Source organism: Cololabis saira, chromosome 1 (genome assembly GCF_033807715.1).
Source record: "Cololabis saira isolate AMF1-May2022 chromosome 1, fColSai1.1, whole genome shotgun sequence".
Taxonomy (NCBI): Eukaryota; Metazoa; Chordata; class Actinopteri; order Beloniformes; family Belonidae; genus Cololabis; species Cololabis saira.
This window is the reverse complement of record NC_084587.1, coordinates 48141006-48201953: the sequence shown is the minus strand read 5'-3', so window position 1 is coordinate 48201953 and position 60948 is coordinate 48141006. Positions and strand designations below refer to the sequence as shown.

Below are 60948 nucleotides of genomic sequence, written 5' to 3'. Positions count from 1 at the left end.
AGTCAAAAGGAGCTGCAAGAAGCAGAGGAGGAACCCGGCCGACGGAGACGCGGCCGACGGAGACGCAGCACTTCCCAAGAAGAGCGTGAGGGCCGACAGCGCCGGACACGCCGACGGAGACAAGAACTCCAACCATCTGGGGACGTCCAAGCGCTCCTGGGTCGCCACGCTCAAGGAGTTCCAGAAACTGATCAGACGCAAAAACTCCAGTTCAAGGAAATCAAGTCAGGACATTAATCACCCGGCGAGAGATGAAGGAAAGGTGAAGAACGAATCGGCCCACGAGGAACAAGTGAGCGGCGAGGCTGGTGCCGAGGCTGGCGTTCAGGGGCTTCACCACGTCGCTCTGGATGAAAATCACAACCAGGTTTTCAACAAGTCAAACCCGGAGGACGCGAGGCGCGACCCGTCGCCTCCTCGCCAGCCCTCAGAGGAGCAGCCGGTCCAGCGGGCCTGTGGCGCCGAGCAGCCGCTGAAGAACGCTGACAAAGGTAAAGCGTCCTCTCTGCTCCGCCGGGTCGTGGCTGTAGTTTGGTGGTAGTTCTCACCGGCGGGTTTGCAGACCACTGTGCTGCAACCTTGAATACTGAAACATGAATCCTTCAGGAGGTTGTTCAGTTTTGACCAAAGCAAACCAACCAAAACCAGCTTGGAGGGTGTTGGAAATGTGAATAAATCCACGTTTTGGTCACAATAAGAAACAGGAAGCTTATTAACAATGTAAACTGGAGATGTGTCACATCTTAAAATATTAAGTTAAATATAAATATGTCTCAAAAGTTGGGAGAGGTCGAGACTGTGTAGGTCTTGGACCTGGGGAGACCGGTCGGTCGCTGGAGTTTTCAGAGAGGAATATTGTCCTGTTTGTGTCTCTTCATCGCTCCTGAGTCGTCTTTAACCTGTTTTTCAATTCAACACGTCAGGGATACCAGGATACCGGGATCGGTGACGCTTTTAGGGAGGACAACAAGAAACGCGTTAAGATGAGCTTCATGTGGAAAAAGCCAGCAGCACAGGCTAAGAAGCTCTGGTTACAGTTACCATCCTCCTCACTGTTACCACGGCAACCTTGTCGTTTTGTGTTTGTGTGTGAGTGAGAGACGGATCCGGGGTCCGTCTCAGAGAGCGGGTCACGTAGAAGCTCTGGAGACGTTGAACCCGAACCCCGTTTCACGCAACAAGGCTGCTCGACCCCGACTGAGAGGGTTTAGTCAAACCGGCTTCAGAAATCGAGGCAGACTCGTACTCTGAGACTGTTACCGTGGCAACTGACTCTGTGACCCAGACCTGGTCCAGAGCGGGTTTACTTCAGCATACGCCAAGTTACCTCCCGTCTCCTCCGCTTCATGCATTGATGTTGTAAAGTGCATTTTAGAGACGCCCGAACGGTCACATTCGGGTCAGGAAAGTATCAAGATGATCTGAAAAGATGGTTTAATGCGGTAAAACCAGCCATGACTTGCGCTCATGGTATCATGTTGGTTTTTTAAGTCTTTTTCCTATCAAGTCCTAAACAGCTCTTTATTTTCTCCAAGACCTGATAGTGCTTTATGTTCCTAACAGAGCTCTCTGTTCTCAGAGTGCAGGTTTACTCGTAGTTCCTGGAGTATCTAAATGTAGATTTGGAGGGCGGGCGTTCTGCTATCAAGCACCATTACGATGGAACCAACTTCTAATCTGGGTTAAGGAGGCTGACACCACCTCCACCTTTAAAACCAAATTTAAAACACTTCTGTTTAGCCGTGTTCCTCATCCATCCTTCTTTCTTCCTCTTCTCTTTCCTTTCTTCAGATCAACCCCTCAGTTCCTAATTATAAGTATCTCATAAGCAACATTGCTCTACATTGTTCTTGTAGTCATCAATATGTACATACATACACTCTTAGTTCTGCTGCTGACGAATAATTAATACAAATATATCTGGTCTTTTGCACCTCTGACAATATATCTGTGTCTCTCCTTTCTCTGTTCTTCATTCTCTCTGTCTGTTCTCTCTTTTCCTGCTCTGTCCAGCTGGTCCTCAGCTGATGATTATGGTCCTGCTCAAGGTTTCTTCCCTCCTAAAGGGGAGGTTTTACCTGCCATTGCTGATGTAATAATTGCTCTGGGGTCATGTTCTGGGTCTCTGGAAAGATCCGAGAAACAACTTGGATTGTAATAGAATAAAACTGAATTGAACTTGGAGTCACCAACTCCGTTGACTGAAGCAACTCTGAACTGTTTTAAAACCCAAAACTTCAGTTTGTTGAAGCTCTTTTGTGAAACATGTTCCAGCTACTTTCAGGATTAAAATGTTATGTTAATTTATTGTTAATCGTTTATCAAAGTGAAACCCCTTGACAGCTCGTGTGACGATCAATGGTGTCAGTTTTGAATAAGTGCTGATCTCCAGGTAATAAAAAGCATAAAATGCTCTTTATATCCGTTCACATGTCGACCTGTTGTGAGTCAACCTTTGTATCTGACGGATGATGTCCAGATATTTCTCTCACTTTTCTGGCGTTTTTGACGCCCAGCTTTTTCAGAGATGTGTTGCTGCATCAAACCCAAACAAGTTCATATTTGACATGAAATAATAAAATGTTCCCATTTGCAGCTCTCAGAAATGTAAGTTTGGGCCGTGTGTCTGTTGCAGAGGTCAGAGGGGGAGGAGGATCAGATCGAACACCATCAGCCAACAACCTCGGAGCTGAGTCTCTCAGCGACGCCCGCCAGACCCCTGACAAACCCTGGGCATCAGGAGCTGACGGGAACATCTCTGCTCAAGGAGAGAAGGAGGAGGACGTGGAGGTGGATGTTCTGGTTTACTCGCCAGGCGAGGATCCTCCACCCAGAGAAGCCGAAGATGGACCCAACATCGTGTTGCTTTCAGACGAGGAAGAGGAGCAGCAGGAGGAGGAGGACGACGACATAATCGAAATTGATGTGACTGGAGATTAGCCACATGCGCATTATTTTTACTGTTTCTTTTATTGTTCCGAGTTTATCATCTTTATATCTACCGTACTTTTTTTCCTCACCTGTCACTGGAAATGTATTAATGCAAGAATAACAGTCCCGTTTCCACCATTAGTTCAGTCTTTGCAGTTCAGACGAATGTTTAATCTCCAGCATTAGTGTACCAGTGAAGTTCTTACCGTTTACACTTTACGTGTTTTTGATTTGTCAATTTTATAGATTTTACATTTTCATTAAACTGGAACTTTCAGCCGAATTAAGTTACCAGATCACCTTCCAGTGGCGTTGTGACCTCTGTAAGTATCTATTGTTTAGAGGAGCCTTTTATTTGATGTAAAGTATGAGGTTGTGGTTGATTAAAAACGTCCCATGCAGCCCTTTCCCGTCCTCCTTCGCGGTGTAATGGCGGGCTCGGCCGCCGGGGGGCGCTGCCGCGCAGGCGCGCTGCCCGCCGTTCAATCCAACTTTATTGACAGCGGAAGTCGGCGGGGAAACGCTCCGCACGTGTTTTGCGGCAGGTTCCTGAAGGTTACGGGAGGATCTGCGGCGGCGGGTCGGGCTGGTCGAGGTCCAGGAGCAGCAGCGATGGATCCCATGAAGGCGCAGCAGCTGGCGGCGGAGCTGGAGGTGGAGATGATGGCCGACATGTACAACCGGTAACCTGCACACCCTGCACACTCCCGGGGGGAAGCTCTGCTCTCCGTCTGAATGACGCTTATTTAACATGAGATGTTCAGGTTTGCAGCTGCAGCTGCTCCATCTTTTACACCAGCCGTGAACTAAACACCTTCAGGGGTTCAGTCCGTCCTGAAACACATTTCTATTTACAGTTCATGCTGGGAGCCAATACTGGTATATCAAGGCAAGGCACATTTATTTATATAGCACATTTCACACGACGAGCATGGACTCAATGTGCTCATTTTAAAACGTATAATCATCTAAAAATCCAGTTAAAACGAATTAAGCTTCATTCATGAATATAGCTCATCAATAAATGACCACCTTTTTGTTTAATTTCATGCTTTATGATGTCATGTCAAATATATCTGGTCTGCCTTTGACCAAAGAAAAAGAGAGAAAGGTACTTAATTACCCACGTGAGCACCCGAATATGTCCAGGTAGGTTTTGTCCTTCAATGATTTAACATAGTGAGAAACTTAATAATTCATCTATGAGGAGGGGAGGCAACCATCCACCGATATTAGTGAGAGACATGAGCTGTGTGTGTCTCTTCTCAAGGACACTCTGCTTCTGTGGATGCAGCATCAGGTCATCCCTGTCCTAGTGACCCCGTCCTCTTCTCTCACACCAGCTAACTTTGTCCTCTTTGACCTCAGGGTCCCTCTTCACGGTCCCCCCTCTGTACAAGTCCAGACCATCTCAGTTGGGCCTCTTGTGACTCTCCAACACATCAAACATGCACCGTCCCTCTGACGTCCTGATCCCGTCCATCCTCGTCGCTGCCAGAGAAGCTCTGCTTCTCCCAACTCGGCCTCCTGTCTTGTCCTCAGCGCCACGACCTTAAACCGGGATTGTGTGAATGCAGCTTGTTCTGCAGACCCGATCCTGGATCCTGTAGAATTCAATTTTATTTATATAGCCTCTATTACAGCAGAAGTTGTCTCTAGGATCTTTCCAGAGACCAGAACATGATCCCTGAGCAATTATTATATAAACATAACATAAACAGTAGCAGGTAAAAACTCCCCTAGTGGAAGAAAAACCTTAAACCAAACAGTGGCAAGAAAAAACTCCCGTTTAGGAGGGTACAACAACCAGCACAACAAACTACAAGAACAATGGAGAAGAATGATGGTTCTGAGATACTTATAATCAATAACTGAGGAGAGGAAAAAGGGGTGAGGGGCACCGTTCAGTGGATCATGTTGGTGCTCCCCTGCATTAGAGGCCTATAGCAGCAAGACCAGCTGCTCTAGTCCTGCAGCTGCACCTATTACAACTGGCCCTAACACACCACAGGCTTTACTAAACAGAGACGTTTTAAAGGTGGAGGTGGTGTCAGCCTCCTTAACCCAGATTGGATGTTCCATAGTAATGGGGCCTGATGGCAGAAGACCGTCCTCCAAATCTACATTTGGATACTCTAGGACAGGGGTCTCTGGACAGCTCTGCTGATGACACAGTTCCTTTTATCACGGTGTGCTGAAGCAGGGTAGCATTTAAGACATGCAGGACAGCGGCCCTGGAGGACTGGAGTCTGAGAACCCTGCTCTAGGAACTACGAGTAAACCTGCACTCTGAGAACGGAGAGCTCTGTAGGAACATACGGTACTTTCAGGTCTTAGAGAAAATAAAGAGCTGTTTGGGACTTTATACGCAATTAATACAATTTTTTGATTGGATTCTCAGGAGAGACGTGGTCTCCCTTGCTGATTCCTGTCAGCACTCTGCTGCTGCGTTTAGAATCAGCTGGAGGATATTCAGGGAACTACTTGGACATCAGGAGAACCTCTCCTGGATCCTGCAGATCCTCTCCTGTTACTTTCCCAAAGACAGAAGAGGTTGTTGATGTTGAACCACCTGTTTGCTCGTTCACAGACCAAACCGGGTCGGAGCCTCATCGGTTAAGAACGGCGTCCCCTCTGGCGGGTCCTCTCACGTAGCAACAGAAGCACAACGTCCACCTCAGTCGCTCACAAACAACCCTTGTTGCAGACACTGCTTATCTATGTGATGATTATTCATCAGTGATTTAATTAAAAACAGATGTGTTGGTTCTGATGTTTTAAAGTCATAATCTGGTGTGATTCTCCATTTAAACGCTGCAACATGACCAAGTTTCAGTTAAGCACCATGGACAGTGATCAGATTACAGGAGTATAGACAGAAATACAGAAATGGAGTGTTTGTTCTTGTAAATGATTGACGTATTCCTGTTTCAAACACCTGAAATCTGACGAACTTGAAGAGAAGCGATAAAACTGTCATCTCTGCTGCTTTCATCGTCACGTAGAAAAAAAACGACTCAGCAGTTTATCACCTCCGTTTTTACTCCCTTAATTTTTCATATTCGACAAACACCTCGAGTAAAGATGCCGTCAGTGAGAGGAGGGAAGAAAATACCTTGAACCCATTAAAACTTGACGTTTCGAGACTTTATAAACATTATAGCTGATGGAAATCAGGTTTACGTTATCAAATTCTTTGATTTAATTAATGTCTGTTTTATGAACTTTGATAGTGGAAAATAACTGTCCTGCAAAACCAGAGACCCTCAAACTTTGTACGAGGCCCACCTTTAGAAAATATCAATCTTCCCAAGTACCACATCCACAACTGAAATAACGCAGAACTGGGGCAGTTAACGGCCTCTGATGTCCCCTCGCCTCGTCCAATGTTTTTCAGAGATGGAGAACCATTTCTTTCCTCGCGTGCCACCCGTCCAGAACGTCTTCAGAAAACGTCAAAACCCGCCGTGCATGTGATGACGAGGGTTGTGCCTTCAGGGACACAACTTTCTTTGTTCCTCTTAATAGTCTTTTCCTTTTAATATTTGGATAAATGGGACCGTTTGTGTTTTTCACCTCTTATTTCTCCCTGGTGAAAGAACTTAAACTCCAGCAGATGGCGCTGCAGAGTCTCGCCACATCACAAACACTGATTAGGCATCACTTGGTGACCTGGTGGTGTTTTTACCTGGGTGTTTGCTCCTCACATCTGGAACGTGACCGACCTCCTCTGCTTTCAGGATGACCAACGCCTGCCACAGGAAGTGCGTCCCACCCCACTACAAGGAGGCGGAGCTGACCAAGGGCGAGTCGGTGTGCTTGGACCGCTGCGTGGCCAAGTACCTGGACCTGCACGAGCGGCTGGGACGCAAACTCACCGAGCTGTCCGTCCAGGACGAGGAGACGATGAGGAAGGCGGCGGTGGGGAGCGGATGAAGAGCAGCGCTGCAGGAGGGCGGGGGGTTCTGTGGGTTCTTTATCATGAGAGACTTGTCTTAATAACAGTGTGTATAAATTAAAAACAAAAAAAAAAGGTAATGGTGTTCAGGGGTCCACTACAACGTACCCGTCCTCCTCCTGCATGACGGGGGTTGGGGGGGGGGGGCAGCACTGGAGGAGGCAACGAGGCTCCTGCTGGATCTGAAACTATATTTACTAAATATTTAGTTACGTCGCATGCAGGTCGGCCTCACGACTGCACCTGCTGAAAACTGGCTGGAGGAGGAAACTGGGACTTGGGAGTCGCGCACTGTGCTCGTTTTCAGCTGCGAGGGTCCCGACATCATCCACTCCGTAAAACAAACACAGAATGATTAAAATGCTCTTCCTCCGTCACCTTCCGACCTCGGGGGTGTTTGTTTTTCATTTCAGAAGCAAAGAAAAGAATCACTGGCCCTCCATAAAAAGGAAAGTCAACAAGACATTCATGTGGAGGTTCCTGTCAGAGACTGTCCTGCAGATGTTTAACAGAAACATCTGCAGATGTTTATGTTAGACCATCCTGCAGATGTTTCTGTTAAACATCTGCAGGATGGTCTCTGACAGACCATCCTGCAGATGTTTAACAGAAACATCTGCAGGATGGTCTCTGACAAACATCTGCAGGACGTCTCTGACAGACCATCCTGCAGATGTTTAACAGAAACATCTGCAGGATGGTCTCTGACAGACCATCCTGCAGATGTTTCTGTCAGAGACCGTCCTGCAGATGTTTCTGTCAGAGACCGTCCTGCAGATGTTTCTGTCAGACCATCCTGCAGATGTTTCTGTCAGACCATCCTGCAGATGTTTCTGTCAGACCATCCTGCAGATGTTTAACAGAAACATCTGCAGGATGGTCTCTGACAAACCATCCTGCAGATGTTTCTGTCAGAGACCGTCCTGCAGATGTTGTTGAACTAGAACAGCTGGTGTAGATGAGAGGATGAACTGTGTGAGTTTTTGAGCCAGAATGTCTTCTAAAGACACTATGCATAGTTTACTCTACTGTGCTGTCTCAGTTACAGGCCTGAGGTTTGCTCTGTCATGTCTGTGTTGTGAGTAGGTGGACCATGTTTTGTGATAGTTTTTTTTCTTTTTTTTAAAACTGTATGCAAGTAAAGTGTTAGTTTTTTTTTTTTTTTTTTAATCTTCACAGTACAAGCCTGGTTAAATTTGTCTTGCTCTAATTAAACCGTCATCTTTGGCCTTCCCTTCCCGAGTGTGTGTTTGCACCGCGCATGCGCAGCGACCAGGGGGCGGGGCTTCCCCCGGAGTGCGCCTGTCCCTTTAAGACGAGCATTAATGCAGGAGAGGGGAAGTGAAGAAAATAAACTTTCGTTTCCTCGCGAAAGTTTTATTTATAAAGCGCTGCAGCGTCTGAAAGAGGAACCGAGGAGGAGCGGGTGGCGGTGCCGGCAGAGAGGGGAGAAGTGTCTCTGTCCCCGGTGACTGTCAGGGAGCTGCCGCCGTCAAGGTGAGTGTTTATTCTAGTTTATATCACTAAACAAGGCTGTTGGGACAAATGTAGGTTTCTGAGGACGGACTTGTGTCAAACCCTCGGTGGCTCCAGCTGGAACACGTGCCCTACATATGTGGCTCATTAATCCAGATAATTGTTAAATAAACAACAGGATTGTAAAAACTTCCAGTTCATACATCAATATTACAGATGTGACTTTCTTATAGAAAAGAAAACAAGCATACAAATCAGCAAACAAGAGAAAAGGCTGTAACTAATTTAGCAGAACTTGTTTCACATCCTCTTTTATGAACTTACCATTATTAAATAAGGTACTGGAATATCTTATTTCTTTTGTTTCCTGTTTAACCACTTATCTAATCTACTGTATTTGTTTTGGGGTAAATAAACCCCCGTCTTCAGACTGGTAAACGTTTTCTAAAATACATAATAAACACTCAGTTTAATTAGTTTTAACTGTATTCAGCAGACGCCCATCCAGAGTGTAATTTAAATGTATTCAGACCAAAGTCCGCTTGACTTTTATTCTACATCAGGCCTGTGAAGCTGAGATTTTATTGTCTTTTATGTATGTTATATATAAACATGTAGAAAATAAATTACGCCTTTTTACATTTTTCTGCTTTTAAAAATAAGGCTGCCAAGATTCGTGAAAGTTCAGGGTGAGATGCATCCTGGGAACAAATTATCTTATAAAAAAAGAGAAAACAAAGTGTATTTTTAAGCTACACCACTGAGGAGAAATGTAAAACAATGAGAAAATCCAACAAAAACTAAATTCAGGGTGTGTGTGTGTGTGTGTGTGTGTGTGTGTGTGTGTGTGTGTGTGTGTGTGTGTGTGTGTGTGTGTGTGTGTGTGTGTGTGTGTGTGTGTGTGTGTGTGTGTGTGTGTGTGTGTGTGTGTGTGTGTGTGTGTGTGTGTGTGTGTGTTAAATATTCAAAATTGAGGTCTAGTAAGTCTTGTCAGTATTTGTAGACAAATTCAGATCAGTACAAATGTGACGTCAAAAATGTGTACCTCGTCTTTCTATTGATGCCATTTCTCTCCAAAACTCCACGTAGACATTCATGTAAGCTATCAACTCCCTGCTCGGGTTATATTTATCGTTTAGATTATTAAAACAAACAAAAAAATAATCAAAAACAGTGCAACAGCTCCATCCTCAACGAAGACTTTACAGCTTCATTCATAGCAGCTGGTTTCAGGGGGTGGAGTCTGATGTTTGGCGTGACTCCACCACTTTCCTCCACAGTGAGAGTCTTTTGAAATGGTGTTGCAGCTTTTCACTACCAACTTTGAAGGTGCAGCAAATGGAGTGGTTACTGGTGTGGCGGTTACTTCCGATCGGGGTCTGTGATGTCACAGATTCCCACAGATCTGGATGGCTCACTGAACATGAACTTTGGACTTCGACAGCCCCAAACATGGAGACGGGTTTATGTGGCGTCAGAACTTTCCCCTTGAGACTGATTTCATGAATGTGCCCAAAACGAATGATAATGTTTTATTTCACATGTTCCCTCTAATTCCACTTCTGACCACCGTGGGGCAGCATATCAAGGAAGCTTGCATGTCGGCCCCTGGCAGTAAGCTGTTTTGAAACAGCCAGCTGCTACGCCGTAGGCTCTGCGTTGGTGTAACGCAGAACCATAAATCAGCCTTCAGTTGGAGCCGCGAGCGGCTGGGAAGTGACCGAGCCTGGTAGATCTGGTCGTTCCTTATCGCCCGTCTACATCCCTTTTTAATTCTCTCCTCAGCCACCAGGTTTATGAACATCTGCACCTCAGAGCTGGGTCATGAAACAGATTTTTGCGCTGCCATTACCTGTCGGATAAAATGAGGAAACCGGAGGCTGCTCTCGTGCTGACTCCCTGCTTCTTGATTCAAACGTCTGACGGCCCCGCCCCCCGACCAATCAGTGGCGTGTATTGTGATGACGTCAGATCAGGGCCGGTTCTAGAAAATGATGACTAGGGCTCAGTGACGTGCGGTGAGATTCATGGATGGGGAGGCACTGACTTCATCAGTCAGATTTACAAGCATATGAACCCTCCAGAGCAACGTATTCACCATTTGAATGGCAGCAGTTAACTGGTTATGTTTAAAACCTCCCAGTGGCGAAACAACTCAGCACCGGGCCCCGATGAAAGATCATTAAACCGGGCCCTGCCCATCACAATGCAAAACAGACGCTGTGATTGACGCAATCTCTCAGCAGATGCATCACCATTTAAATGACAACTGAATTATGGTTCCGCGTTAAATCGACGCCGTAGGGTACGGCGTACGGCGCGCGTCGCCGCGTACCTTACGCCATAATCTGCGTTGGTGTAACGCGGAACCATAAATCAGCCTTAACTCCTTTCCTCTCCTCACTCGCCAACTCTTACTCTACGCAAATATGGGTTACACATGCGCACTACACCGGCATCATCCGAGATCATCTATGAATTTAATTTTTTATTTAAACTAGATATATCTTTATAACCAGCCCATAACATTGATGTAAACACAAAAAAAGTTTCGCCACTGAAACCTCCTATCGTCATTCACATACAAATGCTTTACACATACAACCTGTAGCGCACAAAAAGCACATTTAATTAAAAAAAAGTTATTATGGTCTTACCTTTACTTATAAATGAAGTCCATGCGCCGCTCCTTCTGAACAAAAGCAGCGATGACCTGATTGTAGAACGCTTCCTTATCTTCCTACATCTTTAAAAGCCTCTCTGTCTCGATGGAGCAAACATTTTAGCTCCGGCGTTGGTCTTCCCCTAAGTATTACCTCCTGCTTCAATTGAAAATCCAAATTGGAAAATTTCTTCAATTTAGAAATGTAATCCTCCATTCTGAAAGTAAGACCAGGCGAGAAGATAACGGATAACTGTAAACTTCTGCTTGTCACTTATTCTGCAGCAAGAGTCGCGCAAGAAGAATCCCCGAGTTCACCATCGCCCCCTACCGTGAGGCACGAGAAGTGCGTGCCTCCCCCGTGCCTATTTTCAGCTGTTTTATGATTGCGCCGGCACAAGAAACACGTTACACACATATAGTTGCTGTTCATTACATAAATCAGCTTAACTATGGAAACCTATTTCATATAGCAAACGTGTTTGAAAATTTTAATAATGACGTACAAAGAGACAGCGATCTGGTCGATCAGTACATGACATGGCAGCACAGTTAGCCGAGTGATTGCGCAATCCAAGGGGAGGCTCAGCGCTGCGCTGCCTCACCGCCCGTATCTTCTCAGCATTTGAACGGCAAATGTGAAAATTCGGGATTTTAAGGAAAAAAATAATCTAAAAATTGTGAAGTTAAATGGAAAATTACTTTATAGTACAAATCAATTGATAAATATAAAAAATATATATAATTTTTTCATTTTACACTTCAGTCTTTCCATGATGGCAGGGGAGGCACAGCCTCCCCTGCCTCCTCTGACCGCACGTCACTGCTAGGGCTGCATCTCAGATCAGAGGGGGTGCACATGCCTGGCACGTTATTCAACACTAAATTATGCATTTTCCCATAATTTCAAGCGGAATGATACTAGCAAAACAAGAATATTTAAAGTGTATTTCAAATGCTTTATTGCAGCAATATTGCTGCAGAACAAAGAAAATGCTACATTTAGTCTGGGCTACCTCACCCATCAGACAATCTAGCAAACAGAAAATAAAACATAGAAAAATAGATAACAAAAATAAATATAACCATAAATATAAACTTGCTTGCGTCGTTGTGCTTGAACCACTTCCGAATATCAATCGTTACTTTGTGTTAATGGTGCAGCAGAGAGCAGCGTCTTGCTGGTGCAGGAAACTGCTGGAAGCAGATGAGTGACGTACACTGGCTGGTTTATGGCTCTGCGTTGCACCAACGCAGAACTTACGGCGTAGGATACGCGGGGACGCGAACGTACGGTGCGCGTCGCCGGGTACCCTACGCCGTAGGCTACGCCGTCGATTTAACGCAGAACCATAAATCAGGCTTAACGCGCGCGCATTTGTCAGTTTTCTTTTCGTCTTTTCAACTGAGCATGCAAACACATAAATTGAGGGTGCAATGCTTATGCACCCTCGTAGAACCGGGCCTGCGTCAGATACAGGGCCGACTCAGCACACTCAGAAACTCGGCACAATAGGTACAGAAAAAGTATCTACTTGGCCAGCCTTTACCCGTCTCGGCCCGTAGTGGAAGCGCAAGACGGGGGCGTGGCGAGTAGAAGCGCGCAGAGTAGGTACTAGTGGAAAAGCGCCATAAGAGATCAGGTCTAAGCACCTCTGCGACCGCAGATGCTTAAGCAGTTTCTCTACACAATGCCACAAAGAAAAGACATTAGCAGTGATCTCAGAAACAACTGTTACTGCCCATCAGCTTGGTAAGTGGTAACAGACCATTTCCATATAACTTGGAGGCGTTCATTCTTCAGAAATAGACGCTCTACCAAGTTTAAGGTCAGACAGAGCAATGCTCAGAGAGATTGTGGAAATCTCAGACTCTACAAGGGTTGGGATATAACATTGCTTCTTCTAAAAAGACCACGCCCGTGTTGTAATGTGTCTACTACAGTGCAGACATCCACCTGAGCGAAATGCAGGGGTGGGTCCTTTCTAAGAGAGCTGCGAATAACAAACATCTGCAAAGCTTTTTCCGTTGGTCTAAGCCGGATTATCCATATACTGAACCGGGCGAGCACCCAGGAGCACCAGCCAATGAGGGGACACCAAATCAAATGACTAACTGGACCATATATGTCATATTTTGTTATTTTCTCTATATATTTGCTGGAAGAGGAGCAAACGGGTACAGCAGTAACCAATGATATAATAAAAATACATGAAAATAATAATAATAAAATAAAAAGAATTGCGTTTGAGTGAGTGTGCTGTTCCCTACCTTCACATCAGCTCAGGCCGGTTTGATTGTTTAGTCATATGCTGTAATAGTTTTGCATGTAGTCCTCACACAGGCCATATATGATGGAAATGATGATAGTTAACATGGTGTTACATTGGCAGTGAGTTGCATTCTGATTGGAGCATCAGTGTAGTATGGCGTTTGTGGACTCATGTCTATCTGTGATGTTACTCTTAGGCCCCGTTTACACATAGCCGGGTATTTACAAAAACTGATATTTCCCCCTCTACGTTTTGAAAAATACCATCATTTACACAAGATCGTTTTCAAAATCTCTTCGTTTACACCAATCCGCATAAATACGCTGTTAACGTCATGCCAGCCAATCAAAATGCTGGAAAAAACATCAACAAATGACACGTGTAACTTCCAGTTAAGGCTGATTTATGGTTCCGCGTTACACCAACGCAGAGCCTACGGCGTAGGGTACACGGTGACGCACACCGTACGGCGCGCATGGCCGCGTACCCTACGCCGCAGGCTCTGCGTCGATTTAACGCGGGACCATAATTCAGGCTTTACTTCCAAGACGGAACGAGTCTTTCGTTTGGAGTGACAGAGAAGTGGAGTTAGTTTTAAGTGTGACTTTAGAATATAAAACAGGTAAAATACAAGAAAATATTGACGGTGGCCAAACAAATTGTAAACACAGGTCGCACAAATGATGCTGGTGACGTTTCTGTTGCATAATGTGACGTTCTGAAGCCTAAATCTCTGTTTTCCTCTGTTTTCCTCTGAAAACAGAGTTTTTGAAAATCTCCACTTTGGCCGGAGTTTTCAGAAATGATCGTTTTTGTTGACTTTGAGCTTCGTTTTCGTGTAAACGAACGGCCAAAACGCATGAAAACACCTCCGTTTTTGCTCCGTGTAAACGGGACCTTAGTTGGTTGCTTGTCTTCCATTTATTTGTAGTATGAGTGTTGAGCATGTACATCAGCAATACGTTCATGTAAATCTATGGTCTTTATAACCATAGTAAATTTCCCTTTTTTACCATAAGATGTGGGATGAGGGGGCACTTCAAGTGTGGTCACCCTGGGGAACCATAATCCACGTCTGCTCCTGGTGTGCAGCCGTGTCAGAATAAAGAGTGTTGCACTGCTGTATTTCCACCACCAGATGGAGGCAGCGGAGGGAGACGACCTGATCGAGGATCAGCTCATACCGCCGCCTAATGCCGCCATGAATGAAATGCTCAATGTGGGGCAGGAGGAGGAGGACATGCAGGACCAGGTGAGCTGTTCTGGATTCACTCTTTGATTCCTGGGTTCAGGCTTCAGGACCTCCTCAGGATTAGAAATTACACTTCTTTCCTGTTGTCCGAACACACTGCAGTACTTTCATGCCCTTTTTCTCCGTTCCTCCTCAGATGGAGGAGTTTTTGGGCCCCCAGGCCCAGTACAACGAGGAGGAGGAGGAAAGGAAATACTACAGGAGAAAGAGGCTGGGAGTCATCAAAAATGTGGTGGCAGCCAGTGTTGGCGCCATGATCGTGTACAGCGTGTACATGGGTGCGTCCGATTAGAGGATTAGAGGAGCGGCGAGCAGCCGATGTCGAGACTCTTCCCGGTCTCACCGTGTCCTCGCTTGTGCCGCAGGTCTGCTGCAGATGCAGCTGATCCTCCACTACGACATGACCTACCGTGAGGTTAAGTACAGCAACCTGGGCCTGGAGGACATCGACCGCAAGATGCTGATGGGCATCAACGTCACGCCCATCATCAGCCTCCTGTACACCCCCATACTCATCAGGTGGACACACACACACCCACAACAACTGTGTTCCCCCTCACATTGAACTGGTTTTCTGGGTTATTTGGCCCAGAAATGTGATCTGATGCGGTTTAGAGTCTCTAAAGTCCCACAGCGTAACGCCAGGGTGGCCGTAGCTTAATAGAAGCCACAGAAGAAGAAATCCCCAGCTCACTCAGACCTTGGACTTTGACTGCGTAGAGATGCTTAACTTGGAGAGGGCCGCCAGACATCCCGTATGCACGTCTAAGCTGAAGCATTTCTGAACGAGGAGAGGTCAATAACTCAAAAATAATGAAGAATCCTGTCTCACGAGGCGGATTTTTGGGTCTGGCATAGGCCTGTGTTGAAAAAAATCGATTTTCCAGACATGATGTTTTTGCCTTTAAATATGTTTAAAGGTACGAAAACATTAAAGTTTTCAGTTATAATTGCATAAATTGTCTATATTTCATTACTTTATATACTGTCTTGGGGTTACATTTGCATAAAATGCTAAAAACCAAATTCTCAAAAAATTAAAACTCGAAAAAAAAGACTGAAAATGGAAAAAAATAAAACCGGAATGTGGGAAAAAATAAAAACTGATTTCATCCGTCTCTGTTTCCTCCCTGGATCTGTTTGATAATTCTGCCCCACACGATGTTTCTGTTTCAGTTCTATCAGCATTCTGGGAGCTGATTGGTCCTTACAGCATCATTAGCTGCAATACTTGCTGTTGAATCTCAATATAATACTAGTAGTAATATGTTGCATAACTACACAGTCATATAATTCATGCAACAGCTCAAAAAACAGTTTTAATAACACTAACCCAAATCAATATCGGAATCAAATCGAATCGAACCAAATCTTGATAATCGATTCTGAATCTTAAGAATGGGAATCAAATTGATTCTTGACATTTGAATGGATCCCCAGCGCTGGTCTCCTCCCATCCAAAAGACATTTCCACCGGTACAGAACGTACTGAGCCAGTCACACCGGGTGGGGGGATGGGCATCATATGATTCATATAATTGATTAAAAATGCAGTAGTCTTTCTCTCTCTCATCTCCTGGTTTCTCGACTCAGGTTTCTCGGCACCAAGTGGATGATGTTCCTGGCGTCGGGAATCTACGCCCTCTTTGTCTCCACTAATTACTGGGAGCGTTACTACACGCTGGTGCCGTCGGCCGTCGCCATCGGCGTGGCCATCGTGCCGCTGTGGGCCTCGCTGGGCAATTACATCACCAGGTGAGACGAGGGGTGTGGGCGCTGGCGGTACGGGAGACCAACGTGCAGTCTCCATTTTCACTGGTTTTCATGTAGAAACACACATCAGACGTGCAAAATCAGGGTTTCTGCGGGGTTTTAAAAAATATTAAAAAGTGATAAATGAAAATTTCCAAATTTAAGGCCATTAAAAGTGTTAAATTCACTGTCAGAGGTATTATTTTTTTTAAATTGGTATTATTTTTTACCTTTTACATTTTAAGCAGTCTATTTTATTGTCATTCACAAAGTGAAATAAATGTGAAACATCTGGTCAACATCAATGAGTCTATAAATCTGTTCTGTATAGTGTTCTATAGTTCAAAATCTGTATTAATGTTAAAAGGTCCGTGATTAACACTTAATGTTGTGACAGTTTTTAAAAAAAATCTGAAGTAGTGAAAAAGGTATTAAATTGGTATTAAATTTAACATAAGGATTGCTGTATAAACCCTGAAAATGCTGTTTTGAATGAACCGGAGACTAATAAACTGAGCGGCCGTTTCAGCATCTCGGTAACGACAAACTCAATAAGGCATTGATAGTCACCTCATGTGGATGTTTTCACACCTGCTCTCACGGCCGGGCGGGGCTGTTGTTTGGTTTGGATCAATAGCAGCGTGATTCACCGAGCCGCTTTTGTCAGAGCAGGGTTTTTAGTCTCATTATTTTGTACCAGAGTCGTCTCCAGCAATGTCTCCTTTCATCTCAGCTTTTTGTTTATGATAAAAGGAGAGACGTAAAATGATGATAAAAACCAAGATAACAGAAGTGTGTGTCTCTGCGACGTGCAGGATGGCGCAGCAGTACTACGAGTTTGTCAACTACAAAGAGGAGCACGTCCAGGAGCAGAAGAAACTTCCCAAGGGAGCGTGCCACCGCTACGTCATCATCTTCCAGTCGGTCTTCAACTGCATCTTCAACGTGAGTCAAAGTCTCTCCGATGCGCGTCCAGATATCAGTCAAGAACAGCAGTCTGGAACGGAGAGTAACGGCTTTTCTTTTTCCTCATCAGCTGAGTTTCGTCTTCGCCCAGTTCCCCATGCGTCTCGTGCTCAACAGCTACCTGTATGACGAGTCGCACGTTCTCGCCAACGTGAAAATATGCGGTAAAGACTTCTCACTTCCTCTTGGAACTGGAGCTTTCATGAGAAAATGAAACAAAGTCACTGAGTGTTTTAGGGAAGTGCGTTCAGTCCGTTTCTAGGCTCAGTGTGACGAAGCGTAAGAGCAGTGTGTTCACACACTGAAAAAAGTAGAAAAGGTTAGTTTTTTTGTCATAAAACAAGTCCTTGATGCTTTTAAAAATAATGAAAGGATCATGTATATTAATAAAAATGACTTTAAACAGCTCATTAATGACATAATCTCTGACTGGGCTCCCCAGAGTTGGGGAGTCTTGGACTTGTTGTCACCGCGGAGATCTGAACACATCCCAGTAAAAGTGTTTGTTTCCTCTTTAATGAACAGAAGTCGTACGTCCAAACCCACGAGCTCTCAGACTCGTGGAACGGCTGCCGTCTTTAGTGTCGTCTCTGCGGCAAACATTCGGGTCTCTCCACCAGAGATGCCTTCGCTGTCGTCTCTGGGCAGTTCTGTTTCACAGAAAGTAAATAAACGGGTCAAAAACAGTTGATACCCTGAGCTGCAATGAAGGCCGTCGGCAGCAGGAACAAATGAGTTCTTCAAGCTACTGGTTCTGCAACTCCACGACTCTTTGAGGAGCAGCTGGCTCAGATAAGTCAGGGCCACACAGCTGCTCATCAGACCAGACGAGGAATTGACTTTATAACAGACTCAACGTCCCAAAAAGGACGTCATTCAGCCGGTTTAAAGCCTCACCATTGACTTCATCATGTTTCTTTACCCACTAAAGTGTGGATCAGTACCTGTACAGAGTACTAATGAGCAGACTGGAGTGGGAATTGATCTGCCGACCCCGGGGTCTGAGGACAATGAACTATGGAGCGATCCACCGCTGCTCCATGGAAACGCAGCACAAAGTCAGTAAATCAGGGCTGAACTTTTCCTCGGCTGACCGCCAGTAATGGAACGTTTGTTCCTGAAAAAGAGACGAACAACGGTCACAGTGCAAACACTCGTTTTTTAGAAAAGTAAAACCCGCCTTGTTTGAAGAAGCATTGATTTATGGAACAACTAAAAGTGAGGATAAAACAGGCAGGAGGCACTGAATGACGGGTTTGCAGTAAAAAGCCACGACCCACTTACCCCTGAACACCTAGCAAAGTAAAACCTGCAACAGAAACCTGAAAAAAACTGCCACAAAAATGTCATTACTGGCATTCAAATGCATTTACACACATTTGCTCTTGACATCAGATTTGTGTGTTACATGCATATGTTGAATGGCTCCTAATGTTTGTCAGCGTTTAACGCACATGCTCGGCTGCGTCTCCTGAGACTGCACAGCTTGATCCACATCGGTAGATTTAAAATACCCACTTACGGGAGCCCAGCAGGTACAGAGGCGGCTCTGAAACGTCTTGTTTACTTCCTCTCCACGGGGGCTACAGGTTATCTTCTGCTTCCCAGCGTGAATCTTCAATAATAACATTCATTTCCAACTCAATTTCCTCTTCATATCAAGAGCTTTCTTGGACATCAGCAACCTTAACATAAGCACAGTCTTAGTCCCTTTTCTCTTATAATATTTAACAACACATCCTCCATGGAGGCGGGTCGTGTCGTGTTTACTCGTCAGACTGACTATCTTGCAGGTGAATGAAAGATAAATGACACCTTTTTATTGTAAAATCAGAGTTTTGCTGTCGTTTTGTGGAGCAATTTAATGGGAATCCAGCGATTTAAGAGTGAGTTTTCAGGCCTGGAATCGGTGTGTCTTCCTGCCAGAGTCCTTACAAACACCAGGAAACTGGACCACATTACACCGGTCATGAAATCACTACACTGGCTTCCAGTGAGTCAAAGGATAGAGTTTAAAATCTTACTGCTGGTCTACAAAGACCTGAATGATCTTGGACCAAAACACATGGTTGATATGTTAGTTCCTATGAAGCTCCCAGACCCCTGAGGTTCATCTGGATCTGGTTTGTTGTGGTTCCAGAACCAGAACCAAGCAAGGTGAGGCAGCGTTCAGTTATTCTGCTCCTCACCGGTGGAACAAACTTCCTGTAGACCTGAGGTCTGCTGCAACTGTAGATCCTTTAAATCAGGCCTAAAAACATTAGTTTACTGAAGTGTACTCCTAAATTAAATACTTACCTGCTGTATTCTACTGCCCTTATTTTTATTTTTAACAGCTTGTGCTTTTTATTATTTTACTTATTTTCTTATCATTTTATTTATTATTTGACCTCCTTTTCTCATAATTTAATTTACTGTACAATTATGTCTTGCTGCTTTTAATGTCGATGTAAAGCACCTTGAATCTCCTTGTGTTAAATTGTGCTATACAAATAAACTTGCCTTGCCTTCCTGGCCCTGCAGGTGCAGCCATCAGCGGCGTGATCCCCGGCTTCAACACCACCGTCCTGACCAACCTGCCCCGCTCCATGCTGCTCATCGAGGTGGAGAGCGTCCTCATGGGCTTCGCCTTCCTCGCCATGATCATCGTAAGATCTCTCCGGCTCTGACACTGACCAAGTACATGCGTGTCTGGTGTCTTATTTCTTCTGCACGAGCTCCGTGTGTTTGCTGTTTCCCTGAAACGTTCTCAGCAGATGTTTGGACCTCGTTATGAGTCGGATATGAAGCTGTTTGGGGTTTCTGCGCAGCAGACTCACTAGCTTGAGTGTCGATGGGACGGTTGTTAAGAATACATTGATTTCAGTGTGCTTTTCCCCACAGTTCCTGGTGCTGTGTGGCCCCGCCTACCGCCCGACGGAGGAGATCGACCTCCGCAGCATCGGCTGGGGGAACATCTTCCAGCTGCCCTTCAAGCACCTGCGGGACTACCGCTTGCGGCTGCTCTGCCCCTTCTTCATCTACAGCGGCTTCGAAGTGCTGTTCGTCATCAGCGGCTTCTCTCTGGTACGGCTCTGCTGCTCCTGCAGCCGTCCCAGCGCCGGCAATCAAGTTGCCCCGCCTCGCTAACCCTAGATTCACACCGAAAGCGTCAAAAATCACCTGTGGTGGCAGGACGCCCACGGACACACCGGGTCGTAGCGGATTTGGTCATATTGTTTAAACTGTGTTTTGTGATTAATACGCACGGTTTTTAATTATTTTGTGTTGGATCGATGTAGCAAATAAAATAGTTCAGACCATCGAGCCGAATGAGTGTTTCACATTCAGAGTTCAGGTAAAAACTTAAGTCAAATCAGCAAAAATGTCAGTTTGCTGGATGAAATATATTAATTCCTGATAAAATAAGTTTGTTAGTGCACAGCTCTGCTCATGTACGCATGTAAAAGAGTGTAAGTTTGTACATGAAAGTACAATCTGCATTGAGGCTTCTCGCTTCAGAATCCCGGTCTGTGATTGGACGCTGCCTCGGCGTCGCCGCTGCTCATTTGCATAAAGTTGAGATTCTCTCAACTTCAAATTGACGCTCTGGACGCCTCCGACGCCTCTTGCAGCGCTTTCATAGAAAATGAATGGCAGCCAGACGCCTTTGATGCTTTTGGTGTGAATCCACGGTAACAGGAACGGCGTGTCGTTGATCAGCTGTTTTGTCCCCGCAGTCGTACGGCGTCTGCATCCTGGGCCTGAAGCAGCTGTGGCTGCTGATCGTGGTCTACGGCCTCTCCAGCTCCGTCTTCTCCCTGCTCTCCCTCTGCCTGCTGCGTCTGCCCCGCTGGCTGTGTCTGGTGGGGGGCGCCGTGGTGCACCTGGTGCTGCTGGTGGTCCTCATGGCGCTGTCCCCGGAGCCCAGGAATCCAGCGTATCTGGGTCCCCTGCTGCTGATCTCGGCCCTGTGGGGGCTGGGGACGGCCCTGAACAAGACCGGCGTCAGCAGTGAGTACCGGCGGGCCCCGTGTCCGTGCTTGACGCGCTGGCGCGCTGCAGGTGTTGATCCGGTCTCTCTGTTTCCCGCCAGCCCTGCTCGGCCTGCTGTACGCGGAGGAGAAGGAGCGCCTGGACTTCATCTACACCATCTACCACTGGTGGCAGGCCGTCGCCATCTTCATGGTCTACCTCTGGTCCAAGCTGCCCATGAGGGTAAGAGAGTTTCACCAGGGTCCTGTTCTCCGGTTCTCCTCGAGCGCCTTCCCCCTGACACGGCTACTTTACCCGAGTCCACTTCTGTGGGCTTCTCACTCGGCACGTGCCATTTCAGCGCTTTGTCACTGATCTGGACGTCCGCTTGGGGTCCTTGTCCGTTTGGACAAGCCGCCCACAACTAACATTAAAGGGGACCTATTATGAAAAACACGTTTTCTCTTGCTTTAACATATATAAAGTGGTCTCCCCTCAGCCTGCCAACTCAGAGAAGGAGGAAAGCAACCAAATTCTGCAGTGTCTGTACAGCCGCCAGGATGAGCCATCCAGTGTGATGTGGATCTACGAGCCTTTAAGATTCTGCTCCCTTTCGTTACGTAAATAAAAAGGAAACCACGCCCACAACTAAACACTGTGTCCTAACTGCATGCGAGTGTCCGACTATCAAGTGACATCGGACGCTCTCTGTCCATCTCCCTCCAGCCAGCAGCCACTTTACTGAGGTTTTTGTAGTGAAATGAGGAGGAATCATAGAGATAACTTCTCATTTCAACTAACTGGATCAGCCGTTCCTCATCCGTGACCGTTTCATACAGCGCTTTCAACCGGCTTTCAACGCGAGTGGCAGGAAGAAAATAGAAGCAGGTCCGACAAATGTTCAGCTCAAAACGGTGCAGCGCTGCAGCGCTGCGTCGCTGCGGACAGTTAGGACAGTCCAATAGAAAATAAAGCAATGGAAGTGATTTTGTCGCTGACGCTCACTCGCATCGCATGCAGTTAGGACACTGTAACTCCGCCGGCCGGAGCTTCCACCATTCGTAGCGGTGTATCGCGTCATTCAGGCAGCCAATCAGCACAGAGCCTTATTATTATAGCCCCGCCCACTCAGAATCCTGCATAGATAATGAGGTTAGAGAATGGGAAGATAAAGACATGGCTCAGAGGCTGAATTTCTAATTTATTTAGCAAAAACAATCAAAAGCTTGTTTTTAAGACATTCAAGGCCTGTTTAAAATAGGTATTAGCTGCCATAATAGGTCCCCTTTAAATCTCCTTTGCTCACGCTGGATCTGTTTGAAGATCTGGAGTCCTTCCTGCAGCAAAGCTGCAAAATGATGCTGCCATTCGTGGGAATTGGTTTCTCAGTTTTGCAACAACATTGAAGTTGGTTTCTGATTCAGAGTCTTAGACTTAGACCAGGTCCAGTTCAAAAACCACAGTACATAGACTGCACAAACATTGACTAAATTATGTCGAAGATCATACAGGATTTATGAAACAGTTTGAGATTTGTGAAACATTTATTCATTGTTCTAAAATGTAGAATAGGAACATTTATATACTCTTTTGACAGTCAGATGAACATTACAACCAAATAGTTCAATTATAATCTTGTAAGACCGCTGGATACGCCTCTGCAAGACATGAATGCATCTGTTGTTAAACTGTAGATAAACCTGTGGTTACAGCTGCACTTTGTCTCTTCAGGCCAAACTCTCCATCCTGATGGCCACTCTGCTGCTGGCCTGCTACTGCTACTGGCTCATGGAGCGCCGGGTGGCCGCCAAAGTGCAGCACAGACTCCCCCGCATCCCCCGGCCCAGACACAAGGTAACCCCCCTGTCCTGCTGGGGAGAGGCGCTGAGATGCTTCACTCACATCCGGGAGTCGAGTGCTTATACGCTCATCAAGCTTTATCCCTGCAAAGGAGCTTTATTCTGTCAGTTTTCACAAGCGGACTCCATATCCTGAGGTCATGGTGTGGGTAAATTACTTGACACATCTCTGGTTTCAGTGTTGAAGTCGAGTCCTCCTCCACATCCCTGTGGCTCATTTGAGATCTTAACGCTCTGTGCTGCTTGCGTTACATTGATGTGAATGATCCAGATAAACTTGCTCTGATCTGAGCCTGTGATGTCACAGAACCCTCTAAACTAAACCTTTGTCCCCTTGATTGATGCAAGTCTCTTAGATTAAAAAAAACATCAAAGATTTGAGTACGAGGCAGCCTTCACCCGTTGATGAAAGGCGTGGTTAATGTGAGTGCAGGAACACGTCTTACAACTCAGGAGTTAAGATGCTCAGAGGTTCACTTATCTGCAAAACACATGTCAGGAATTCTGAAATAATTTCTTCAGTGTTAAAGTGTGATGACTGAATATTTCCTTGTCTGCAGTAATAAGGTAATTCAAAGAGTGTCTGAGTGCACCAGAGATGGATGAACATCGATAGGAAGTGTTCCTAATCTTCAGGGCGTCGGGCAGGATGCTTTAAATACTATCACCACAGAGGCTCAGGAACACCGTGCATTGTTAAAATTAAAGTTCTGTTGTGTCAGGAAGGATTCATCGTGAGCGCTGATCCACAAGCGTCAACGTCCTCTTAAAATGAGCCGAGGCTACTTGCAAAGCAGCTGTGGTCAGATGAACTGAAATGTGAAGTTCCTGACTAAAACGGCGAGGAACCGTACAGCTGGTTCCCAGCACTTGGTTCAAGACCGAATTCAGGCCTGTAGAACGGGCGGGTTGGACATCCGGACCTGAAACGAGCAGAGTTTAGATCAACGTGCGTTCCTGTCCAGTCAGGGTGCTTTTAAAGGAGGCCGTGCTTATTTCAGCAATACAGTCCCATCACAACTGCTTCGTATTGGTCCGGGTGCCTGGCTGCGGTTCTGAAACCCGGTTCTACCCTGGTGTCCTACTATGTTACTGCGTCTGTCGGGCAAGAATTCACTTCTACTCAATAAGAAAAACTTCACTAATGCACAAAGGGAAGTTAATTACAGTAATCCCTCGCTATAACGTGGTTCACCTTTCACGTCTCACTGCTTCACGGATTTACATTGTGCATCGTGTTCTGCATTCTGATTGGCTAAACAGTCTCCCCGCTTCTTCACTTCCTGTGTCAATAACGTTGGTTGCTTAGCAACAAGCTGAGAACGACCAATGAGCTTCAGCAGCAGCTCAAGAACAGGACCCTTTGATGAATCAGTCATTACAAGGACCTCTCCTGGGCCACCAACTCTGCATCACTGGCAAAGAAAGCCCAGCGGCGCCTTTACTTCCTCCGCAAACTCAAGAGAGCGAGAGCTCCCACACCCATCCTGAAAACCTTCTTCCAGGGCACCATTGAGAGCATCCTGTCCAGCTGCATCACTGTGTGGGGCGGTAGCTGTACTGAATACAGCAGGAAAGCACTGCAACGCATAGTGAACACAGCTGGGAAGATCATAGGTGCCCCACTCCCCTCCTTGAAGGACATTTACACCACCCGCCTCACCCGGAAAGCTATCGCGATTGCGAGCGACACCAGCCACCCCGCACACAGTCTGTTCAGCCTCCTACCCTCAGGTAGAAGGTACAGGAGCCTCCGTTGCCGCACCACCAGACTCAGTAACAGCTTTGCATACCAAGCTGTCAGGATGCTAAATTCTCTCCCCTCACTCCCCCCAGCCAGATCCTCCAGATCCTCCAGACTGGCAGGGAACTGAACTGAAATCCCCCCCCCCCCCCCCCCCCCCCCCCCATGAACACTCAGGACTACAAAACAACTGCCTCTTTTAATATCACCACTGTGTCACTTTAAATTCACTGCTCACTGTTTTTAATATATATTTATAAAACTGTTTACATACTGCACAAAAAAAAAAAAGAAAAAAAAAAAAAAAAAGCCTTTTGCACTCAGTTCCAGTAAATGTCTGTGTTGTGTTGTATTTGTATTTGTATTTATTCATGTGAACTCTTTTCTAAATCTTTTTTAAATCTTTATCTTTATCTTTTTAAATTCTTTTTAAAATCTGTTGTGCCTGTGCCTGCGCACTTTATGTTTACCGAGGGAAGTGGGAAACGTCCTCTCGATTCTTTGTATGTCTGACATGTGAAGGAACGATAATAAAGCTACTTTGACTTTGACTTTGACTTTGACAATCTCAAATATAATTGATGGTGGCATGTCGGTTTATAACAATCTTTTTGCCCAGAAGAAAAAAGAGTGACAACAACTACCCATAACTATGTTCCTCTATCGAGAAAACACACCATTCTTTAAAAGAAAAAGACACTACAGAGCGGAGTAAAGTCAGGAAGCAGCGGCACCGTCAGAGCAGAGCGCCAAGAGCAGTGAAATACACGCCAGCCACAATTTGTCCTACTGTACTTATTGTATTTTTCATTTTCTCCCGTTCAAATCCAATAACTCGGGTCATGGTGGGGCGGGGCTGATCTCTGCAATTTGAAGCCTTGTATAATAATTTCATTTATTCTTTATTTCATTCAAAAAAATAAAACAATTCAATACAAATACCAATGTTCTTAAATTGTGAATGAAAAGGGAGCAGAAAGAAAAAGAATCTTATCTGATCTGCCCCTTTTTCCAAGAAATAACTTCACAAATAACATAAATTAAAAAAAAAAAAAAAAAAAACAACAACTAAGTGAATAAAAAACTAAAATAAAATAAAATTACCGCTGTCTATGGGTATGTCAATCAAACTTAACTAACATATTTCATTATATTTACTTAACATACAGGCTTTAATTGTTCTTTTTAATTGTAAAAAAAAAAAAGAAAGGTTGCTACTTCGCGTATTTCACTTATCACTTATAACGTAACCCCCGCGAAAAACAAGGTATTACTGTATTGCAGTAGTCATGAAAGGTTAACTAATGCCCCCCTCCCATACTTATCTCCCCTGGGTGGGGTGGCTGTCCATCTCCCCGGCCCGGGTCCTCTGCCAGAGGCTCGGAGCTGGAGGCTCCTGCTTAGTTATTTTTTGTTACGTGGTTGTAACACTCCTGCCTCTCTCCTGCCTTCAGGTAAAAGGCTACCGCTACCTGGAGGAGGACAACTCGGACGAGTCTGACTCGGAGAGGAGCGAGGATGAGGATGAGGATGGTGTGGATGATCAGGAGGAGGAGCGGGACGGCGGCCAGCGCGTCGTGGAGGAGATGGGAGCAGAGGACGCGGAAGCAGGAGGCCGTGACGCCGGGGCCGAGGGAGCTGACTCACCCGGAGTCTGGAGGAGAGGAGCCAAGGGCCAGCGGCACAGATGGGAGGACGGGGGGGAAGAGGAGCACGGGGAAGGAGCGTAGGGGAGCGGAGAGCAGGAACGGATGCTGTGGTGCTCATGACTCCCTTACTGCACCAAACTCAGCAGAAAGTTCTCCTCCCGCGGATCGTCGACACAAAGTACTCATCTTTTCAGGTTTAAGCCCCTTATGCAAGTACGAGCTTGTGATACTCCCAGAGCTTCTGGCTTTGTGAAAGTCTCACAACTACGCATCTTCCAGACTAGATATCATTTATAAGTTTGAGGTTTCCTTCAGACGATAGAGCTCCTGCATGTCCCCCGCTGGTCCAGCTGAACATCCGGACCAGCAGAAACCAGAGCCACTTTTAGTGGAGGAGCTCTGCTCCAGGTGATAGAAATAGCTACTGTGAGTTTCTGTGTCATCGTTATCGATCAGCTGAGCACACGACTTATTTATAGACGACCTTTTGTCGTAGTCTCGTACAGCGAAGTGGTTGCCGCTGACCTGAGCTCACAGGGGTATGGAGTGATCAGGGAAGAGCTGACGAGCAGCAGCACGTGAACATTCAGGGCCCTTCGTCTCGTTACCTGAAGTCCTGAAGTCACCTCAAAACATGTGTGTCATCCTTTTATCGTCTTCTGCCGTTTTTATGAGTGACATTTGACCTCTGCTCTGAGTGGCCTGTGGCTTTTGGACTGAATCCTCACCGTAAACCAGCCGGCTACATGGCGATGTCTCCCTTTCACGCTTCCACAAAATAATACGGTACTTAGCGTTAAGGATGTTTCATCTACCTGAGATTAATTGCTCTTTAGCTTCCTCAGAGTTCTCGCCTGCAAATGAAGACGGAGGAAAGCGGAGGCATTGATTTTTGTTGTTTTAATCATCGTAAACACAGTCGTTACCAGCGTGTTGACGCGCCCCCAGAAAGCTGATATTTGCAGACATTTTGTTTGTTCATCAACCTTGTCATTAGTGTGAACACATCTGTATAGGAAACTTTCACGGCTTTGTGATGTGGCCGTTTCTTCTCACGACATCGGGACCGAGCAGGGAAGACTTTGAAACCCGTCTTACCAGTCATTGTCATAATTTGCACTTCAATATTCTCCACACACTTCAGTCCCAAACCTTCACCCTCTTCTTTCTCGGGCCATGGCTTTTGTTTTGCTGAAGAATGGTCGTCCTTGGAAAACTAAGCTCTATAAGCTTTCAGTAGCTTCTCCGGAGACCTGGTTCTCACACTGTTAACTCGTAGCTGTGTGTGTATGTACTTAAGCTGCATGAATGCTGCATCACACCAGTGTAGACAGGCTTTCCCGAGGGCACCGATGCAAAGACAGAGCATCACCGAGCCGGGGCTTGTAGTTCATAACAGCCTGGGGGTTTGGGTGTTTTGCTGTAGACGACATGGCTCGTATTTCTCCTTTAAAAAGAAAGAAAAAAGTGCTGAATATAGATTTGTCATCCAAATCTACATTCAGCCCTTTTACTGGTTCGGCTATCCTTCCATGCATGCCGGTTTCACAGCTGGAAGGAGTTGGTGGCTCAGCCATCGCTCGCCTGGTTGCAGCCGCGAATCTTGCACATGTAGGATTTATCTTACAATTCTTTGACTTGCTTTTTAATCCCTACCTCCCTGAGTCAGTTGACCAGATGCTCCTGAGAGTGCGTAAGCCTTTCGGGGAGCTGGGCCTTTGGGGAACTGGGCCTTCGCTGTTGTGGCTCCATTTCACACCAGACTTCTCTTCTGTGCAGGCTCCTAAATGGCATGTTAAAACTCTTTTTTTTTTTCTTGGGCTTTAGCACTTGTTTTATTTTGTTCCCATTTGATTTTATTGCCTATTATCTTGTGCTTGTTTATTCTTTTTTAAAGGTACGTCTTTGTCACAGTCACAGATGCTGCTTTTATACCAAACAATCATGGATGATATTACTTTTTTAAACGAGCATAATTATATTTTTTCCTGCTTATGTTTTCTTGCAGCAAACATTTAAATGACTGTTGTTCCTGCTTCACTGTCGGGGTTCACTGGTAAATGTTACGCAGCTCTAGTTTCTGAAGTCACATCATTCTAAAATAACATTAATATCATTACCATTAGTATCTTCAGGACTGTAAGAAGATGTTTCTTTTCAGTGGAAATGAATTCTTGTGTTTACTCTTAGTTTTCCAGCTAAGGGAGGTTGGTATGATCCGTCCCCTTCTGGGGAGACTTTACATAACTGAATATTTGATGTGAAAGTCAGAGCATCCTCGTGTTGTGCAGGTACCTGTGTTTTGTGTTGGCAGGATCGGTCTTACTTAAACACACCTGTCCTGTGTAAATAAAGATCCTGCTGCAGTCTTGATTGTGCTTTTTCTTTCGTCTCAGGGGTGGGTGGCAGTGTGTTGTCAACTCACCCACTTTATATGAAGTCAGCAACGGCAGCCGGAGACTTATCGCCATGGAAACTTCTTTTTGTAACTGCAGAAGAGCAGAGAAAGACAAAAATAATAGTTACAAGCAGTTGTTGTCATTTTAAAACAGACATAAAAAAAAGTTGATGTTGAGGCATCCATCAGTCAGCACCTAAAACTTTAAATAAAGACTTTAGTTATGGGACAACGCTTTCTAGAAGTGGATGTCAAGATGATTTTAAGAAGAAAAAAAGCTGAGTTAAAGGTTTGAAGACATCACTGAAACTGCTTGTCCACGTTAGTCCATGAACCTGCGGGACGGCCACGGCAGCAACGGAGCAAACCACGGAATAAACATTTACACTGCAGAAACAAATGCCTATGAAACAAGGAAGGAATAAAAGCCTTGTTTCAAGGAAATTAGAAGACTATTTAGGACTATTTTGCTGCTTTTACTAATTTTAGTCAAGAAACATTCCCCAGCGGGATTTTTTGCTCTTTGACTACATTTAAGAATATTAGGCTCAATTTCTAGAGGCTGTTTTTGCAGTGTAACAAACGTAGCAACAGTTTAGACAAGTGTCATCTGCATATACAGGACTGTCTCAGAAAATTTGAATATTGTGATTTTCTGTAATGCAATTATAAAAACAAAAATGTCATACATTCTGGATTCATTACAAATCAACTGAAATATTGCAAGCCTTTTATTATTTTAATATTGCTGATCATGGTTTACAGCTTAAGAAAACTCATATCCTATCTCAAAAAAATGTTATATTCTGGGAATCTTAATCTTAAACTGTAAGCCATAATCAGCAATATTAAAATAATAAAAGGCTTGCAATATTTCAGTTGATTTGTAATGAATCCAGAATGTATGACATTTTTGTTTTTTTAATTGCATTACAGAAAAAAAAGAACTTTATCACAATATTCTAATTTTCTGAGACAGTCCTGTTGTGTGTGTGTGTGTGTGTGTTCTATATACATTTCTGAAGAAACTTCCTGCTTGCTAACTCCTGTATGCTGTAGTCACATCCACCAGACTTCAAACATACAGGAGTTAATGCCACCATAGTTTTACACACAAGCTGTTGCTTAAAGACTCATCCAATGATGTGCCCCTGAGCTCTGAACAGATACAAGAGCTGCTCGGTAAACCCCAAACACTCTCCTGCATACCGGCACAAGGATGACAGAGATAAACAATGTCTCACATTCTTGATCTGAGTGTGATTTCACTGGAACCTCTTTATTGGAACAGAAGTGCAAGCCGAAAGTGTTAAAATATCATGTTTATAGGTGACCTATTATGGCATTTAATGTATATTTTAAACAGGCCTTGAATGTCTTAAAAACAAGCTTTTGATTGTTTTTCTACAGAAATGAGAAATTTAGCCTCTGGGCCATGTCTTCATTTTTGCCACTTCTAACCTCCTTCTCTGAGTGATTCTGAGGGAGGGGAGGCTATGATAATGAGGCTCTGTGCTGATTGGCTGCCTGAATGACGCGTAGCAGGGGAGGGAACAAAGCCTCTCCAGGCAGAAGAGCAGCATGGGACACTATTAAAGCGTGTCCCATGCGATGCGAGCGTCAGCAACAAAATCAATTCCATTGCTTTATTTTTTTTGTATTGGACTGTCCTAACTGGCCGCGAGTTTAAGGATTTCAGTGTGGACAGAGAGCGTCCGATGTCACGCAGCTCGACGAGCTAGTCGGACGCTCACATGCAGTTACACGGTGGAAACGGATCTTAAAGCCTGAATTACGGTTCTTCGTTAAATCGACGCGTACCCTACGCCGTAGGCTCTGCGTTGGTGTATCGCGGAACCATAAATCAGCCTTTATATCCCTGAAGAGGGATCCGGGTCACCTCGTCTTCACACAGGAAGATTTAAAGGAGCATGAGGCTCCTTTTAAGAAATGAGACTAATTAGCGCAGTGCTTCTCAATCCTGGTCCTCGTGGGCCCCTGTCCTGCATGTTTTAGATGTTTCCCTGCACCAACACACCTGATTCTAATTAAAGGTCCTAATTAGCTTGTCACCATGGTCTGCACAGCTCTGTTGATGACACAGGTACTTGTATCACGGTGTGCTGAAGCAGGGTAGCATCTAAAACATGCAGGACAGTGGTACACGAGGACCAGGATTGAGAAACACTGCATTAGCGCCACATTCGCCACGACGGCCGTTGGGGGTACTGCAGCCAACAGTGAAGCCGCCACGGGAGAACGGGGAGAACGTGCATGCAGCGTCATGTGACGTCACATCCGCAGGACAGCGCGGGAAATTCCGGCCCAGAATTGCAGCACATTTTGCAGCACACAGCCTGTTCAAGGCAACGGAGAGATACACTAGAGGACTCATTCTTTTGGGTTTGGAACACTTCATCTGACATTATTACTAGAAAACTTAAAACGTATACGATTTTTTTTCATAAATCCTGCCTCAAGCTCCTTTAATTGAATTCTAAACAGGTACCACAGTTCTTTACTCCTATTCCTCATCATTTTCTTATGTTACAAGACAAATTAATCATGTTAACTGTAAAGAAATCACAACACTGAATGTTCACAAATGGCAACTTTATTGTTAAAAAAAATAAAATAACATTTGTACACATTATATACACCACTTATATACACCATACACTGTTTATATACACCAAGTTGTATATAACAATTATGCACTATTGCTGGCTCAAGGAAGGACCGTGCGTCTTCTGAAGGTGTCGTTGAAGCTTCAGGTGCTTGGAAGATCTGAAACCATGAACAGAAGAAAAATGTATTACTAATAGAGCTCCGGTGTTACCTAACGAGTGAGTGGCTCCGTTAGGGAACACTGGAGCCACCGGAGCTGCTCACCGGAGCTCAGGTGTTACCTGTAGACAAATATAAATAACATAAAAAATGTACCTTACTTACCACTGACTCGTGTGCAGTTGCCGGGTCCGTACTGTTGGTACTGATACTTTTATGAGGGTAAATGTCGATGCAAAACTTCATTTTGACTGTCCCTCGCTGTTGAAACAGCCACACGATACACTTATACGCTTCGAAACAATGGCGGAAGCTCCAGCCGGCGGAGTTAGTTGTGGGCGTGGTTTCAGCAGTGGAGGCAGAACTATGGAAATCGCAGATTCTGCTCCCGTCATTACGCAACGACGGGAGCAGAATCTGAACGGCTCGTAAAAGTTACATGACACTGGATGGATCATCCAGGCGGCTGTACAGACACTGCAGAATTTGGTTGCTTTCCTCCTTCTCTGAGTTGGCAGGCTGAGGGGAGACCACTTTATATATGTTAAAGCAAAGTTTTTCATAATAGGTCCCCCCGGGGTGCTGTCACTTTTGCATCCAAGCATACCTGTCATGTTTTGGATTTAAAAATAAGGGATATTTTCCACCATCAGCCCAACCTAGATCCATTAGCTTACATTTTAAGACAGATTTCTGAGAAATCTAAAATAACTACCTGTCAACCACTTACAGACTCCAGTTATGTGCTCAGAATCTCATGGTTCTACCTTTGTTGACGCTGAAATGCTGTGGACATTCCTATGGATGTAATTCTCAAAATAGAGTCTCAATGAAAATATAAAGGGGAATTCAAGCACTTTTATTTATTTTAAATATTTTCAGTTAATATACACATTGTTTGTCTTCAAGTGAAACATTTACATTTTCTTTTAATTTGTCATTTCACTCATGTGGCTCTCTGGCATTAATGACTGATGACACAGACGCATGTTTCCGTTCCACCTCTTTAGGAAAGTACATTTTGTATCCCATTTTTAGAGATATTTACACAAGGTCTCAGCTTTTTTGGCAGAAATATCTTCTCTCTGGTTACATCCATCCATCTCTCTGATTTGTTTCTCCGAGTTTGTTCCCGTTGTTGCCACTAATCTCACGAGAACGGCCACCCAGGCTACAGCAGGTGGCATTTCTCGTGAGGCTAGTGACAATTCAGTTTGCAGTTTAAAAATTAATATATTATACAACGAGAAATTTACGGGAAAATACTAATACGGGAGGAGGGCGGGAAGGAGGGGTAAAATACAGCAGTTTCCCAGCCAAAACGGGAGACTTGACAGGTATGAAGCAGTCACATGGTGCAGATCTTGCGTTTGTATCAAGGCACCACCTGACCTCCAGATGACCTCTGGTCCTCGTGGACGACCATGCACGACGACTCCTATGTTGTTTTACTGCTTCACCCCCCCCACACACACATACACACACCTTTAAAGACCAGCAGGTCTCTGTCTCTGGGAGAACCTGATCTGATGCGGGAACAGACAACTTGAACTCTAAAAGATATAAACGAACGCGAGTTTCACGGGTTCACAATTTCCTTGTATCTGAACAACACTGCTAGATCTAAAATCCATCTAAATAAACACGGGTCAAGTCTGGTTGGGCAAAAATCTGCAGCCACTGAATGAAATTATATAATTTTAAAATGGTTTTCATATAAAAAAAATAAAAGTAAAGTTGTTTAAGGTAGTTTTATTGCTATTAAAGGTTAAAACGGGTTAAATTTGAGCCTATAACAGTACATGCATGTATTCATACCATTCATGGCATCATGGTAACCACCTGTTCTGCAACTATGAGCAAGAAGATAAACGACAGGCTGGAAAACAGGGAAAAGATCAAGGCAGGATTAAAAAAAAACGCTCTCTGCGCTCATAATGGGGACAATATTTCTAAATTACAGTACAGTTGTACTTTTCTCCAATCAAACAACATGTGCCAAATGCAATCTGTCACAAGCTTCTGCCAAACACGGAGGGCTTGCTGCGCTGCAAGGTTTCATCAAACCCCCCTGCCATGGAGAACTCAGCAGAGCAGAGACGTCCTGCTCGTGGGGAGGAAAACATCACGGCGGTGATCACGGCCCGGGGGTCAAGTGTCAGGCTCAAAAGTGGGATGTGAGTGGTTGTCATGATGACATGTCTTACTGCGTCCAGGAGGGGATGTTTGTTTGGCATGTTGACTCAGTTGCTGTTTAAAAACTGCACAGCTGATGGAGTCTCATTAGTTGGATATTTATAGGAAAGTGAAACGTTTGAACCAAATTTAACTCTCGTCTTTTACGGTGTTTGTTGGGATTTTTCAGTCTTGAGCCAAATGGAGGACTAATACACTTGTAATCACTCAAACAAGGGTTAAAAGATTACTATTAGGACCTTTACATTGTCTGAAAAAGAAATAGAAAGTAGATTGTAAATCAGAGATAAACGGAGAGATAAAATCAGCCCAGCGTGTCCTGGGTTTGCTTCAGAGTCCTGAACCATCTCCCCAGGTGTATGTCCAGGTGCTACACACCTGAACCATGTCAGCTAGCTCCTCTCGATCAGAAGAAGCAGTAACATTACACTTACCCCTTTTACACCAAGCTGGTTCCAGGGCTGGTTCTGGGCTAGAGCCAGACTTAGCACCAGTTCTTTGGTTTTACACAGCCTTAGCACCGGCTCCTGGCTCTCAAAACTGGTGCTACAGGAGAACCAAGTCTTTGCTGGGCCAGGTCAAGAACCACGTTACGTTGGGGGCTACGTGCTTACGTCGGGGGCTGGGGGCGGTGTTACTGAACAACCAAAGCAGAGTAAACACGGAAGAGCGCCGTTTTTAAACAACGGAGCGTTGAAGACGGCGGTTAAGTTAGCAGACTATTTTATTATTACATCCATTTATTTAATAATGGATGTAAAACAGAAGCAGCAGTGGTCTACGGTACAATCCATCAACAGTAACGTTGGCGGGCTCCGTGCCCGCCGATGCAGCGGCAGCCTCGCGTCCAAGCCCGCGGGGGAGCGTTCCAGCCCCGGGACGCTTGGACGCGAGGCTGCCGCTGCATCGGCGCGTCCCAGCCCGCGTCCCAGCCCGCTCCCAGCCCGCTCCCAGCCCGCTCCCAGCCCGCTCCCAGCCCGCGGGGACGCGTCCCCGCCGCTCGATCCGTGGTTCCTCCAGCCTTCAGCCCGCTTCCGCATCGCAGCTCCCCGGGAGCATCTACTCATTCAGACTTGGATTACAGTATTCCACTAGGTTTAAATTATTATTTTTTATTTATTTAACAGCTAAGCTAATTGTACCGGGTAATGGTGACGTATACAGTAACGTGATGACGTAGCTCTCTGGCCAGCTGCTGGCTAGCACCAGCTTGTGTAAAAGCACACGGTTCTCAACCGGTTCTTACTTGGAACCAACCGCGAACCGGCTCTAGCACCAGCTCTAGCACCAGCCCTGGAACCAGCTTGGTGTAAAAGGGGTATCTGAGAACCTCCTGGAGAACTGAAACTGTCCCCCCATCTCCAAGGGAGGGTCCATTCAGCCTGTGTAGGAAGTCATCCAACTTTCTCAGCCGCTACCCACAGTTGGTTACCGTAACATAGATGGAGGTTTCCCTCACATGAGCGGGACCCGGAAGTAGTTGAACTCCTCCGCCTCACACAGCACATCACTCCCAACCCGGGGAGATCATTCACGTCACCACGAAGCCCAGAGGACCACATCATCTGCAAAACAGCAGAGAGACATTGTACCAGGCCAGACGTCCTCCGGCCCCTATAGACGGATCAATGAACTCCCTCGAGGAGCAGATCTGTGACCAGCAACGCAGTGGGTGTTATATTTAGCGCTGGGCGTGCCAGGCGGGTGCGTGGAGCGGGCAGACGTCCACCGCTGAGTTGTCTCCTTTCTATTGGTCTGTCTCAGTCACTGGCTGTGTGGCTCACTCTGCCACTCGCACCCACATCCTGTCACGCCGTCACCGACTGCCATCTGATTTACACTCGCCCTTTTCTGCTCTTTCCCTTCAGGCGTCAGGCGGAGGAGCCAGACACACACAGCCTTCGGTGAAAGCATACTGGGACTTCCATGGCTAGATTTCACAGGTCTTAGATCTGTTATTCTCCTACTCCATTTTGAGCTAGGGGGTAACAGTTTGTGTTTTTACTTTCAGCTCTGATGGAGGGTTTGAACATTGAAGTCTTGGGGCTTGAAATCTTGACTCTAACTCAGCTTGGATCCAGGGCCTGACTCAAGTCGGTATTAGTGGTTTCGTCTTCAGTCTAAATGACGATGCTCCGCCGGGAACGGCGCGATAAATCTGCCTTCAAGTGAAGAATGGCTGCTCTGATACGAGGTGGTTTTAAACACCATGACTCAGACATCAGCTATGATGAAATACGCCACACAAGAACCGTCGACCCAATGACACAGCTGACAACAATGCTGTTGCTGTGTGCGAATGGCCAGTGGCATAAAAAGAAACCAAAAATAAGAATGCAGCAACAGGGGAAAGAGAAGAAGAAACACGTGAAGCGAGTTGGTAGCAGAGATTAAAATATGCCCCCCTGCCAGACGTTTATGGTGTGATACGCCAACAAGGCCTGAACCTCCTCGTCGGTCCAGCTATCGTCTCCAGGGGCGTCAATTGGGTATGGCAAGGTATAGCAGCCGCCACACCTTGGCTTCAAGGGAAAATGTAAATGTTTTTTAAATACATTTATAGAATTACTGTGTCTATTTGTATTGATTATTCTATTACTTAATACATAATAACTACAAATGCAAATCAGAACATGATCGATTTCACTAGTTATTATACACTGCAAAAACTCAAAATCTTAACAAGAATATTTGTCTTATTTCTAGTTAAAATGTCTAATTTTTAGTCAAAATAAATCTCATTACATTTAAGACAAGACTCAAAAACAACCATTTTCACCTGTTTCAAGTAGAATTTCACTTAAAATACGGTAAGTGGAAAAATCTGCCAGTGTAACAAGATTTTTTTGCTTGTAATGAGAAGATAAATCTTGTCCCACTGGCTGATTTTTCTACTTATTTCAAGTGAAAATGTACTTGAAACAGGTGAAAATGGTCAAATAACAAGTTATTTTTCCGGTGATGACTCTTGTTTTAAGTGTAATGAGATTTTTTGACTAAAAATGAGACATTTTAACTAGAAATAAGACAAATATTCCTGGTAAGATTTTGAGTTTTTGCAGTGAGCGAGACTGCATTTGAAAAAGTTCCAGTTTTCTTAACCACACAGATCAGCTACATAGCAGACTTCTGTGATGAGTATTTGCTGGACGTGTTGATTGATTAGTTAAGTTCTGTGACTCGTAACCTTGCCATACCTTAGCTTCCACTGAATTGACGCCACTGATCGTCTCTTCTTGAACTTGGAGCCGTATGTTTCTGGTCCAAATTGTTTAAATGAGTCAGATCCTCCCTCAGCATTTCTACAAAGTGGAGGTCTCAGAAAGGTGGATTTTCTTTTCCTGAAGTCGTTCTATCTCGGACGATCGTTGTCCTGTTGCATCATTTACCCTTCTCCTCTCATTTATTTACCTCTCTCTCCAGCTGGTGTAAAGTCACCTGGACAAATCCCTGCAGGATATTTTGGTAACGTGGGGAATTCATTGTTCTCTTTATGACATGAAATGCTCCAGGACCCGCGGCAGCAGAGCAAGCCTGAGCCGAGCTCCCTGCACCTGTTGGGACGACGCTGTGATGGTGGTAAGCTGTGGTAGCTGGTACCAGCAATAAAGCTGTGAATATTAGTTCTTTAAAAGTCAATGTTTACTTCATTATTGCATAAAACATTTTCCCAGTAATGTTTTAAGTCACTAAAGTGTCTTTATGCTGAGCGGCAGCTCCGCTATGGTGGTCATTTCATTCCAGACACGTTAACGCTAGTATGAATCTATGCATCTACAGGACTGTCTCAGACAATTAGAATATTGTGATTTTCTGTAATGCAATTACAAAAACAAAAATGTCATACATTTTGGATTCATTACATATCAACTGAAATATTGCAAGCCTTTTATTATTTTAATATTGCTGATCATGGTTTACAGCTTAAAGGGATTGTGACATGAAAAACACATTTTTCTTGATTTTTTGTGTTTTGTTGGGTGTCTTGACATCAATTACACCCAAAAAACAACAAACTTTTAACATTCAGTGTATTGTGTGCTTTCTGGGATTTTCCGCATAACTATGCAAAAACGGCGCATGTGGTTTGGTGGCGGATCGTTACGTAACGATCCGCTAAATCACCGCCCCCTCCACCCAGCTCCCTGTCTCCTCTCCTCTCCAGCGCGCCATAAAGGCTGATTTATGGTTCCGCGTTACACCGACGCAGAGCCTACGGCGTAGGGTTACGCGGCGACGCGCACCGTACGCCGTACGTCGATTTAACGCGGAACCATAAATGAGGCTTAACACGGAGCTGTTTAGAGCCTCTTTTGTTCTAATCACCGGAGGAAAACTGCTAAGAAGACCCGCGGCCACTGACTGGACTTAAGATAAGGGGACAGTGCTGCTTGCATGCCTTTATTTTTATGATTGTTTGCTGTGGTTCGCCCTCCTGCTTTTCCGTGCATGCTTCGCCTGTCGCTCCCGGCTTAACTCTCCGACGCCGCTGTGAGCGTATGGCTGGAGGAGGAGGAGGTTTGGAGGAGGAGCGGAGCAATGATTGACAGGAAAGGGGGGAAAGTAAGCGTTTTTCACGGCGCAAAAAAACACTGTAATAAAAAGCCAGGAATGGAGTACTGGAGTGAAGTTTTTCTTGTTACACTCTTTTAGACACATTTGAGGGATGTTGGCCAAGACTTTTAATAGTGTTAAAAGCATGTTAAAAATGATGTCACAATACCTTTAAGAAAATTCAAATATCCTATCTCAAAAAATTTGAATATTCTGGGAATCTTAATCTTAAACTGTAAGCCATAATCAGCAATATTAAAATAATAAAAGGCTTGCAATATTTCAGTTGATTTGTAATGAATCCAGAATGTATGACCTTTTTGTTTTTTTAATTGCATTACAGAAAATAAAGATTTTTATCACAATATTCTAATTTTCTGAGACAGTCCTGTATATACATACACATATACACAAGATATAGCATCTCTTTGTAAATAAATCAATTCAAATAAATAAATCTATAAAGTAAATCTATACCCAATGTACACACACCTATCTATATATACATACATACCTACGTGTACATGCAAAACAATACATGTAACACACACACCGGCTGGCCGGCACAAGACATCACAGCAGCAACACATCAGCAACACCATCAAGCCAGGCACCACACGCCCACCTCTCCACCCCCGAGACCTCGCCATCCCACAACGGAAGCACCCCTGCGACCCCTGCAAACACGTGCAAATACATCCTTTTCTCCACATTTCTAAGGTTGAGCATGTAAACGCTTCTCTTTTGCAGCTCTAAATTGTTTGTAGATCCTCATGTACACGATTTGCTCTCCCATCTTTAGCCGCGAACGGATGCAGACGCTCGCCTACTTGTTAATTATCACGTAAAAAACTGGAGTCTCGGCTCCTGAATCACAAACAGAAGATAAACTGCTGAATGGAGAACAAACCAAGCAAACAGTCAGAGCAACGAGTTACTCTTATAACAAAACACCCTGCAGAGGTGAGAAAAATAGATGGTTTTATAACAAACACAGAGGTGAAAAGGGCACCAGCTGAGAGTGGAAAGAGTACGGGAGGCGACCTCTTGTTAACTCATCTGGATTTATCTGGCGCTCTCCCTGACTGCAGCACCATCATCTCTCTGCTGCTGCACGTGCATGAAACACGTCCCCGAGGAGAAGAACCGGAGGCATCCTGGGATGCTGGATCCACCTCCACCAGCTTTCCCCACGTGGAGGAGCAGCAACTGTACTCTGTCTTTTACCGACACGTGAACTTCTCACCCGATCTCTAAGGGAGAGAAGGTTCTCCTCCCTGCGGAGGAAACCCCTGTCTGCTGCTTGTATTCACTTCCTCACCTGGTTGTAGATCTTTGCGTGGAGATAATCATCAGTCAGATGAACAGAAGGACAATTTGTATTAAATACACCTCAGAAACCTGAAGTGGCACATAAACTATAACTATGTGCTAGAAAATCTGAAAAAACAAGGTTCTGCAACACAACCGAGCAGCCATACTCATGCATGATTGTTCCACATGTTTCATAAAAGAGGATAACAATCAAACAATAAGAAAAATCTCAAAAGGAAAAAATGCAGCCACTCTGGTGGCTTGAAAAAATTTAAAAACCTTTATTGGACTGGGTTACATACTAAAAAACAACAACGCGTGTCGGCTTACGCCTTCCTCAGGGTGTATGGAAGGGTGTTTTTTAGTATGTAACCCAGTCCAATAAAGGTTTTTTTTTTATTTTTTCAAGCCACCAGAGTGCCTGCATTTTTTCCTTTTGAGATTACTGTTGCACCCATTGCAAGAGCACCGGTGGTTGTGGGGACACCAGCAGCGCTCCTGTTATTCTGTTTTTTAATAAGAAAAATCTATTTCTGCTTCATCATAACAGGCTCAAACCTGCAAACGCCTTCGTGAATGTGTGATTTGTAAACATCTTTACTTCACGTCCAAATATACATTTTCCTGACTGCTTAAACGGATCGTTTATGCATGCAGCCCCAATGTTGGCTGGTAGCACCTTGACAATAAATAGTATAATACAGCTAAAAATCATAAATCTGCATCAAGCACAAAGTACAAAATACCCCGAAACAGAAACTCTAATGAAGTTATTCAACATTCAACACTTAAATCGTTCTTTTCTTTTTTAAAAGACTAAAGTCAGATTTTTCAAAGCTTCAACCTATAAAAGATTTTTAATCTCATTGCAGATTTTTATTTTTACCTCAGAGTAATCAAAGTTGCATATTTCCTTTAACTTGAAAGAGGAAAAGTGTAGCAGGGATTTCTCCACAAAAACTAAGTTCTATAAATACACATATTATGAAAAAATTACCTTTTTTTAATGGTTTCTAATCATAGAAAGTTCTGTGATGCAGGTTCAGTGGAGATCAACAAGCCGGGTATCGCTAAAACTCTGTGATTATTGGTTGTTTGGTTCGTCGTGATTAACAGGTGTCGGTCAGAAGACGCTGTAGTGAAGCGTCTCACTGAACCGGGTCGCATCACACATCCATGTTTCACCTTTAAACATGAATTTAGTCAAATATTTTTTATTTCCAGTTAAAATGTTCACATTTTTCGAATTGTTGTGCTTATTTAGGAGTTAGAAAATGTCTTGGGAGGTCAGGGGGGGCACCCAGCATGAAACCCGAGGACATGCTGTTGTCATGACCTCCTGAAGTTGTCCCAATAAAGGATCTCTTGGTTTCATTGACTTACAGGTATCTGAACTTCCTGCTCACATAAAGTTAATGGGAAAAAAGCAACACTGTTTCATCTAAAGGACCAAAAAGCACATCCCTGACCTGAAACTTGTGTTCCAGCTTTAAATAACCTCCTCAGGTGGAAAATCCTGCATCGTCACTGGCTCATAAAAAAATCCCTGCGAGCTCCTCAGGTGAAGTTGAAACCATCTCCTCGCTGCCTCTTAGTCTGTAGGATGCAGTGGCCTCAAACTTACATAAACATGCACGTGGACTGGCACGCAGCGCCAGTCGGCTGTCCACAGAGATCTGCAGGCGTAGCGGCTGTGTGACTCACTCTCATCTCTGTACTCCGTACGAGCGGATGCTGCAGAGGCCGCAGCCATGGATGCTGCAGCACTTTGAGGTCTGATCCAGACACCTGCCCTGGAAACGCTCTCCGACAAACACGGCCACCCGCACCCACGGGGGGGGCAGGATGGGCGTGAGGGGGAAGATGTCTCCAACGTGAGAGTGGGACTTTGTTCAGGGGAAAATGTGAAAACACACCTGAAGGAAAGCAGCTCTGTGGAAAGTGACCCCAACCTGGAAGCATTTAAGGTGCAGTTCCTCAAATAACCACTAGGCTCCAGGAGTGAGTCGTTTTATATTGACCCCCTCAAGTTAAAATGTCAAACTCCAGCAGACACATAAACACACATACAGCCTGACCCGAGGCTAGTTAAGTTATTTTACTCCTCTTTTACGACTGAATTTATTTCTCCTCTGGGGGATAAATAAAGTCTTCTATTCTATTCTATTCTATTCTATTCTATTCTATTCTATTCTATTCTATTCTATTCTATTCTATTTTTTTGGTTCCTCTGGACTTGACTTTGACTTCCAAGAAACCTCCTCTGAATGTCATCAGTAAAATAACAATAAAAGCATAATTAGGAGCTACAGCTGTCTTTCAGTCCACGGTAACAGTTCACCAACTGTTACTGCCTTCGCTACTTAGCTCTTTTCATGAACTTGACTTCAGAGCAGCCAGAAGTGGTTTTATTGTGAGATGTGCTGACGGAGCGAGGAACCAGCTCTGGGTCGGCCTGGAAGGGTCCGGAGCCCGGAAGCTGCAGCTCCTTTCAGCTCTGATATTCCTCCTTTAGCTGCAGTTTCAGTCGAGGAATCTGGAAGGAGGATGGATGGACGGACAGATTTGATCAGAATAGATAATGTTGGTTGACATCTTATATTAGTATGAGCAAAGCTAAGACATGATAACCAGCTTGTTTTCAACAGATGTGGGGTATGCACAAACAGCTGGGGTTCTTCTTTTTGCCCTTTTTGGATAAACTGGTCTTTTATGGAGTCAGTTTCTGTCAAAACTATTTTCATATACCTTTCATATAATCAACCACCTCAACAGTCATTTTACTTTGAGTACATCTTGAAACTCTCTTCTGCGTGTTGTGGTTAGCAACACACGGATGAAAAAAACGCTCTAGATCTATATTATTAAGTCTTTGTCTAAGTCACCACCCAATCAAAAGTCCACAGCCATAATTACACATAGATTTGTTGATTTACAGTATAGAAACGTTAGCTATATATATATAAAGTGGTTTGACTGTATGAGTCAAATGAAATCTAAAATAAAAATCAACCTGAAATAATAAATAAATATTAAATAAAAAACTTAAAACTGAAACAAACAAGTCACAAATAGCGACCAATTACTCATCATAAGAAAGTTACCTTCATCACCTCAATCCCCCACAAAAAACTGAAAGCAGGTCTCGCAGGTCTGAAATCAGAGCTAAACACGCACGTGTGCCTTTTGCAGATGCACATTTATCTCATTAAAAATAGCCAAACTTCTTAACAATATAAATTGATGTAAAACTATAGCCAATTTATTATATATTGGCTAAAGTTTGTAGCTTATATACGACCAACTGGTCATTTTACCAGTCTTTTTCAACAGAGGTGAATGCAGAGGGCGTTAAAAAAGGGGTTGAGTAACTGTTCATCAGGGCTGCTGGAAAAACACAATTCTCCAGTCTAGACAGAGACTGGAGACAGATGATTGGCAGCTCAGGTGTTTGTGCTACAAAGTTTTATTTCAATAACATGTCCACCTTCAAGTGAGGCCGGAGTTTCCTCGTGTTTTGCCTTTTTTCTTCTCTTGCTCACTCCTGATTTGTGATGTCTTTTATATGAAAAGTTGAAATCTCTGCAAGAGCCTGGCTGCACGCGCAGCAATCTGATTGGTCAGATTTCGGGTGCTGCCAATCATTGCACGGCCAGATTACTCGCACCATTCAGATCTCGTTTCTCCCCTCCTCTTCACGGTAGCGCATATGCGCATCCATTGATCAAATGCGGCCCCTCACCCATGCTGTTGTGCATACCCTCGGAGATGGGTTATTGACAGGACCAGCTCAGCACCCGACCCTGAGTCATTTCATGTAACAAGGACAGGCGACGCACTAGACTGGGGTGTGGGCCTGGGTGTTATTTGTAATCAGGATTTGTGAGAGCTGATCCAAAATGCAACAGCGAGTGCTGACAGGAATCAACATGAGAGACCACGTCTCTCCAGTGTTAGCTTTGCTCCATTGGCTCCCCGTAAAACTTAGAATCCAATTCAAATGTTATTAGTTGTGTATAAAACCCTAAATGGCTTAGCTCTGCGATATTTGCAAAACCGTATGTTCCTAACTGAGCTCTCCGTTCTCAGACTGCAGGGTTATTCCTAGTTCCTACAAGATCCAGGGTGGTTCTGTGGGTTCTTTATTATGAGAGACTTGTCTTAATAACAGTGTGTCTAAATTAAAAACAGCCCTAGCGGTGGCTAGGGCATCTCCGGTTTTCCCGGGGCGGGCTGCGCCGTGGGCGTGGGGGTCCCGCTCGGAGGGCCCGGCCCTGCCTGGGTGGGGGGTGGCTGTCTGCGCTGGGGGGGCATTGCTGCCTTGGTCCTCCGTCGCTGGGCAGGGGCCGAGTGCCCCTGCGTTTGTGGGGACTCCGTGACCCTTGGGGTGTCCGCCGGGGTGGCCCCGGGGGGGGGGGGGGGGGGTTGGGGCCGGGTCCGGGGATCGGGCCTCCCCTGGCTGGGGGGTGCACGGGCGGGCGCGGCGGCGGGGTGGCACCATTCCCAGGTGTCTATGTCTTATGTTGTCAGTATAAATGGGGGGATGTTGGACCGGTTCCCCCTCCGTCTGGGGGCTCAGGCGGCGCCGGGGGCGCCCGTGGAGGTACGGTGGGGCCCTGGCCCGGCTCGGAGGGCCGGCCCCCGTCTACTGGATGGCCGGTGGGGGAACGTGGGTGTCTTACCAGGGCCGGCTCTGCTGGTCCTGCTTCCTGGCTTCGGCCTCCGCTCCCCCTCCTTTCCCCCCTACACGATTCATACGCACATAGGCAAAGGGCGGGGGGTCCGGGTCGTGGGGGGCATTGTCCCACGTGGCCCGGCACTCCCCGCCTCACGGTTTTAACAGCACTGTAGACACTGCACATTCAACACTTAATAAATACATTTGACAAGGACACGTAGTTCGGGAGGGGGGGTCGGTGTCAAATCGATACTTGGCCCTCCCCCTCCCTGTTTTTATGGCATTAATCACATGCACTCAACACCAGGGTTAGGGGGTCCCACATCACCCGCGTTCCCTCGCCAGCCTGGGATGGGTGGGTCGGGTTACCCGGGCCTGGCGGGGCTCGCCGTGCAGCCTGGGGTGCCTTCTGGCGGTGCTGGACCCCCCCGGGGAGGGGGAAACGGTGCGTGATTGTGTGTCTGTGTCGGTGAGAATGCGGTGTGGAAGGGTCCTGCCATGGAGGATTTGAGCCTCCATTGGCAGAACAACAAAACTTAATAATTTATCAATATTAACACACACACACACACACGCACACACACACACACACACACACACACACACACACACACACACACACACACACACACACACACACACACACACACACACACACACACAGACAGACACACGCACACACATGATCATATACATACACGCATACACACACATAGACATACACACTGGCTTGTTCACCTGCATGCTGGCTCGGTAGTTTTTGGGGTTAGGTAGCGGTAGCGGTAGCGGTAGCTTAGCTGAGACTGCGATCGGATCTCAAGATTTAGGTCGATTGCTGTTGTTGTTTTGGTTGGCTCCGTGCCGGTTTCGTGTTTTGTTTGTGTTTTTTTTGTTGCAGATTTCCAGTGCTTGACGTGTGTCTCTGTGTGTTCCTGCTTCCTGGATTGGCAGTGGATGTCGTCACCCCCCCTTATCCACCCCCCCCCCCGGAATATGAGCAAATTCCAGTTATTCAAAGGGGTTATTGTTGTTCACCTGGCCGTGCAAATTCGGGTTATTGCCAATATTCGGGTTTTAAAAGGGTTATTGAGTTCATGTAAACGCAGTCACTGACTGGACTCTGTTTCAGTCGTTGGTCACTTCATTTTTGCATGTGTTCCCCCTTAAAGATGTTTATTTTGACGACAGATTAACATTTCTCGAAGCCCCACCCCCTCAGGGAGGAGCTGGACGCAGGTGAGAGCTGGAGCTCTGGTGTTGACGGCGTTGTGTGTAGCGCTCGCCGCAGAGCCGGCCTCTCCCTCCCTCTCCAGCGCTCTGTCTCTCTGTCTCTCTGTCTTTGCAACCCTTTGCGGCCTGCCGACTCAGCAGATCATATACAGCGCAGCCACAGAGGTGCGGGCGATGAATGCGCTCTATCCGTATAAGTCAGCAGTGCCATCGTATAGAGCAACAATGGCCGGGACTATAGGCAGAGAATGAGGAGGATTTGGAGCGCGCTTCAATGGTGGCGTCCCAAAGTGGAGGAAACCGGGGGAGAGGAATGTAATTGATGTTGAGAATCTTACTGAAGATGAGCATGACGGTGCTGGAGCATTCACATCCTTTTTTATTAAAAAAAACCAAACCAAACAATATTGCTTCCCGGACAAACAAAGCAGCGACAAAGCTGTTGACCTTGTGCATGTTTGGGTGTGTGATGTGGGTTGTGGTCCGTAATTAGCTTTGTTCATATCTGAAAACAATTCAGAGGCTAAATCACAGAATCATATGGACTTACAGAAATATCTGTGACAACAAATGAACAAACAGACATGAGACCTGAATCATGAACGCTGCACGTCTGACAGCCTCAGATGGGGAAATTAAAACGTTACATACAAGGTTCTTGTGTTATGTTTTGTCTAAACTCACTGTCCTCAACAGCCGCTGTTCTGCATGTTCACATGTCCTCAATGTGTCCTTGGGTTGTTTTTTATAACTCTACATTTTGCTGCAGATACATTCAATTTGTATAATGGAGAAACTTACAATAAGGCTGTTCAGATTGTGCTGGAATAAAGGGACATCGATGTTACCGTGGTGAACGTATCATTTAAAGAGATATATGAAGCAAAACCAAAGGAGCCCAAAGAGCCCCGGACCTCCAGGGGTTGATCCCGGAGGTCTGGGGGCATCGACGTGGTCTAGATATTCAGACCCTTCGGGTCACCAGCTTTAAATCGTTGTCTGGTTTCATTTTGTTTCCGATGTGAGATGTGTTGATGCCGATAACAGATGATGGTTGTAATTTCATCTTCATGGGCTGAGCAGTGTGTGAATAAATGAAGCAAATACGTATTTGATGCCTTTAATTGTGGGGTTGTTGTGGTTGTTCCTGGTTCTGTAATCTCTCAGGCTGCAGCGTCATAGCCTTCATCAGGGCTGGAGGACGGCCCACGCCCGCCCAGAGTGCATCGTTCCTTTTCCTTCGTCCACACCTCCCCTCACCGACCAGGGTGAGGGTTGGGGTTCTTCCAGCCTCCTTTTGGAGGACTTGACTGTCGCCTGTCACATGACCTCGCCCGTGCAGCCATGTTTGGAGCTACATTTAATCAGTTTGCTCCCTCGCGTGCGCTCTGAGAGAATCGACCCGTGGACCGCTCCTTTTGCAGCTGACGCCCACATCAACATTACCCTCACCTCCGCAGGAGGAGCGGGGCTTTAATTCAATAGGCCTCTGCTCCTGTGATGGTGAGACGGATTTAGTTCAGTGTCCTTGGGCACTCCGAACCCTCTCGCTCGCTCAGAGGTGCAGCAAGGTTATTGCTTCTCGCCGCTTATTGCTTTTCCTGTTATTGTTTGTCCTAACGCCTCTTTATTGCAGCTCTCAATCGGAAAGTATAATTTTGTGACAGGCTCTTAAATATGAAGCAGCTCCATTTTTATCATCCCGCTGCTCAAGTTAGGCTCGATTATGCAACATTACCCAACTTACACCGATGGAGTCGTACCTCACCTGAGCTGTTAGGAGCTTATTCTGTCTGTCTGAGGCCAAATATACTGCACACTGGTTTTCAGCTTGTTGTATTCCTTATATCTTTTAGATACATCCTCTCTCTCTCCCTCTCTCTCTCTCTCTCTCTCTCTTTGATGATGGGGGTATTTCTATTCTGTGGGGGCTGTGAGCTCAGCGAGTTTGTTTCTGTGTCCATAATCCCCTCTCTCTGGGCGCCAGCATATAAAACCATGGGGGGCCCTGCACACTCACACACAGACCACCAGCCCCAGCCCAGTCCACCCCTTCACGCACACACCACCACAGGTAAGAGTGTAGACAAACATCCCACAGAGAAACAACCAACGAGAGGCCGGGCGGCCAGAACGACCGACTAACGGCTGCTGATCGGGCTATTCCACCAGATCAGTAAAAGCTGAACTTTGACTTTTTTGATTGGTGGATGCTTCAGAGCGGGTGATCCCTCTGCATCAGTTCGGTTGAAACAAATACTTTTTTTCAAATCTGAATTTGGTTGAAGGAGTACGACACTGGAACGCTGCTTTTCAGGACATTTGGGAAGTTTCTGCTTTTTAAAGTTGTAAATATTCCTAAAACCCCTTCATGTGGGCGCTCATGTTAAAAAGATACCGGTACCTTATCTCGGTTAGCCGCAAAGATTCAAGTGATACTCCAACTTTTTTTATGCTTCGCTTTGCTTTTTGGTTGAATTTGGATGAAAAGTGCTGATTTTGTTAGTGTTTGTGTTGCAGTCGTCAGACTTTGTGCCATGTTTCGTGGTGAAACTGGTGTCACCATGTTTAACCCTTCCTTGCATTTTAACAGAAAGCAGAACTATTTTGGGAGAAAACCTGTCACACAGGACAGTGACGATGCATCAATATGTTTTCCTTTCCTTCTCAATCCGGTTTGAGAGTAATTCCATGTCCAGTTTTTGGTTTTACTCCTTGATTCAGCTTGTGCAGCCCTTTACTCTCTCACCACGACCGACACTCACGGTGACTGAAGCTCAAAGGAAACATATTCTTCCTGTTATGAGGTCTGAATGAAACATCTGTACTAAGGAATAGGAATACAAAAACAGCTGCACTCTTTCCAGCCATACAGCTCTGCCCAAAGCAGCTGGTATTTGGGGGTGGAGTCAGACATTAACCCCTAACCCTGTCTGATGGGCTGTGCCTCTTTATAAACGCGTGTCACAGCTTTGTGCACTTCCCAGGTAGAGCAAATGCAGGGTGATGTAGAGTTGGGTTGATATGAAGACGAGCTAACTGGATAACCATTCTACTCTTTCTGGGTCTGTGGTTTCACAAAAGCTTCAGGCTGAATAATGTGTTTGGAAAACCACAGTTATGTGCAGATGATCGCGTACAGTATGTGCAAAAGCATGTACAAACCTGCAAACCTGAACTACTCGATCAAATACTCGCCGTTAGACTTCACTGACCTCCAGAAACAGAGATGGGATAGCGTCATCTGAGTTTCTTATTTGTTAGTCCAGAACCAAAGTCAGTCAAATGTATACGCTCAAACAAAGAAATGTTCATTTCCCTTTTATCAAGGAAGCTGAACTGCCAACATAATCCTGGTGACATTTACTCAACTTTCACTGATCTGATCAAAACCAGTGAAAATTTCTCTGAATAATTTCAGTAAATGTATCTTGTGCAAAATAAATGAGGTGGTGATGTAAATGTAAGAGGTTGTATATAACGTGTGTTGTTACATATGTATATAATCAGAATGCATGCATACTGTATAGTAACATATTCATCTCTGGTTTCAGTCATGTCTGCCGGAGGAGACAAGGCCAAGCCTTCATCCCAGCCTGATGGGAAGGCCGCCCAGAACAAGATGTCTGAGATGAGCGGGATGTCCTACAAGGTACGAACAGAGACACCCGGCTACAGCAACACCATCCCAAGTTGATGCCGGCTGGAACATTTGTGAGGCCTCTATACGTTGAAACTGTGTAAAAATAGCTGCCACGACAGCATGGGCTCTTCTGTCTCCTGCACGTCACACCCTCTCCTGCTCTGTGACGTCCCTGCTCACGCCCCTCTCTTCCCTCCAGATGAGCGTGTACGACCAGGAGAACTTCCAGGGCCGCGTCATCGAGATCACCAGCGAGTGCGTGAACGTGTGTGAGATGGGCATGGACAGGGTTCGCTCCCTGCGCGTGGAGTGTGGGCCGTAAGTAGTCCGATCACACGCTGCCACAAGCACACGCCCACATGTGTGAGTACCGCTCCACGCAGACACATTCCTGCCAGCCGAGAGCAGGTGATTTCAGAGATGGGCCTCACCATTATCTGGAATTACACACTTTGGCTTTTAGGCATTTAGCCGGTGCTTTTATCCCGAGTGCTGTGCAGGAAGTGCAGCAGCAGAGAGAACTTTACTTTCCCAACTACTAACAAAGCAACACAACTGTCAGCAGCATCGTTGCAATGCAGCTGCCTTCCTCCAGTTATTTATAATTATATGTTCGTTAGTTAGTCTCCTGTATTTAACCAGGTAAAGACTCATTAAGATTAAAATCTCTTTTCCAAGAGTGACCTGACCAAGAGGGCAGCAGAAAGAGTGTTTAATGTATAATGTAAAACTTTTCAGTACTATTTGATTAAAAACAATCACATTGGCCAAGAGAACTAGCTTCTCGATCCTTTAAAATGGAATGAAATTCCCCCAGAGTGATCAGTAACCTCAGATCATTCTGAAGGTCATTACATGACCAGGGAGCAGCATATGAACTCACGTAATCATCATTTAATCTAACATGAAAGAAAGTAAATAGGTTTTTCAGGAGGCATCGACAGCTGAAGGGACCGTCGCTGGTTTTTGTCATTGCAAAACTTGCAAAATCAATTTTTGCTTCCATCACTTCAAAAGAAAATCACAAAAGCAGCAACAGAAGAAGTCAGCGAGACATGCAGTGGATTATAGACTATAGGAATGACAACACACGACCATTGTCAAGGCTGAGTGGGCCGCTGCACGGCGAGCGTATTGATCTCGTCTTCTAGGTGTAATCAGCAGATCTGGCTTTTCTGCAGCGCTCATCCCTTCTTTGTCCCATCTGCAGCTTCGTGGGCTTTGAGCAGATGAACTTCTCTGGTGAGATGTTCATCCTGGAGAAGGGCGAGTACCCACGCTGGGACTCTTGGAGCAACACTCAGAAGAACGACTACCTGCTGTCCTTCAGGCCCGTCAGAATGGTGAGCCCCGTTTTGCTACTTTCGCACAGCCTGGGGCGTAGTGGTGCTCCATCCCACCTCCACTCTCCAAAGGGTTTCCACAAAGCAAGATGGCGTGCCACAATTTCAAGACAGTTTCTCCTCTACCTTGCGGTCCACAGTCAAAGACATCGTCCTAAACATCTCTGTTCACTGCTTTGTTCCGTCTGGTTGTGCCGGTGGGGCACACAGCCATGAGAGGACTTTGCAGCCATCCTCGCGGCCTTATTACGTTTTTATTACTCTTACGCCTTATTACTCCCACTGTGCCTCAGCGACGCCCCCCCCCAAGGTTTACAGACTGCAGCGCCATGCAGTGGCTGGTTGAGGCGGAGTTCTCACGATCTTCCTTGCTCTCTTTGCTTACCGCCTTGCAGGATCCCGAGAAGCACAAGATCTGCCTGTTTGAAGTTGGAGAGTTTAAGGGACGTAAGATGGAGATCATGGACGACGACGTTCCCAGCCTGTTCTCCTACGGCTTCACAGACCGGGTGGGCAGCATCATGGTCAGCTGTGGAACGTGAGTATTCTGGCACCGACTTGGCAACAAACAAACACACACACAAGTCCACAGAGAAGAGCCACTCGTGGTTCGCAGGAAATGTATATTACAGTTTATAGTTATATTTAATTAAAGAACACCTCCTGTTGAGAAAACAACAAGGCCGTACTTTGCTTATATCTTAAAGAATGGTTCTTCGCTTGCTCACAAATGTCTGCTCACTGAACTTTGTCTTCACACTCGCTCAACAGGACAGTTTTACTTATGTCATGTGATTACTGGAAGCATCATTATAGGCTCATCTACCCCAGCTAGCTCCAGCTAGCTCCAGCTAGCTCCAGCTAGCTCCAGCTAGATCCTCGTGCCAAGACATTTTGGTCAATTGTGCTATCAAGAACCGGGGTGACGCCATTGGTTAATGCTTGAATGTAGTACTGTTTTCACTTCACAGTCAAGCGCGTTTCTTTTTGCTCTATGTAGCATATTAGCATGTAGCTTATCCACGCAATCTACGCTACATCGTTGATAAACGTTGAACAACAGGACTGATGTAACCATCCATCTTTCTACTTGACCTGAAAACTACAAAAGGTTGTTGCAGGAAGTACGCACAGGAAGTCTAAAAGTTAATTCTGCTGACAGGATTCCCAGCATGCAACACTCTAGTATGTGAGCAAACGCCCTTTTGACGCTGAAGCTGAAGCGGGTGAGAGGGAAGTTTCTGCGCCGGTAGACGGTAGAAAACGATGACCGACAGCCGTTGTGCACCGACACTCCAGAATATGAGACAAAGGGGAACAGATAACGCTTTTTGAATCGTATTCGTAAAGATCCAGTGAGGCGAGATAAATGCATTTATGCCATGAAACGTGCGACCGAGAGCAGCTGTGCAGTTGCAGTGGGCTCCAAGCACAACACCATCCTCTCTGACCACCAGACCACCTTCATATGAGGGTCATTTAGTCTTTGTGAAAGATTCACCTAAAAAAAATGAACTAAAAAAAAGCACCTGCATGATCACTATTTATCATAGACGTATTACGTTAATCCATGAGGTGGTGCCTTAAATCTTTCATTCACACAGTAAACAGTCTAATTTATCCATTTTATCTCATTTATTTAGCGCCTTCATGAATTAAATGAATGAAGTGCCACTTATCCTTCCAGTCATGATAAAATAATACTTTACTAAGCTCCAGAGTTAACGTCCGATTCTCTCGAAAATGACAAAAGCCCAGAGTAGGACGAAGGACAGTTGACCAGGTAGTTGTAGATGTCGGGACATCGGAGATCTGGCAGGTCCGTTGCAGTTTCGATGCTTTTAAAATGTACTCCCGGAGTTTTGTAAGGCTCTAATATTGAGACTTTCATTTTTATCAACACAATTTTCTTTATCTTTCTGGGTTTAAATTTGCGGAAAACTAGGACGCTCTTAAGGTCATGATTATGCCGGGAACTTTAATTTGCACGAGTGGTTCTCTTTGCTGCCAAAATGATCTGTTAAACAAAATGGGCCACGTTGGGTCCGGAGCTCTATAGTGCCCTACGGTCTAATGTGCTATAGACCGTAGTGCACTGTATAATCCTGCATCTAGTGCACTAGACTAGGTTTAGGGTCAGGAGGGCACTACAGTATATAAATGTAATGTAGTGCACTGTATAATTCTGCACCAGACTAGACAATAGTGCACCATATATATATGGCACTACATAATCCCCTAAACCAGTGCCCCCTTGGGGGAACCCTACTGGAAAAGATAAAACATAGCACTATTTTTATCCTTACAGTGCTTCTAGGAAGTGATTGATGACTCTACTAGCAGTTGCTTTCCTGGAAAACACATGCATTTTGAAAGCAGAAAACTTTAGATGTTTCGTGTTCATTAATGAGCTCACTTGTTTCTGGGTGTTGCATCTTATTTATTGGTTTCGTCTCATTAAACTAAGAGAGAACATTTTTCTAAAAGCATGCTTTTAAAACATCAAGAAGACCTGCCTCCGTACCTTTCATGCCCTGCCTGTGAGGCTGCAGCTGGACCGTCTCGCAGGCTGCAGCCTCCACTCACGTATTCATGCGTATTTCCACAGCGCTGACCAATAACATTACCCTGTGCTTCTGCAAGAACTGCGTCAAAATTACAGCCCCGTGCGCTGCTCTGTGTGTATGTGTGTGTGTGTGTGTATAACACAGTTTCCACATCTGTGACGTCATTCCCAAACGGCGGCGCGGCCAGCCAGTCTGAGCTGTCTGGGAGAGGGTTCAGGAATAGAGGCTTTTTTCAGCAGCGGCGAGCTGAGGGTGTCATGAACGTCAGCAGCTCGGTCTCCCTGCCGGTGCTCTCGGAGGTGTGGCAGGAAGCAAAGATGCTCTCTCCATTCTGATCACTTCATCAGTTGTGCCTACCTACTGCTGTCTCACACAAACAGCTTGCAGGCAGTGCCGTCTGGGTTTAAGTCTGGAAGCATGACGAACAAATCCATGTCTGTATTTGTTAGATATTTATCCTTGCTGATTTCTCTGCGTCCGTTCGTCTAGCATCTTTTTTTTCCCACATTCCTCACTTGCCCGTTTATCTTTTAACCCCTCTCTTTCAGCTAAATATTCTCTTTTGAATCATTTCTTCTGCAACTTTGCAGTTCTGTGCTTTATCTCCCCTCTCTCTTTTCCGGTTTTCGCCCTGCAGCTGGGTGGGTTACCAGTTCCCCGGCTACCGCGGCAGTCAGTTCCTGCTGGAGAAGGGTGAATTCAAGCATTTCAACGAGTTCGGTGCCCGCTGCCCCCAGATGCAGTCCATCAGGCGCATCCGTGACATGCAGTGGCACCCCCACGGCTGCTACACCACCACCTCCAAGTGAAACCCGGCCAGGGCGAGGAAGAGAGGGGTTGGACAGGGGGCAGAGGCCGAGAGAAGGCACAGAGATGACGGAGGGAGGCCAAAAAAGGAGAGGAGGAGGGAAAGAGTTTAATCTTTTCACCTCCCTCCCACAATCTCTGGGCGGTTTCACTGGATGATGGAGGGAATACAGAAGGTCGTTATATTTAGTAGGAATCCAGTGACCAATGGAGAGTTACGGAAAGTTAAAAACGTGACAGAAGATTTAAGAATAAACTGAAAATGAACACTCCATTTAGTTTTTCCTCTCTCTCCATCTATGCTAGTCAACTGCAGGCTTCTCACTCTTCTCTCCTCTCCTCGCTCTCTTTTTCCTCGCTCTCTCACTGTACCACGGCGCACCGACGTCAGCCCTCACGCAGCCTATTACAGCCTGAGTGTCTGGGTACCGGATTGGATCTGTGCTTGTTTGTGTGGTGGAGAAACTGAGAGAGAAGAAAACCACAAAGAAGACAATTGGTGGACAATTATCTGCTCAGATTCTGCTGCCACATCAACTTTAAACCCCAATAAAGCATCCCAAATCCTCCTCAAAGCTTAATTCGTCTTATTCTACGGATATAGCCATGACACACACACACACGCGCACACACACACACACACACACACACACACACACACACACACACACACACACACACACACACACACACACACACACACACACACACAGCTCATGAGGAAATGCCAATGTTGTATTTTAATAAATTGCTGAGGTGTTTTCTTATGTTCAAAGTAAATACATAATGCATAATAATAATTAAAATCTATATACTTCGTATTCTTTCACATGTTTTATCTCTACTTTTAATACTGTTGATTGATGGGACCAGTTAAAGTCCTGGAAATTTGCACTAACATTGTAAATAATTCTTCACTCCCATGGTGTACACAGTATCTGGTTCAATGTTAAAACTGGAACTGAAGACAAAGAACAATGTGGTTGTGCATATCTAAAACAGGAGTTTTTCATATTACATTTTTGTAGATATTTAGAACGTTCATTACCTATATCAAATCAAATCAAACATTATTTATAAAGCACTTTTTATACTCAATAGCACAAAGCTCAGGTTATCGTTTTCCTTACTGAATTCTCAACACTGTTAACATCTGTATGCACAATGTCCCCTACTGTTATCCTCCATGGCGACTTCAACATTCATATTGACGACCCATCCTGCACCCTGGCAAAAGACTTCACATCACTCCTGAACTGCCTTGGTATCACACAACACGTCAACCTACCAACACATAACAAAGGTCACATTCTCGATTTAATCTGCTGCACAGACATAACTCCCGCCAACCTCACTATCATGGACTTCCCCATCTCGGACCACAAAGCCATACTTTATGACATCCATACCCAACTGCACAAAATCAAAGAACAACGGATCATCTCCTTCAGGAACATCAAACACATCAACCCCACAGATCTCTCTACCCTTATCAGCTCCTTCCCCAATCCCCCCTCATCCTCCTCCCCTGCTGACCTGGTAAACCACTACAACAACTGTCTCTCCTCCTCCCTCACTGCCCTGGCTCCACTGAAAACCCGCTCAGTTTCATTTACCCACTCCGCCCCCTGGTTCACCCCCGACCTCCACCAGCTCAAAACCACAGGCCGTCGACTGGAGCGACTCTACAAAAAGACCGGACTCACTGTGCACAACCAAATGTACTCCGACCACCTCCACCACTACAAAAATGCACTTAATACTGCCAAATCATCATATTACTCCAACCTCATTAACTCTGCCACAGGAAACAATAGAGTCCTTTTCTCAACTGTCAACCACTTACTTCAGCCTCCAAAAACCCTCCCTCCAGACATCTCCACTGACCAGTGCACCGCCTTCCTGGACTTCTTCAGCTCCAAAATAAACATCATTCACCATCAACTGGCCTCAACACGCACTCCCACAAATGACCCACCTTGGATAACTACCACCAACCAACCTCTCTCCAGCTCTCTCACCAATTTCACTCCGGTATCAGAACACACCATCGCAGAACTCATTCGTAAAGCCAAAACCACCACCTGTCAGCTTGATCCCCTCCCCACCCTGCTTGTCAAAGCATGTCTGCCATCCATTTCCCCCATGATTACTGAAATAATTAACTCTTCCCTCACCACTGGAACTGTTCCCCCAATCCTCAAACTAGCTGCCATCACACCCACCCTAAAAAAACCCGGTGCAGACCCATCCGACCTCAATCATTACAGGCCCATCTCCAACCTTCCCTTCATCTCCAAAACTCTGGAAAGGGTGGTTGCAGCACAATTACAGTCCCACCTCAATTCAAATAACCTCCACGAACCCTTCCAATCCGGTTTCCGCCCCAATCACAGCACTGAAACAGCCCTGGTTAAAATCACCAACGACCTCCTCCGTGCAGCTGACTCCGGCCTACTCACCATCCTCATCCTCCTGGACCTCAGCGCAGCTTTCGACACCATTTCTCACCCAATACTCCTGGACCGCCTGGCTGGCATTGGGATCACTGGTGTTGCACTCTCCTGGCTTTCATCATACCTCACTGACCGTCAACAGTTTGTCCAACTACGGAACCATAAATCTGGGTGCACGGGTGTCACAATGGGTGTCCCCGAGGGGTCAGTATTGGGTCCACTTCTCTTCACCATCTACCTCCTACCCCTAGGTTCAATTCTCCGTCACCATAGGGTCCATTTTCACACTTACACCGATGACACTCAGATATATATCTCCTCCAACCCCACCGCTGCCATTCCTCCCACTTCCCTCACCACCTGCCTACACGACATCAATACCTGGATGAGCAATAACTTTTTAAAACTCAACGGCAATAAAACTGAGGCTCTTCTCATCGGCTCCAAATCCACCCTCACCAAGTCACAACCCTCTCCTGCCCTTCCCATCATCATCGACGGCTTTCCGGTACCCTTTTCCCCCCACGTCAAGAGCCTCAGCGTCATTTTGGACAGCACACTTTCATTTGCACCTCACATTTACAACATCACCCGGACTGCATTCTTCCACCTCCGCAACATCTCCAGACTCCGTCCAGCACTGTCCCAATCCAGCACAGAAATCCTGGTCCACTCATTCATCACATCCCGTATTGATTACTGCAACGCCCTCCTCACTGGCCTCCCAACCAAACTCACCGACAAACTGCAACTCATACAGAACTCGGCCGCCCGGATCATCACCCGCACCAAGTCATCTGATCACATCACCCCCGTCCTCATCCAACTCCACTGGCTCCCAGTCCAATACCGTATCATTTACAAAAACCTCCTCCTCACCCACAAAGCCCTTCACAACCTAGCCCCCACTTACCTCTGTGACCTATTGCAAGATTACACCCCCTCCCGCACCCTCCGCTCAACCTCTGCTGGACTCCTTTACACTCCCACCTCACACCTTAGCACCATGGGTGCCCGAGCTTTCAGCTGCTCGGCACCCAGACTCTGGAACTCCCTCCCCCCATACATAAAACAAATAGACTCCATCACCACATTCAAAACACAACTCAAAACCCACCTGTTCAAACTTGCCCACTCACTATAACCGGACATCACGCACTACTTCCCACCAGTTTGTTTGTCTACTGTTATATTATTTGTCTTGTTGCTTGTATGGATGTTTATTGTATTTTTGATTGTATTTCTTGTGTTTTTATTCTGTAAGGTGACCTTGGGTGTCGTGAAAGGCGCCTCCAAATAAAATGAATTATTATTATTATTATTATTATCGTAAATTTAATTGTGAACGTCAGTCATTAAAACCCAAAACATATGACTAAGCATATGTAATTTCTTTCCCGGGACAAGTCATGTTTTGAATACATGCAATCATCATATAGATCATTTTTCATCCTAAACTGAGTTGTGATTAGTAGAATCTAACTTTAAGATGTCTCTAAATAGAATTTCTACTCATGGGAAGTACAAATATCAATGTTACAGTCAACTATTAGTATACCTAGCACTTAATGTTACCTAGACTCAGCTTATACTGAAACTTTTATTCAATATGTTTAGTCTATACTTAAACTTTTGAGCAAAATATACTTACCATAAGTAGGACAATGTATAAAAATATTTGTGTCTTACTTAGCTTGTAGTTGTACATATACTGTATTCTTGATAGTAGCCCTTTATAATACTGGTTTAGTTGTGGTGTACTGCAACATGTTTAACATCCCATCCTGCTTTAAAATCCTATCTAGCACAGGGAAGTCTCTGGCAACAGGTCCGCTTTGGTGTGAATATCTGAAAAGTGTTGTAAGTGAGCCTGATCGTTCATGTACAGTGTATTAACCCACACAGAGAAACATTTTTCTGATATTTATTTGAAACCAAATCTGACCATTTACATTAGATAAATTTACATTCATATTGGCATCTGTTATAAGCCATTATTACCACAATCAGTGGGAACAAATAATATCTGAACTAGCTATTTTGTCTCCTTTCTTCAACATTTTCTTATTCATCATTAAAAGTGGAGTAAAAGTATATTATTGCTGAAATAATAGCATACCTGGAATATTATTTGCAGTACACTTGAAACTGTACCCTTTGGTGATTTTAACAGTGGATCTAAAAAGTTACTTTCATACTTCAAAGTAGACTTTCAAAAACTGAAAGTAGACTTAAATGGTTTAAATGGTTTACTGAAATACTGGAACTATCTTTTTTCATGCTTCTGCATCTGAAGCGACAAATTCCTCAAACTCAAAAATCTCTATAAACTGTGTCAAAAAATAAACAATTATTTAAGCTTTATATTTCCATAGTAGTTGAGGTCTTAACTTGTTAGTCGGTCAGAAAAAAACAATCCCCTCCACCCGTATCTAAAGAGAAAATGACATCCCATTAACTTACATTTCACTGCATTCCTCCTAGTGATTAAACAAATGAACATCTGAATGATGAATTTAAAAAAATCCTATATGAATTTACATATTTATACATCTCAATATAATATTCTAACAAACAATGTAAAGCAAAAATATATTTCTCATTATGGCAATACAGACTTACACTACGGATGCTGATTGTGTCACATTTTAAACAAGTGAGCCTTTAGCATTTTCAAGAATGTCCAATAAAAATCCATAAGTATCCTTGAACACAAACATGATAAAACCATTAGTGAAATTCTGTAGTGATAACAACAACAACAAATGTATATAAGAAAACTTGTCCCAGGAGTGTAGGCACATCACCTGTTTGCCTTATGCTAAACACATGGTGTCATTGCCTAATTCTAACCAAGCTTTGGTGTCTGACCTGAACATGCAGCTTTGGTGAGTAAACCTACACAAGTAGTTTTGGCACCTACATTCATCAATTAACATAACCAGAGTGTTTATACCCAGTTCATGATCATAAACTTTAGTGATTAAATTAAGCTAATATACTTAAACAGGTTTAGGTGCAGAAAAGTGAAACTTGTCCCCTTTACCATACCCAATTTTTGTGAATAAACCCAACCAGTACTGATGGCAAAATCAAAACCTATTAAAAAAGACAACAGAAGGAAAGGGGTGTTTTTTTTCTCATATGTTCATGCCAACCACCCTGAACACTTTATACTGAAACATTAAAGTAGCATTAATGAACTTTTGTAATATTCTTCTTTTCAGTGCGTCCCCTTAAAGGTCCGGAGCTTGGCCAGCCTTTCATTTTCTCTCCTGTCATTACGTTCTTGAGTCTCTTATTTGCCTCTGAGTGTAGCTCGGAGCCACTGGTGTGACGTAGTGCTGTGAAGTGGTTTGCAGTCGTTGTGAAGCGAGGACTCAAAGGCTCCATGCGGCAAAAGTTGCAAAGAGAAAAAAAAGTCCATTATTAAACAAAAAGTTCTGTTCAGCCAGGAATCAAAGAAATTATTATAAAAACCATCTAGTAGCAAACAGAAAAACCAAATAATCCCTACGCACAGACAAATGGTTAAACATACAGGAGTGAAAGACAAACAGATCAGCAGGGACAAAGACAAGACAATATACACTCGCAGGGGCTGATGAGACACAGGTGCAAACAATCAGGATCATGGGCTTACAGAAAGCCAAACAACTGGACACAAGGTCAGACTTTCATAATAAAACAGGAAATGGGTCATAAACTAAAGAACCAAGTATAACACAAGAACTGAAACTCAAAATCCTACAGAAAACCCCGAAACATGACAGTGAGAGAGCGCTGGGACGGGAATCCAAAGTTCCAAATGTTGTTTTTTTGCCATTAGGAGCAAGAAGACTCTTCCTCAGCGTAAGCAAATATTCCTTCAAATGAAACTGCAACCACGGGGAGCAGAAACTCATGGCCACAGCTTAATTTTTTGGGCACATCTGCAAAATTTCCTTCCTCCTCTTCGCTGTGAGGATTTCTGCAGAGATTTGACTAGTACTGATGGAGGAGCCTGGCCCTGCACCAGTGATCTATGAACATAATTTTGTTTTGAAGCTTTCTAAGATGAACCTTTTCATCCATTATTGATCTGTACCACAGGGAACAGTAAAGCCCATGGTGGTCTGCAATCACTGGCATCAAATTGATCCACCCACGTGTTAGTATTCATGTTTTCTTTCCCTCTTATTCTTTTCCTCCAAAAGCATTTCTACTCATGTGTAAATATTCCAAAAATACCAAATGACACCATGTTTGACAGGATTTCTGTGCACTCTCTCCATGGATGGTGGAATATGATATTTTTAACAATGATTACTGCATCAGTAATAATTAAACATTCATGGGATGGGATTGTCAAACTGCCTAAGTGCTTTAGTCATACAGATATAATAAGGTGGGTTTCAGTAAACTCCATTTGGGTGTCAGTCATAGTTTGCTAAGAAATGAGGAGAAAAGTACACAATTAAGTTGCATAATGACAGCCCATTAGTTTGAACACCATTACA

General features: G+C 45.0%; 3 protein-coding genes across 3 annotated transcripts; all 3 read left to right on the top strand.

The window, feature by feature from the left end:
- Positions 1–3445: 3445 nt before the first annotated feature.
- On the top strand, positions 3446–7390 carry timm10 (translocase of inner mitochondrial membrane 10 homolog (yeast)). Its single transcript, XM_061733111.1, has 2 exons — positions 3446–3614; positions 6672–7390. The coding sequence occupies exons 1-2, from the start codon at positions 3544–3546 to the stop codon at positions 6865–6867; spliced, it is 267 nt and encodes an 88-aa protein (XP_061589095.1). The 5' UTR covers positions 3446–3543; the 3' UTR covers positions 6868–7390.
- A 984-nt stretch (positions 7391–8374) lies between these two features.
- unc93b1 (unc-93 homolog B1, TLR signaling regulator) lies at positions 8375–26799 on the top strand. Its single transcript, XM_061724910.1, has 13 exons — positions 8375–8386; positions 14439–14552; positions 14689–14830; positions 14918–15071; positions 16146–16307; positions 17120–17249; positions 17341–17434; positions 19794–19918; positions 20154–20336; positions 20990–21263; positions 21346–21467; positions 22956–23078; positions 26282–26799. The coding sequence occupies exons 2-13, from the start codon at positions 14439–14441 to the stop codon at positions 26555–26557; spliced, it is 1899 nt and encodes a 632-aa protein (XP_061580894.1). The 5' UTR covers positions 8375–8386; the 3' UTR covers positions 26558–26799.
- Positions 26800–47601: 20802 nt separating this feature from the next.
- On the top strand, positions 47602–54562 carry LOC133446801 (beta-crystallin B3-like). Its single transcript, XM_061724896.1, has 6 exons — positions 47602–47707; positions 49188–49285; positions 49476–49594; positions 50487–50619; positions 51015–51157; positions 53824–54562. The coding sequence occupies exons 1-6, from the start codon at positions 47632–47634 to the stop codon at positions 53993–53995; spliced, it is 741 nt and encodes a 246-aa protein (XP_061580880.1). The 5' UTR covers positions 47602–47631; the 3' UTR covers positions 53996–54562.
- The last annotated feature ends 6386 nt before the right edge of the window (positions 54563–60948 follow it).

Coding starts and splice junctions, on each gene's coding strand:
- timm10 (XM_061733111.1), top strand. CDS start 3,544: ATGGATCCCATGAAGGCGCAGCAGCTGGCGGCGGAGCTGGAGGTGGAG. Junction 3,615..6,671: donor ATGGCCGACATGTACAACCG/GTAACCTGCACA, acceptor CTCTGCTTTCAG/GATGACCAACGCCTGCCACA.
- unc93b1 (XM_061724910.1), top strand. CDS start 14,439: ATGGAGGCAGCGGAGGGAGACGACCTGATCGAGGATCAGCTCATACCG. Junction 16,308..17,119: donor CTGGGCAATTACATCACCAG/GTGAGACGAGGG, acceptor TGCGACGTGCAG/GATGGCGCAGCAGTACTACG. Junction 23,079..26,281: donor TCCCCCGGCCCAGACACAAG/GTAACCCCCCTG, acceptor TCCTGCCTTCAG/GTAAAAGGCTACCGCTACCT.
- LOC133446801 (XM_061724896.1), top strand. CDS start 47,632: ATGGGGGGCCCTGCACACTCACACACAGACCACCAGCCCCAGCCCAGT. Junction 49,595..50,486: donor CTGCGCGTGGAGTGTGGGCC/GTAAGTAGTCCG, acceptor TCCCATCTGCAG/CTTCGTGGGCTTTGAGCAGA. Junction 51,158..53,823: donor ATCATGGTCAGCTGTGGAAC/GTGAGTATTCTG, acceptor TTCGCCCTGCAG/CTGGGTGGGTTACCAGTTCC.